A 72,089-nucleotide genomic window follows, 5' to 3' on the forward strand; every position below is an offset into this window, starting at 1 on the left:
TATGTAATATACCAGCCATGTTAATTAGTAATATTAAAACTCTCATATAAGGGTGACTAAGGACCTGGGAAGTCTGTATAACAAAATTGTCTACATCAGTCCGAGCTGAGGGGAAAGAAGTGCCTTGCCCCACGACCTCCACAAGATAGCTCCCACAGCAAAGTAAATCCATCAGTAACAGAATGAGACTCACAATTATTATTTGGGCCATCATGTTCCCAGGCCCTTTCATCCTTTTCACAAAATCATACAGCCAACTTAGCAAAGCTATCAAGGTTAGAGCGCAGCACAGAGTCAGTGTTAGGACCAGCACAGGAGCTTTGCACTCATTAGCTTACTGTAATTACAATGTATTTAATGTAAAAATGTTATTATCTGCCCCATGTTGGGCGCCAAAAGGCTGTGGTAGTTTGACCCTGGCTGGATGCCAGGTGCCCACCACACAACTCTATCCCCCACCTCCTCAGCAAGTTAGGGAAGGGGAGAAAATAAGATGGGAGTCTTGTGGGTTGAGATAAAAGCAGTTTAATAAAGAAACAGCAAAGTCACACGTGCGGGAAGCAAAGCAAAAGCAGATAAGCTGTTACTCTCTACTTCCCATCAGCAGTGATGTCTGGCCACCTCCTGAGAAGCAGGGCTTTGGTATGCGTAGCGGTTGCTTTTGGAAGGCCAAAAATGAACATTGCCTCCCCTTCCTGCTCTTCTCCCCCAGTTTATATTACTGAGCTGATGTCATATGGTATGGAAAATCTCCTTGTTCAGCCTGGGTCAGCTGTTCTGGCCGTGGTCCCTCCCAAGATCATGCCCACCCACAGCTATTGGTGAAGGTGGGGGAAGGAATGCTGGAGGGACAGCCCTGATGCTGTGCAAGCAGTAGTCATAATATTGATATCAACAGCAAGCACAGCACTGCAAGAGCTGCTGTGGAAAATCACTACCGTCCCAGATCCACTACAGAAGAATGTGTTTTTTTTTTAATTTAGTCGTGCTGCTTTAGTACTACTAGATCAACTCAGAGGATTCATAGTTTAAGCCTTTTTTTCTCATCATGTAAATATGAAATTTATTTTAAGAATATATATGAAATAATAGAAACTGTGAACAGGTGACTACAAACATTTCTGAATGTATTTTTAATAGAAATAAGTAATCAAATTAGAGTCATAAGACATCTAAAAAGACACTTGGCTGCTGTCTGCTATGAACTTGGCAGACTCTGAAGGTGTTTCTGTGGTGTGATGCGTGTAGAACACAAATGGCACCATGCTAAGCCTCGTATCTGAGAGCAGAAAACATTTTCAAGGCAGTATTTTCATAAGGAGACATTTGCAGGGCTGCCTTTTCCTTCATGTCTTCTCCCCACCCCACGAGGGACACAGAGGGAATATCTCCTGATGCCGAGGCCCCTGAACGCCTCATAGCTTTTGCTTTTGCAGCTGAGCCTTCAAAGGCAGCAAGAAAAAGTACAACCAAAACTACTCCTCCCTTACTGGTACAGAAAAAGCAACTAATCAAGGACATGACAGCATCTCACATAACCACCAGCCTTTTAATAATACCCCACCACATTGCCCTTCTAGGTTGGTGCAGGGAAAACTGTAGGAACAAATGTGACTTGGACCAGCCAGCTTGAATAAAGGTGGTAGGGACAAGTTAATGCAGCTGGTAAGTTACTTACAATTATCAGAAAACAGGTGCTGCAAGTTAATCAAATGAGCCCTGGGTGATCCCATGGGCGGAAGCAGCATATAAGGAAGTAGCTAGCAAAAGAAGGGTAGCTTTGAGATACCTCTGTTGGTTGTACTAGGGTGCCTGTCTCTGCATGTGCATTACTGGAACATCTTTCATATGAGGAAAGGCTGTGGGAACTGGGGCTGTTTAGTCTGGAGAAGAGGAGATTGAGGGGTGATCTTATTAACATTTATAAATATCTAAAGGGTGGGTGTCAGGAGGTTGAGACATCCCTTTTTTCTATGGTAGGACAAGGGGTAATGGGATGAAGCGGGAACACAAAAAGTTCCACTTAAACATAAGAAAAAACTATTTCACTGTGAGGGTGATAGAGCAGTGGAACAGGCTGCCCAGAGGGGTTGTGGAGTCTCCTTCCTTAGAGGTCTTCAAGACCTGCCTGGACACGTTCATATGCGACCTGATCTAGGTGAACCTGCTTCTGCAGGTGGGTTGGACTAGATGATTTCTAAAGGGCCCTTCTAACCCCTACCATGCACACATTGTTTCTCTTCCCCTCCCACCTACCCTTCACCGTCCTGCCCCATCCCATCCTGCTGCTATGCCTGAAGGAACACCTGGCAGAGAACGTAAGGTACGCTTTGCCCATCACACTATGGATCTGCCATTTCCCCTGAGCTAATCAATCCCTGAGTTTATTCCTCTTCCATAATCACCCCCAGTATCTAGGGAAGGGGAAGATCAAAAAAAGAAAGTTGTTACAGGAAGGCAGAGAAGATATGAAACGGACTTTGGCCCACTTGGAGGAACTGATAGAAAAGCCAAAAGTAACAGCTAATCAACTGTTGAAATGGATTAACGAATTAAGTAGACCAGTTCACCCCCACAGGTGCTCAGAAACCCCTGGCCAGATGACTATGATCCAGCCAAGAAATGGAGAGGCCTCATACGTGACACAGTAATTGAAGGAGAATTCATTCCGCAAGCCTTTCCAGTAATAACAGCACATAATAATTGTGCAAAACGACAATGGGCACCTTTGGACTAGAATTTGGTAAGGGTAGGCCAGAAAGCTGTGATGCAATATGGGTTGACCAACCCATATGTTCAAAACTTATTACATCATATTTTTGCCAGCAGATTAAAGACTCCATTTGACTGCCAGAAGCTAGCAGAAACCTTCCTGAAGCCCACTCAGGTATTACTATGGGAATCTGAATGGGAAAAAAGAGTTGATGTGGCAATAGTAGAAAATATGGACTTACAACAGGGAGATCCACGGCGAGTGGTCACAGCAGATATGATGTTAGGAAAAAGGACTATTCGCTGACCCTCAGGTACAAGCCCGAATCCATGAAGCTATTTTACAACAAAAACAGACACTGGCTCATCAAGCGTTTAAGATCGTCCCTGACATGGGGGTGCCAGTTCCCTCATACACAACCATTACACAAAAAGCTAATGAACCTTTTCTGACCTTTTTAGACCATCTAAGAGCAGCTCTAGATCATATACCAAACATGTCGGCTGAAGTAAAAGTGGAAATAGGTTTACACTTAGCAGTTACTAACGCTAACCATGATTGCAAAAAGATCCTCCAGGCTCTCCCGCGGACGGCAACTTTGGTCGACATGATAGAAGCCTGCTCTCAAGTAGGATCACCAGCACGTTTAGCTGAAGCAATGGCAACAGCATTGAAACCATTAGTTCGACAGCGCAAAGGAAACTGGAGGCCAAAATGCTTTAACTGTGGAAAAATGGGACGTGAAAAATCAATGTTGGTCAAGACCATTGGTATGGACAAACAGATCCATCAGATCATCGGGGTCCAATGGTAGATTTAATGGTAATTGTAACAAATGTCGTGAGTTTGGACACAGAGCCACTGAGTGCCTCTCTCGAGTGGCCAGACACGTAACGCCTAAGGGAAACGGGTTAACCAGCGCAAAAAGGGTGAACGCGATGACACTAAAACACCCTTCAACACCAATGGCTGCCTGGATGGCCTCAGATGAGCCACTGCATGAAGAGCAGGAGTGGATGTGGAAACAGCAATAGATGTAACTATCCACAATATGGATATAACGGTTATCCAATGCTTTTGGACCCCTTGGCTATGGTTTAAGTGCTCTACTTTTAGGACAGTCACCAGCCTCTCGACAGGGTATTTTTGTGCTCCCAGGTGTTATTGATGCAGATTATGAAGGAAACATTGGAATAATGGTTAAAGTTTGGCAGCCACTAGTTGATATACCTAAAGGAACTAAAATAGCTCAGTTAGTTCCTTTCAGGGCTAAAGTTCCATTTGCAGGTAGTCGTAAGCATTGAGATGGTGGTTTTGGATCCACTGGAGTACCTGAGATAAGACTGGTGATGCCAGTTTTTCAGGCAAAGCCCACTCAGAGAGTTCTATTCCAACATCCAAATGGTGAACACATGGTTGGGTACAATGCGTTACTGGATACGGGAGCAGACCTTACCGTTGTTCCATTATCCTATTGGCCAAAAAGCTGGCCTCTAGAGAATTTAGACACCCCTGTTGTCGGAGTAGGAGGAACACAGATGACAAAAATTAGCAGAGACTTGATTTCGGTATGGATACTGGATAAAGAAAATAGATGTGTACAAATTAAACCCTATGTAATCAACACTTCAGTTTGGCTTTTAGGTAGAGATGCCTTAAGCCAAATGGGCTTTCGTTTGTCAAATGAAAATTTTTAATGGCGGCCATTGATGGGCGACCAATCCTGAAGTTAACCTGGCTTACAGATAAACTACTTTGGATTGATCAATGGCCACTAAGCAAAGAAAAGCTCGCCCAGATTCAAGAATTAGTAAATGAACAATTAGAAAAAGGTCATATTAAGCCATCCACTAGTCCATGGAATTTTTACTGTCCCTAAAAATCAGGGAAATGGAGGATGTTACACGATTTAAGAGCTGTTAATGCAGTGATGCAGGATATGGGTGCTTTACAGCCAGGATTAACCTCTCCTGCAATGCTTCCAAAAGAATGGCCCCTATTAGTGATTTAACTAAAGGACTGTTTTTTCACAATTCCCCTACATGAGGATGACAGTGAGAAGTTTGCTTTTACAGTACCATCTATTAACAAACAAGAGCCAGCAAAACTATATCAATGGACTGTTTTACCTCAGGGAATGAAGAACTAGCCAACTATTTGTCAAACATATGTTGCCTGGGCGCTGGCACCTCTGCACAAAAAATACCCTCGTGTTTTATTTTACCATTATATGGATGATATCCTGATTGCAGAAAAAGACCTGGACCAGCATCAGATTCTACAAGAAGTGAAGCGACAGTTGAGCATCTCCGGGTTAGTGATTGCATCAGAGAAGGTACCAATGCATGCCTCTTGGAAATATTTAGGTAATATTTAGGCTCAGTAGAGGCTGACAGTGTGCGAAAACTGTCTCGGCAGCAAATACAAGCAATAGAAAAGATAGGAAACAAGATAATCAATAACTACAGTCATCGATAAGATCCTGACTTGTCTATTAACATTGATGTGATAAGTCAAAACCAGCATGTAATGTCACTCGATGCAATGGGATTCAGTAGCGAAAGACCCATTGAGGATCCTGGAGTGGATATTTTTGCCATATAATTTGCAAAAAACAATTGCCATGATACTAGAAGCAAAAATAATTGTTAAGGCCGGAAAATGTCTGCTGGAAATAGCAGGGATTGAGGCAGACATCATTTTCATTCCTCTCACAGATGAATTCTTGAACTGGGCACTGCAACAATCTGATGAATTACAGTGGGCCTTATTGTCATATTCAGGGACTATAAATAATCATTATCCAGCCCATAGATTGTTTTCTGTTAAATTTCAAATGGAAGACTGGCCATTGAGATCAGCAGTACCCATTAAAGGCCTGACTGTTTTTACTAATGCAAGTAAGATCGAAGCCAAAGCAGGAGTGGTTTGGTGGGAGAATGGACAATGGCAGAACCAAACTGTTCACTCCCCAGGCATCTCAGTTCAACTGCTGGAGCTGATGGCTGTAGTTAAAACTTTCGAGAAATGGCCAGATGTCCCATTAAACATCATCTCTGATTCCCTCTATGTGGTCGATGCTGTCACTTGATTAGAGAGAGCGTTGTTGAAAGAAATCTCTAATCAGAATATTTATAACTTATTTCTATGGCTCTGACATCAGATAAATGAATGTCAAACTGCTTATTATATTGGACATATTCAAAGTCATTTGGGCTTAAAAGATGGCCTATCAGTTGGCAATGAAATTGTTGTCAAGATAGTAGCAGCTCCTTTATTGATACCTATGGGGCCAATAATTGACAAATTTTCTCAAGCCCGCAGATCGCATGACTTTTTTCACCAAGGTGCGAAAATGCTGACAAAGCAGTTTGACCTGACCATATCGAACGCTCAGGGTATTGTTTCCACATGCCCTGCATGCCAGAATCAAATCGGCCTAGGAGTAGGAGTCAATCCCAGGGGTCTGGCACCATCAGGAATATGGCAATTGGATATCACTGTCTTTGCTCCCTTTGGACAATTTAAACGTATACATGTCACTATCGATACTTATTCAGCCATGTTTTGGGCCACAGTCTTAACGAGCGACAGTGCTCGAGTCGTCATAAGACGTTGGAGTAGTTGTTTTGCAGTCCTTGGTGTTCCACGAGAGATAAAAACTGATAATGGTTCGGGATACATAGCCAGTAGAACACGTAAGTTTCTGAACTTATGGGGTGTTAAACATACTACTGGAATCCCAGGAAATTCTACCGGTCAAGCCATTACTGAACGTACACATCAAACCTTAAAAGGCCTGCTAGAAAAACAAAAAATGGGGGAAGAGAGGGTGAGTCCTCAAGATAGACTTATGAAAGCCCTTTATACAATGAATCATCTCAGAATTATGGCAAACCGGAATGAACCACTGGCATTAACACACTTTGCCAAAATGAGTCGCGATTTGGATTTTACTGATAAACCTAAAGTTTGGTATAAGAATCCTGCTACTGGAGAGTGGCAAGGACCTGCAGATCCTTTAACATGGGGAAGAGGCTATGCTTGTGTCATTACAGATAAAGGTCCCCGGTGGATTCCGGCAAAGTGGATCAAGCCACATCAACCGAAAGAACTTAATGACTGTGAGACCGATGGAAAAAACAATCTTGAGGAAAGAACCAAGTTTTCCACTCTGAATCCATCACCCTATTAAAATATGACGGCCAACGGAAACTTGAAAGCAAAAATGGTGTATTTTCTACAGATGAAGAGATATTTCCAACTTACAGAATATGCTCACAGATAAGCATGCTGAAGAAGTTGAAGTAAAGTAAGAAACTACGGTCAGGAAACAGAAATATCAGTGGAAGTACAGAGAACTCATTCCTTCCTGCCAGTATGCGTCTCTCCTAGTAACATATATCAGATTATGTTTATTCTGAGTTTATGGATTTTTGTATTATATTTTTCAGCGATGTAGCTGTTATTGACCTTTTGTTGTAAACTCATGGCCATGGGTAAAAATATTTATGTTTTCTTCATGTACCTTTAATTTTGAAATATATTGCTGAAGGCTGGCTGGTCCAAAAAGAAAAAGGTGGGAATTGTAGGCACAAATGTGACTTCTACCAGCCAGTTTGAATAAAGTTGGTAGGAACAAGTTGATGCAGCTGGCAAGCTACTTCAGAAATAGGTGCTGCAAGTTAATCAATTTGGCCCTGGGTGATCTCATGGGCAGAAGCAGCATATAAGGAAGTAGCTAGCAAAGGAAGAGTGGCTTTGAGTCAACTCTGTTGGTTGTACTATGTTGCCTGTGTACACCTCTGCATGTGCATTACCTAGTTTCTCTACATCTTTGAATGAATATAGCTTGCACTGCTACAACAGAAAAGTGCCTCACCCACCACTGGAAACGCACATGGAAAAATGTAGGCTGGTGTCAGTTGATCTACTAGTAGTGTCTGCCTGCAAGCTCCACAACTCGGCTCACTGCATTACAGCAATATCATAGAATGGAATGGTAGGGGTTGGAAGGGACCTTTAGAGATCATCTAGTCCAACTCCTCTGCAGAAGCAGGTTCACCTAGATCAGCTCACATAGGAACATGTCCAGGCGGGTCTTGAAGACCTCCAAGGAAGGAGACTCCACAACCCTCTGGGCAGCCTGTTCCACTGCTCTATCACCCTCAGAGTGAAATAGTTTTTTCTTATATTTAAATGGAACTTTTTGTGTTCCAGCTTCATCCCATTACCCTTTGTTCTGTTGCTCCACCCTCTCAGCTCTGTCATTCAGCCAGCTCTTGATCTACCTCACTGTCTACTCATCCAAGCCACACTGCTTGAGCTTTCTGATGAGGATGTTATGGGAGACAGTGTCAAAAGCCTTGCTGAAGTCAAGGTAGATGATATCTGCTGCTCTCCTCTCATCTAGCCAGCTGGTTATGCACTCATAGAAGGCTATCAGGTTGGTCAAACAGGATTTCCCCTTGGTGAATCCTTGTTGACTCCCCCTCATAACCATCTTTTCCTGCATATGTTCAGTGATAACATTCAGGATGAGTTGTTCCATCACTTTTCCAGGGATGGAGGGGAGACTGACCGGCCTATAGTTTCCTGGGTCGTCCTTCTTGCCCTTTTTGAAGACTGGCGTGACATTGGCCTTTCTCCAGTCCTCAGGCATCTCACCTGTCCTCCATGATTGTTCAAAAATGATAGAGAGAGGCTTAGCAATCACATTGGCCAGCTCCCTCAGCACTCTCGGATGCATCACATCAGGACCCATTGACTTAGGAGCCTTAAGCTTGGCCAACAAGTCTTTAACCTCTTCCTCTTCCACCCATGGCAAATCCTCTGCTGTCCAGGCCATCATATTATCCTTACTGGACTGGGCTTCCTGAGGGCCGGCCTTGGTCGTAAAGACTGAAGCAAAGAAGGCATTCAGTACTTCAGCTTTTTCTGCATCCTCAGACACTAGGGCACCCTCAGCATTTAGCAGCGGGCCCACATTCCCCCTCACCATCCTTCTGCTGCTGATGTACTTGAAAAATGCCTTATTACTGTCCTTAACATCCCTGGCTAAATTTAAATTTAGAAGGTCTCTAGCCTTCCTAGTTGCACCCCTGCATGTCCTGACAATGTTCCTATACTCTTCCCAAGAAGCCAGCCCCTGTTTCCACCTCTCATAGATGGCTGCTTTCTTCCCGAGTTGTCCCAGCAGATCCTTGCTCATCCATGGAGGCCTCCTACCTATTTTTCCTCCTTTCTTGCACATTGGGACACACTGTTCCTGGTCTTGGAGGAAGTGGTGCTTGAAGATTGACCAGCTCTCTTGGGCAAATCTACCTTCTAGAATCATATCCCATGAGATCCGTCCAAGCAGGTCTTTGAAGAGGCCAAACTCAGCTCATCTGAAATCCAGGGTCACAGTCCTGCTTTGTGTTCTACCCCTTCCACACAGGATCTTGAACTCTACCATCTCATGGTCACTGCAGCCGAGGTTGCCTCCAACCCCTCCATCCCCAACCAATCCCTCACTATTCGTCAGTACCAGGTCCAGCAGCACATCCCTCCTTGTTGGTTCCTCGATCAACTGTGACAGGAAGTTGTCATCAACAACCTGTAGGAACCTCCTGGACTGCGTGTGCTTGGCTGTGTGGCTATCCCAGCAAATATCAGGGTGGTTGAAGTCCCCCGTGAGGACCAGGGATTGTCATCATGAGGCAGCTCTTAGGTGTTCGTAGAAGGCCTCATCCACTTCCTCCTCCTCATCAGGTGGCCTGTAGCAAACTACAAAAATATCACCTGTCTTGCCCTGCCCGTTAATTTTTACCCATAAGCACTCTACTCTCTCCTCATCCCCACCCAGGCACAGTTCTCTACACATTAATTGTTCCTTCACATAGGGCACTTATCATTGCATTCCCTGTCCTGCCCTGTTTCCCAGCTAGAGGGGAAAGCTTGTTCTATTTTGCTTCTCCCCCTATCCCCCAAGTCCCTTAGTTTAAAGACCTCTTTATTAAGTTTGCTAGCCTGTTCCCAAATATTGCAGTGTCCTTACAGGCGAGATGAATCCCATCCTGTCCTATCAAGTAGTAGTCCCCAAGGAAGGATCTATTGTCAAAGAAATCAAAGCCTTCCCGCTGGCACCAACCTCTCAGCCAGGAGTTCACTTGGCTGATTTTTCCATTGCAAGTTCCTCCTTTAGTGAACAGGACAGAGGAAAAAATAACCTTAGCCCCTCTACCTTTTACCTGTTCCCCCAAGGATTTAAAATCCTTCTAGATCCTGGATTCATACCTACATGGAACACAAGTAAGGGGTAGTAGCCTGCATCCCTGACGAGCCGTGGCACTCTCTCGGCCATGTCCCTGATCTTGGCTCCTGGCAGGCAGCACCCCTCTCTTGACTCCCTACCTGCTCCACAGATGGGTCCCTCAGTGCCCCTTAGCAGTGAGTCACCCACAAGAAGCACCTGTCACCTCTTTCTAAGGTGTCCATTGTTTGGTGGGTTTGGAGCTTGCTCATCCGAGTCCCTTGTCACCAGTGCCTCATACTTGTTTGTAGTGGGAACTCCAGAAGGAAGGCTTTGAAGACGAGTCTTTGTCCTTGTTTTTTGTTTTACCAGGGTCCAAGGCTTGTTAGATTCACTGGAGGCTTGCACCTGATTGTGGAAGTCTCTGTCTTTCTCCACCTCTGCCCTTCTAGTACTACACAGTCTACTCAGTTTCCTGCAGCTCTTTCACCAGGCGCTGCAGTTCCTGAACTTGAGGGTACCTCCGACACATAGTTGCCTCAGAAGCACAGGTCCTTAAGCATCCTAAACTCTCTCTACACTCAACCTGTACTGAAGCATCTCTACAAATTGGCTCTGTCTGGGTGGACACATCAACCTTTACCTGGGTTTTATCCACCTGAGCCTTGGCTTTAGTCCTTAGGCGAGTGCTCTCCATTTTGCTAGGTTGAAGCTGAGGCACTTATCTGACTTCTGTTTCTCCAATTGGGCTGTGGGGTTGTTCCCTGCCGGTCCTCCCTGAGCAAACTGCTGCTCCACACCTGGGTGCCGCGTCACTCCGGGGTTGGATTAAATCCCCCGCGGTTGCTGCGGCTCCGCCTCTAGACAAGACCATCCCCCTCACGAGAGCTGCCTGGTCCTGGCAGCTCTCTTCCCTTTTCCTCCACTCCCCATGCTCCAGGAACCCCTGGATTACCTCAGTCGGCCGCACAGCCGCAAATAAACGAGCTTTGCCTCTCCTGTGTGTAACGCCGATAAAAAAAAAAAAATCCTTAAAATCAACTGTAGATTGCTTATGTAATGTAACACTAGTTTTTTACTTAATGTGGTCTTAGATCACAATATTTGCTTTTACTGTCTGTGGAACTGTTTGTAACTCATGCATCAAGCGGTTAAAAAAATGATTTTTAGACATGAATTTAATTTTACACAATGTACAGAAACATGCAACTGAATCGTGCTACAGATCCCATGCCTTAAGGGCTACATTTCAAATCCATCAGTTTCTCTACATAGCAGTCATCTTTTGAAAAAAGATCTACATAAAGAATAACTGGTTTCAGTTCATACAATCTGTATTTCTAAACTACTTTTGAAGTACAAGTGTAAGGACAATTGTGCTATCAGTATTCTCTTACATCCCTCCCTTAGCAGAAAGCCCCTCCTCCTCAGAAGACAGGCAGCTTTTCCTCACTAGGTGATTAGGGGAAAGAGGGGTGGGGACAGAGGCAAAGACACAAGACTCAAAGCCATAGGTTTTAACTCCTCTTTTACAGCCACAATCCCTTAGGCTCATTTCAAATCATACATGGATAGTTTTAAGGAAACCTTAAAGAAAACCCTACTAAAACTAGAACAGTGATCAACTTCTGTGTAAGATAAAGGTTAGCTTCTTAAAATATGCAGATCAATAAAAGGAAAAAAACCCAAACCACATTTTTCTCAAGTATATTGACACTTGTGCAGTCTTCAATCTCCCTAAAATATTTTTTAAAAAAACCACAACTCCACAAACCATCTGCACATACACAATGTAGAAGTGCATAGAAAAAGCAAACCTGCACCCATGTTTTCCTCCTACTTCATTTGCATTTTGTCTGCCAACTTTTCCTAGGCTGCCAATTTCTCCATATAACTTATATTAAGCCTTTACCAAGGAAGTGCCAATTCTAAGTGTATGTTTGTGGGAGAGTATTGGGCTGCAGGCAGTTTTAACCTTGAGACATAGCTCTTCCCTTGAAGCACACAGATCAACAGCTCTGAGAAAGAAGTGATAAAACAGAAGAACTGAAGCATAAAAACAGGATGCGAGCATAACAAAGCAGCAGCAAGAGTGGCACGTGAACAATACAGAGTGACCAATCATTATGTTAGCATAGGCATGTGCTTTGAGACTGTTACCCAATTAACTTAAAATAAACTGTGCATGATCAGGGGATAAGGGTAATGGGGGGAAGCTTTGGCAATAAAGTATCTGCTGCATCATGAACTTAATTCGTCTCTATGAGTTGGCCACTATAACATATGTTTATTCACTCGTTTCCTCAGACAAAATGCTGGCTTTGGGTGTTTTCTAAGGATTGATTATAACTCTGGTAATCACACCTCTTTCACCCCTCAAAATGAAATAATCTACTTAATCTGGATTAATCACATTCATATTTTCAAAGTTCTTTTTCCATTTAAAAAATTGTTTTTATTTAGGAAGGGAAATTAAAACTTGTAAACTATCAATACAAATGCCAAGGTATTACATGAAATATCCATAGGTACTTTATCTTTTTTAATTTCTCACAAATATTTCCTATGGAATTCAACAAAACAGGGAAATCAAATCGATTTTCATTGTATACAAAACCTAGTCAGATACTACCAATTTGTCAATTCATAAAAGTTTCTACCTGACACAAATGAAAGCTCTGAAAACTACAATTAATTAATGATACACCAACTGCTATTTTAATAGTTATTTACATTAAGCAAGCTGTGTAGAACCAGATGTATTTAACCCATTGTTAACTCAGTGGCATAACAAATGTATAAAATATTTAATTTCTATACTGTCACCAATAAATATACATATATTTTACTGCAAAGAGGGAAAAAAACTTGCAAAAAAGGTCAAATTCCACACAATGATTGCATTAATATTTTTGTACTATTTTATATAAATAGCAAAGCTGAGCCACTGCTTTCACATCATTTTTTATTTTGCCAGAAAACATGTAACTTGATCTATATCAAAGAAGCAAAAGAACAAGCTTAACAGCAATTTTCATTTATGTATTTTCTTGGGGGGGGAGGGGGGAGGAAAGAGTGTATCTATTTTAGATATTACCTTATGTATATAAAAAATGACTACCAATAACAGTTTCACTATATTTATTTAAAAAACAAAAATTATATCTTAAAAAAGAGCATTACATTCTGCACACTGCTCTCAAAGGATGTGGATGACCAGTGTTCTTCCCCCTTTGAAAAAAAAAAAAAGTTTACAGTGTACGTAAAAAGCAGGGTGTTCACAATAGTTACAGAAAAACCATTACAATTTACCACCACCAAACAAAATCCACTCTGCTGCTGTTTAAAAATTTCATCAGTGTTCGTCTTGTGTGGCCTCTCCCCCCTAAATATTTGTAATGAACTACATTACATCTGGTGAACAGCAGATTCCACTACACCTTAAATGCAGAACACCTATGAAGCAGAGGAATGTTGGCTTTTTAAACAGAAGCAGATATTAAAAAAAAAGAAAAAAGGGTGCAGGACTCCTTCAGTTCTTCACTAGTCTTAGAAAAACTTTCCAGAATACTGCTTCACACTATAAAAAAGAAAAAATAATCTTGCATTAGAATCCTTCAACATCTGCATACTGCTTCACACTATAAAAGAAAAAGAAAAAAAGCATGTATTAGAATGATTGACCATACATCTTGCATCAATATTCACAATGGCATTCTTAAAGTTAAAACTATGAATTTTCAGTACACTTACAAGTAAATAATTTAAAAAGATTAATGGCTAATAATTATAGGTATATAATTATTTTAAGCAGACTTAAATATCAGTAATCTAAAGCCAAATATTCAAGTTAAACGTTAACAAATGCAATGATAGCAAACACGTTATTAATGCAAAACTAAACAAACCAAGTCTGAAACTTAATATTTGGCAGAAGAGAAAGTAATGCCAGCAAGATGTGAAATGCTGCATAATAGCACCAATTGATTTCAACTTGTCCTGTAGAGACATGGTCTGTGCCATACGGCAGACTGTGATTTGTTGTCAGTTATCTAAAACAACAAAATCACTAGTCTTCCACACAGAACTAGACCAACATTCACTGAAATCTTCTATATTTTCTACAGGTTCTATGCAATTTATTACAGGTAAGGTTTTTTGCAGCAATTTTCACTGGAGAAATAAGAGGACTGCTTGGTTAAGGTGTCTTCCACCAGGATTAATTTTGAGGGAATCTTAATTTTAGTTAGAACAGAGAAAAGAGGAGAATCAAGACAGAACTACCACCAGAGAAATTAGTTCAATAGTTTTACTTAAATCCTTCCTTCTAAAAACTATATTGCAGAGAAGAGAAGCTTTAGAATGTAGTAGTAGGAAATTCAGTTTAAAATTGACAGTAAGTACAGCATTAAGCTTCAACTTGCCTGTTCTGCAGTAAATACTGAGCATTTTGTATCTGGTCCTGTGTTCCTGTAATAGTTATTATTCGATCTTCTGAGCCTTCTAGTGGTTCATCAATTTTGATTGAAGCTCCTGACTCATGACGTATTTGTTTTATTCTCTGGCCTCCCTTTCCAATAATAGATCCCGCCAACTAGGGGACACAATAAAGCATTAATTTCTTGATACAACTTTCTCTGCAAAAACACAGTATTGTTCCATGTCAACTTAGTTTTAAGAGTTAACAATGGTAGCTTACTCTTTTACAGTCTCAAAACATTCTCTAACATTTATTATATCTCACATAGGTGGAATAAAGTTGGAAGAACCAGATATTTGTAAAACCAAGTTATGTGGACCATCTCTATTACTGAATATTAACAACTAAAAAAATAGTTCAGTGCATTTCTAAAGCAAAGAGAAAACAAACATCCTTAAGAATAACTTTAGTTGATTTAGGAACATTTGCTTTATATTAAAAGTACTTTTGTCAAGCATCCCAAATACTTTTGATTTACTTACAGTCTGAAAAAAGAGTGTGACTTTCTACTAATTTATTTATTTAAGCACAAGTGGAAAGCAAGTCAGCTTCACTTACATCTTTGGGAATCGTTACTTGTGTTGTGATGATGGGCCCACCAATATCTCCATATGAACCACGACCCCCTGTGTAAGAATAGTCTGATTTAAATGTATGCATCAAGGCTCTTACTGACTGAAGTATGTGTCAATATTCTCTATGAAAACTTACCATATCCAGAGCCTCCCTCAAACTATAAGAAAAAGAGAAAGAAAACCCTTAAATAGCAAATAGCCATGATTCATTAACATATTTTCATCTCCAGTATCATACTGTTAACTTTGAGTCTGTTTTACAAAAAAATTCTTACCCACAACCTTAATCTAAGTGTCATTAAAGGCAAACTGGGGAAGAGCGCGGATCAGAAACAAAAGGTGGTGTGTGTGGGGGGGGGGGGGGTGTGAAGAATTATCTCATGGGAACCTCTTAGCTTGCTCTGTTAAGATCTCTAAGATTAAGTCATCAAGATCCAGCCATATCAGTTCATCCCAGCAACCTTAACAATTCAGTTGGTAAACAGCTCTTGATGCAGATCTACTCCTGACTGTTGGACTAAACTAACATTCAAATCCAAAGATCAGAGTTCAACCTTATTACTACTACCTATACAGCTTAGGAAAAGTTGAAGTCTCAGTTTGGGACAAGATATTTACCTGTTAACTGTCAACCCTCCTACTCTATCTGTATCTTAAGGAAAACCCAAGTCAGCTGTAATAACTATAATCGGTCTCTCCATTCAGACTATACTACAATCCTTTGTATCTTAGAACAGACAATCATTACACTAAGTACTGCTGTTCTGCTAAAACTACCATATACTAAATGCAAATCACTGCAACGCAATATTCCCGACTCTCTTTATTTTCAGGATTCATAGACTGGTACTTGATATGAAGTGCTAACTAACACCCCTTTTAATATCTTCTTGCAGAAGTAGAGAATAGATGTGCATGCTTCTCTAGAATTCAACTTATATCACTAAAATACAAGAGTATAGGAATTTGTGTAAATTACTTGTTTACAGAAGTCACAATGCAACTTTTTCCAAAAAACTATTTACCTGTTGGATTTTTCAATAGGTGCAAACTGCCACTGACTACATTAAATTTCAGGAAATTCCAGTTATCAGCCAATTAAAATGAATTTTTCTCAAAAGTCAACTAATTAACAAGTCAAAAGCACAAGCACACTCACCAACTCTGGTGGCTGCATGTCATCACAGGCATCCACATGACACTGCATCATCTTCGGGCACAACATCATAGGAGGAAAAGAGAAAATGAATCCAAATTAAGTCCATGTCATGGAGGCGTGTAGGTAACTTGGCAAGCAAATGCCTGCATACTAATATAGAGAAACCTTTTTCTGCACTACTTAAACTACTACAAAGACTTGGAAGTACATGATATAGATCAGTTACAATATTCACTCCCTTTTACTTTGACTCCAAGATAACTCTAACTGGTCACACTCATTCCTTCCTTGTTTCAGTGGTGTAAACAGATTTTCCTCTTACAAAGAGGATCAGACAGCTAAGGGGAGACTAAAGCTCAGTTTGGGTTTTTTAACACCTTTGAGTACTAAAATTGTACTATATAATAAAATATGTTACTCATGCCAAAAGCTCTGTTTTTAATCATACATTAAAAAAACCCCACAATCAGAAAAGGTATTTAATAAAACAAGCAACTGTTATATACCTATGTCAACAGCAGGTCAAGCAGAACATGGCCTCATTTTATTAATTCATTTCCATATACTTCATATAGACAATAACTAAATTAACAATCTACTAGTGCCTAATTATATTGGAAGTCAAATTACTTAAAAAAAACCCCACCAACGTGATATATAGCATTTTTTCCTTCAGAATTCTACAACAAATGTTGGAAAAAAATAAAAGAAGATCAAAAAAATCAATATATTATAAAAATATAATTTGAAGAATCCACTTTATTATTAAGGGGAAGGTCTTTGCTGGGTTAAGATGTGCAACACAACATGAATACCATATTATAATATAAATGCTCATTTAAAAATCAGTTCCTAAAATACTAGGTTCAGGATAACATATGACACATAACAGAATTTTCTTCTCTACAGACTCATTTATGCTAGCTACTACTGGTAACCAATGGAAATGAAATTGAAATCAAATGAAACTCTGACTGGATAAGACAAAGTACATAGTATTAATAAGAATTTATTGACTTTTACACCTAATGAAAGAATATGCATGTAATCCTATCTGACGGCAAACTCCTTACTGTAAGTTTCCCTTATTTTTAAGGAACTAGTCTAAAGAGTGAAGTTTTGTTTAATTCTTTTAGTATTTATACAGATGTGTCAAACATTTTTCTTTTTTTTTTTTTTACACACGCTCAATGTCAAATCTCCTAAAGTACTTTTTATATTTTTTAGTTTATGTACCTTTACTGAAGTGCTAATATAGACATATACACATACATATATATAATGTTAAGAAATATCAAGAAGTAGGAATCATCTGAATAAACAAAACCAGATTAAACATCTGAACATATGCTCTAAACAGACTTTATTTAGTTCTCAATTAAATTAAATTTAAAAATACTTTGAAAGCATTAGGAATTGACTATTAAAGGGTGGGTTAGTTTTCTATGCACTTCTCCATGTTATTTTTTTCCTCCCCTCTGGTATGTTTTTGTACATTTCTATATCTAAAGCACCCATAGGGATAGGGGAATTAAAAGAAACATTGGAAATGCATTAATGTTTTCTCAGCTATCAAAATAGTTGTTATGGTTGATAGACATTTGATTTGGAATAGTTACGGCCTAAAATATATACCTCTGTAATAAGAGAAATCATGTCTTTCAGTAAAATGCCTCAGAATAGAGATTATATATATAAAACCAAATTATTTTTTCCCCTCTCATTTTAGGATTTACAAGGTTGTCAGTATTGTTAGAAAATTAAAGTTTCACTATCCAGTCTTGGTTTATAGAAGTCTTGAATTACAGATTTTTTTTCCACATTTAGAACTGTCAGAAAATTAGGATTTCTGTGGATTCAACATCTCTCAAGATGGTGGTCTTAAAAGATAATCTATTCTTCCCTTTTAATTTATGTAAAATGGCATTCCTGCTCTCTGAATGTAGCCTTTCCCATGCATTATTTCACAAATCACAATGATGTTACTTTACTCCTAGTTTAAATATTCTATACAAAATACATAGTAGTTCAAGACCTTATTTCTCTCATGACACTTCCAGCTTCAGCTTCAAAATCACAGGAAAGACTTTTCATCGGTTCATACAAATTAACAGATACTAGGATTATGACTAGCTAAAATTAGAAAAAAAAAAATATAATCTGTGTCAGAAAACAGACGTCATTGTAGGCAGGCTATGAAATGTGTACATAAAGCAGTGAAAGCCATGAACGCCTCCACTGTGAAGAGGAAATAAAATTGCTTTTCAGAACATGGAAAATGAGCAGAAATTACTCACACTTACTTGTAGAAACTCATGTCAAGAAAGCCAAGGTCAACCTGATCGAATCAGACTAAATAGAGATTTAACAGAAAATCTATTCTACATGGAATACAACTGAACTAGAACACACTATTGCTGAAGCTGAAGATTGCGCTCAACCAGATGCCCTAGGAAGGGCAGGTTACTTTGTTTATATGCCCTGATGCTGGTTTTACCATCTGAAAATATTGAAACGCAAAAACTTAGCTATGAACACATAAGAATATGAATAAGGGATCTTAGAGGTATAGTTAATGATTCTTCTAGTTTTTAAGATCCAGAGTAGCATAGACAACTTGGTGTTGGGTTTTCTGGGAGGTTAGTTTTTTAAAAAAAATGTAAATCCAAGTCTTTCCTTTCAATATTTTTGCTAGGCTTCTGGTGCTCCAACTTTAACATTCCTGTAATACGTACTTCCAATATGAATTGTTTGTATTTCATGTAAGTAATTGCCTCTTCCTCCCATGAGGAGGCAAATTGTAAATCTCATTTACGTAGTCCATTTCATAGCTACTCTCCACTTCTTTCTCTTCTATTCATCAAAAAACCCCCAAAACACAACCAAACAAAAAATCCACAAAAAAACCTATAACCAAGATGTCAGGTTAAGATGAGGGGTTAAGGAATGTGCCAAACAAAACCAGAGGAGAAAAACAGATTGTTAACTGCAGAGATTTACCTCCCAGGTGTCTATGATTTCTCTTCCCAGGAAAGAAGATTCAGCAGTAAATGACTAATAGGAAGTCACATTTCAAGCATACAACATGGAAAAGTATCTCTAAGCCTTTTTTAATTCTTTCCAGTCCACAATATAGTTGAATGTACCCAATTTCATTTAAAATTAAACTTATCAGTGTCCTTAGCTCCAAAACATTTGAAATTACAGAAGATTTTTTTTTTACATAAAAATTGTTATAAAGACAAAAACTCATTTGAAAAAGTAATCATCTATCAGACTGACTAGAGCTCTCTATAGATATTATCCATGTTCTCTTAAATTCTGCTGTCATCTGTTGGAAAATATTGTTCTGACATGCTTTCTTCACCTGAAAAGCCTCTCAATTCCTCTTTCTGTCAACCTGATTAAAAAGAAAATCTAAAAGAAGGTCTTGCAAGGACTGTGCTCTGCCAACTTTGTATTCCATTGTTTATGGCAGGTAGGGAAAACAACCAACCCGCACAAAACCTACAAACCAAAGCCACACAGATGATCATATCCCAAATACCCTTTTACACTCCAGTCATCTTGGGGGAGCCATTCATATGGCCAAAACATGTTGGTGATATCACAGTTTACCAGAAGCACATGTCCCTCACTTCAATGTATATATTTGAGAACAGTTTCTTCAGATATTCTAAATGGTAAAGGTATTTACTAAACAAAACAATATTAATTTTAACTCTTACCATTCCATCATAACGGTCTCCAGGTCTACCCCTTCGGTCGTAAGACATAAGATCTCTAAAATGAGAAAGAGCAGGAGCACACAACTCATGTTAGAAACTAGTTTATATTCTAATTCAAGCTTTGATGATTTGCATACAACTATGAATTTCTGAAAGCTTTAACCAAGTTCTCAATGACAAAGTTACAGAGCTACTTACTGACTATAGTCCTGATAAGACTGCTACATCACAGAAATAATTAAATTCAAATACTTTTTTATATTCTATGGTGCAATGCACACTTATTTCTGCATAATCAATACCAACAAGGAGTGTGAAACAAGTCCTGGAAACACAAGCACAATTCAGCAAATTTCACTCAACTTGAGTTTTGTACAATGCATTTATGCAACAGCTTACCCGCCACGAGGAGGTGGTGGAGGAGGAAGAGGAAGATTACGAGCTCTGCTGCCACCTCTGCCACGACCTGGTGGAGGTGGTGGGGGTCCTCTGCGAGGGCTCATATCATCATAATCTCTTCTTGATGGAGGTATAGGTCGTCCACCACGACCAGGAGGCATTCGATCAAAGCCTCCTCTTCCACGCATTGGAAAGCCTACTGGACGTCCCCTTCTATCATCGAACATCATTGTGAAGCCACCGTAGTCATACGTTTCATCATAGAAATTGGGATCATAAGGCTGTGCCCGTCCTTTAATTGGAGACTAATACACACATACAAAAAAATAAAAAAAACAAAAAACCAAACAAAACACCACCACCCCTCCCCCCTGGTTAGCACTGATTGCTACAATTATTATATCTCATTAAATTACTAAGTGTATAAATATGAATTTACACATTATGAAAACATTCTTTCTTGATTTCTCGGTGCTGATAAAGGCAGGGATGATGATATGTTTCCCAAGAACTTAACTATGATAGAGAAATTGGTGTTACTGATGGGTGGCACAGATATTTGTCTCATTTCCTTCCCAATTTAAAATTTCTAATTTTACTGATATGTAAAACATGACTAACAGTCGACTGGTACCAAAAATGGCTTCCCTCTACAATAAGGTACACTCCAATCCTAGAAAACAAGAATAATTTCAAAGGGTTGCTAACAGTCCAATGCTTATTTTATTACTGGAGAAATAAGAGGCAATGCATTTAAAATAGATATGGAAAGATTAAATCTTCCAACTGAATAATCCAGACTTGGGTGAATACCAATGAAAGAATAATAAGACACATTACCTCAGAGATAAGATCCAAGATGATCTTGATACATTCCACAACTCTATCAGGTTTTCCACCAATAAGCACCACTCTGTCAGTGGAATGAGGACAACACTCTTGGAAGAGCTTAATGGTGGTCTGAGTGTTCTGTTGAAAAGAAAAAACCTAAAATACTTCTATTTGAAAATTTTCAACAAGTTTATAAAGACATACACTAAATTATTTTTAAATAAACAATTAAAACAGACAATTAAGCTTTCAGTCATTTTAAGTGAATGTTTGCTTATAAGTTCTTACAACAAATTTAATGTCAGGATATTATATTTTTAAGACCTGCAATGACATCAGTTTGTATGAAATGTAAAAAAGTTCAATTTTAAAAATACTTCAATAATGGCTCATATACAGAGTCATTTAATCAAATATTGAGAAAAGGATCACATATCCATTATAAGCTCACAGGTTATATAAACCTTCATACATCATAAAAACATGCTTTCTATGCAAGACAGTAATGTTGCCAGGATTACATCTAGTCATCTTGTCTTCTGCAGTCCACACAAATAGTAGTTTATATCTAAATTGACCTGAAATCGCCTTTGACAATACCAGGAAAGGATAAAAAAAAAACCCCAACACTCCAGATTCAGAGACTACTATCTTTTTAGAACAAAACATAGAATTGTTTCAGCTGGAAGAGACCTTTAAGATCATTGAGTCCAGCCTTTGCCCCAGCCCTATCAACCACTAGATCATTTACCTAACTGCAACATCCAACAGCCTCAAATACCTCCAGGGATGGTGACTCCAGGGATGGCAGCCCGTTCCAATGCCTGACAACCCTTTCAGGAGAGAAATTCCTCCTCATATCCAGCCTGAACCTCCCCTGGCGCAACTTAAGGCTGTTTCCTCTTGTTCTATTGCTTGTTACTAGGGAGAATAGACTGACCCCTATCTTGCTACAACTTCCTTCCAGGTAGTTGTAGAGATCAAGAAGGTCTCCCCTGAGCCGCCTTTTCTCCAGGCTAAACAGCCCCAGATCCCTCAGCCATTCCTCATAGGAGGCATGCTCCAAATCCTTTCCTAGCTTGGTAGCCCACCTCTGGATCCTCTCCAGTACTTCCATGTCCTTCTTGTAAAGAGGGGCCCAAAACTGGACACAGTATTGGAGATGTGGCCTCACCAAAGCCAAGTACAGGGGAATGATCACCTCCCTGCTCCTGCTGACAACACCATTCCTGATACAGGACAGGATGCTATTGGCCTTCTTGGCCACCTGGGCACACTGGTGGCTCATGTTCAGCTGGCTGTCAATGAACACTCCCAGGTCCCTCTCTGCCTGGCAGCTTTCCAGCCACTCTTGCCCATGCCTGTAGCACTGCTGGGGGTTTTTATGACCCAAGTGCAGGACCTGGCACTTGGCCTTATTGAAGCTCATGGAATTGGCCCTGGTCCAGCCATCCAGCCTATCTAGATGTCTCTGTAAAGCTTCTCTACCCTCAAGCAGATCAACACTTCTACCCAGCTTGTTGGCATCTGCAAACTTACTAAGGGTGCACTCTATCCCCTCATCCAGATCATTAATAAAGATGTTAAATAGGAGTGGCCCCAGTACTGAGCCGTGGGGGACACCACTCATGACCAGTCGCCAACTCCATTGAACACAACTCTTTGGACCTGGCCATCTAACCAATTTGTCATCCATTCAAAACCAAACAAAAACCCGAACCACTTTCCCTCCCCTAACAAAACCCACAAGAGAACCCCAAATCCACTCCAAACTCAATCACATTCACCACACTACCTTTTAATGGCAATATTCAAACATCTATTAAATTATCACTTATAGAGTGCATCCATGCTAAGCCATTTTTTATGTGTAACATCACCAATAGTCTATTCAGCACTTAATTCCAGAAGGAGTGATGACTGCTATTTTAATTTTAAAATGTATCCTTTATTCATAAAGATTACTGCTAATATGCTTCAAAGCTTTATAGGAAGTCCTACTCTCTATCACTAACAGCCACTTAACTTCTGACTTTTTGCAAGAAAGTTTTAGTTAAGTAACTCAGCTTAATCTCAGAACGCAGAAATCATGCATTAAATATGTTGTAAAGGAATTATTGCACAAATGCTGCTTACACTCACTGTTTATGAACACAAACTCCTAATTTGCTTATAGAATAAAAGTAGAATCTGAAAAGAATAGGAAACAGTACCTCTCTCAGTTCTTTGATTTTAGCACCCTTGACACCAATAATTCCTCCTGCTAGACTTTGGTGAATTAGAAGTCTTAATTCACAGTCAAAGTCACTACCTTTGTAGTGTTGATACTGTAAGGTGCATACAAAGAAATAATAAAATATTAGTCAGGGAAAAAAGAAATTGAAAAGTCAAAATACTAATTTTGTGGGGTTTGTTAAGATTTTCTCCAAACACCGTGGTATGACTTAATTTGCTGCTGAACTGTAATACTGTATTTGGTGTGACAGAATCACACCTATTTAAGTACTTTGCCTCAACATGAGGTGATGTCAAATGAGTTTTCCTTATTTATTATTACTGTATAAAATTTTAAGATATCAAACAGTGCAACACACTAGCTTATATAGCCAAGAGAAAATGGAAATTGCAATACAGCTACTTCAAACTGGAGACTAAGCAAGTCAGAAAACGGGTGTTTTGAAGGGGAGGAGGCTGTTCCAAATATTAATTTTCTAAAGAGAAATTGTCTCCATTCTCTCTACATCTTGACTTTTTTTTTTTTTTAATTTGAGAGCTGTGGGCCTCCTTTCAAAAGATGGATGGGTTTAATTTCCAATTTAACATTTAAAAATAGCACACTATATAATCTAGTATTATCTTGTTTTAAAATCTAAATTTAATACCTCTGAAGAAGAAACAAACTTGAGACGCATACCTCTTCTAAAGTAGGGATAATCTTCTTCAAGATTTCTCCAATTGTCTCTGTATCTGCACTTATACTCAAGATTCTGTTAAAAGCCATAGTGTCAGAAAATACAGAGAAGGTGGAAAAGCAGTAGAAGTTTAGTACTCATAATCATACACAAAATTCTAACAGGACTGTATACACAGAAGAACTTACAATTAATATTCCCCATTTAAAGTAGACCTGTTCACTGGCTTAGTTTATGCCCAATAGATATGCATGACGAATTTAAGACTAGGTAAGCCTTGCAGAGAATGAGAAAGCAAGAGATTCTGGAGGAGCTCAGATTAAGTGGGCAAGAAATTGATGCAGAACTAAAAGTGGAAGCAAACATTCACGTTCCCCACCACCACTAATTTATTATAGCCTCACCATTACATTGGTAAAACTGCCACACCTTCTTTGTAGAAAAAAAGTGAGGATATGCAAGTGGTCAACATTATATTTGGAGTAAGGTTGAGAGACCAGTTAGAAATTAGATAACTAATAGGCTCTGCAAAAAAAAGAATATAAATACAAGGAAAAAAACCCAAATCAAAGAACCCCAACTCCCAAGAACCCCATAAACAAAGCATAACACAAACAAGAAGTGAAGGAAACGGAGCTAGAGTTAGTATTTCATCAGAAATAATTACGAAAAGACAATGTTGGAGGGAACAACGTGGGCCACAAATACAGAGCAAGAGACTCTTGAAACAATTTGATTTATAATGCAGTGAATATGCAACACTTGAAGCTGTGGCTCCTTCCACTGAAATAAAACTGGTGGATTGTTTGGGTGGCCAACTCACGAAAAAATTCAGTGACAAAAAAGACTTAATGGGGAAAATAAGACAAAAAGCTTTAAAAAAAAGCAATGTATGGTCTATAAGGGGATACTATTTAATTATATAAAAGGCAGGTAATAAAATACATTTCTCTCTTTCTAATCAGGCAGTGAGGCATAAACTGTTGGGACATACCGCTCGGGGCCACTGCTGTCTGGGACTGAAACACTTGCATTGTACTGCATTGGTCATTGGCGTTCGTGGATGTTGGCATTGGGCATGGGTATTCAATCAGAAGATGTCAAGTATGGTACCCGTTTGGCAACAAGCACATTTTTGGGCATAGCCAACCAGGGTTTTCACATGGGCGTTCAGGGGCGGATGGGCCAACGTCATGATGGGCAACGCAGGGGCAAGTCGATCCAGTACATGGGTAACGGAGATATATGGCCAAAAAAAACAAGGAGAGGGAAAAGGGGGAAAAGCAATAAATTTTATTTTAATACAAACTATACTCATTACTCTCAGTTAATGAAGCAAGCTTAAGCTGTTCTGAAGACACACAATAATGGATTGTTACATCAACTGTGGTTAAACAGTATGGATCTTAATGAGTTACTTTCCCTGACTAAGCTATTTTTTACTTTAAACATAATGATGTTTCAGTAGCAGGCTGGCTCACGAACGTAGATGCAAAAACTGCTGAAATTCATATTACTGAAACCTTTGGAAAGTTGGGAAAGTTAATATTCCAGACCAACTAAATTATCTGGAGTTAGGTGATGTATTTAATTAAAACAAACAAAAAAAATAGCTGTCAAAGTTAGCGAGTGTATGTATAATTTCTAATCATTTCAATCCTCAGTTCTAGTTGCTATACTTTGTGAACTTAGATGAAACTGATTCTGTAATGATATATTAGCAAATATCGTGTTGAACAGTCTTGCTTGAAAAAAAATGCTGAAATTGTAGCTGATGCTAAGTACAGGAGTCTAAATAAATGGAATTTAAGAAGCATTGCCAAGTTTTATAAATATTTCACATTTATACTGAATGTATCTAATCACAAGAGTCAACCCACTATAAAATATGAATAGGTAAATAAGTCATGACCATTTAAAAATGCTTCCAAGTAACAGAATAAAATGTTTCTTTACTGTTCTATACCCATATTTAAATCATGCAACCTTAACAAGAATGTTTTTATGCTTTATGTCCAAATTGTTAAATTAAGAACCATTATGGGTTTTTTTTAAAAGCAAGTTAAAGAATTCTTCTATCACTAGGTAAAACCAGCAACCTGCAATAATTGTCAATACCACTATAATTGATTCACACATATGGGAAACGGTACAGTCAAGGTTTTGATGATATATTTCTAATTAACGATGTTAACTCATTTGAAGGGTGTAAAAGGGTATTTTTTTAGGGAAATCTTGTTTGAAAGCAAGGTTTAATATAAACCTCTCATCCCACATAACAAGTTGGGTTTTAATTACAACAATCTCAAAAACTCATGTTATGTCCTCTAACAATCATAAATAGCTTATAATTATTGTCTAGATTAGACTAATGTTAATTTCTAGAAATGTATGCAATCAAGTTTTCAATGTAGTGCTCTGAAAGAATTGGTGTTAAATTAATCCAAACTAATATACTCACATCCGTACGAAGTGCTTTAATGTTTTTGCCACCTTTTCCAATCACTGCTCCAGCATTCTGGAAAACAGTTTACAGAAGTCATGTATGCTAATACAATACATACAACATTTTTGAACTGAAGACTAAAAACAATGTACCTATTTCTGCATTATCTTGTGGGATGAATTTAAGGGTGAGATGAGGCTTGTTTTGCTTTTGAAAGGTTAAAATTAAATTGAAACAAACTGACATAGTTTTACCATGGGGGAAAAAAAAGAAAAAAGGTCAAAACAGCTCTTACCACTGAACTTTAGAAAAAGATAAAAACACTCAACAATATTATTTCAAAATTCAGTTTCTAGACAGTTCTGCCTGTGTTAAAACAATTTCTTAGTTAAAGAGTATGACTGAAAAAAATACCTTATGGGATCCTATGCATGTTATACAGGTCAAAGATTTTCCCATTTGATTAAAAAAAAAATATATAAAAAGCTTCACAATTTTCACTTTTATATCCCAAGCATTTAATAATTTCAAGTGCTACTTTTGGTTTAAACCTATGTAACTCAACTGACCACTCAGGTAGGTAGCCTGAAGAACATAAAGCCAATATAAACAGTCGCTAATCTCCAGTTTCTAAAATCAACAGGAATAAACTCAGATATTCAAGAGGGGCAATTATAAAACTAAATTTTAAACAGGCTATTACAAGAATTACATGTAAAATTATTGCTTTTATTATACATTTCGTACATGATGCTAACAGCACCACAAATATTTTGCAGCACTTCACGTAACTTAACTACTCATCAGAAATACCATGCAGTTAAGGTAAAATTCCCCTGCCCTGACACCAAAGACTGCGTTATTACAGATGTTTGCACTAGAATGACTGGAAACACTAAAGCAGATTAATAAATAGCAATTCTACTGTGACAATTTATGCTAGTCAATGAAACAATTGCAATCCCTGAAACAATACTCCCATATTTCCTCCTGTTGATCCACCTAGATTTATTATATCTGTGAAAATTACAAAAATCCTGAGGAAGTTCTCATCTTATTTTTCATCATTAATTTAAAATCATAAACTGATCATTCTCTAAACTGCTTGCTTTCTAAAGACTAATACACAACCATTCCCCTGGAAACAATTATGTTCCACTCTTCTTGAGTGACTCAATTTCTGTTGCTTTATTTTTTCAATTAGTACATTTCTTTAAATCAGAGAAGTCCCATAAATCATTACTCATCCTTGAATAAATTATCAAAGATAATATAATTGCAATACACTTCTATTATCATTCATGCACACTTACAAATATTAGGAATAAGTTATTGTATTTAAAATAAAGCATACATTCTTTCCAAACACACACTACAACATACACTTTGTCACCAGTCTTAAGCAATAGTATGAACAAGAACATAGTAATACTGAAAAAGCATACTTTGCTTTGAAGCAAGATGCGCAATTCAACCATCTCATCTGTATTCCGAGATCTTTTGAAGGCCTGTTCTTCTTCCATATCTTCTGCAGGACGTTTGCCTATAGACAAGTCCATAGAAGGGAAAAGACATATATTTAACTTTTAAAGTCACAATAAAATTGTATATGAAGCATTTGCGTCATATTCCTAATGAAACGTTCCTTCCTATTAGCTCAATGCTACCTTCTGACATCTACCCAGAGTATCTATAGCACAGAAACAAGTTTTTACTCCATCACTCTACACATCAATTAATTATTGAAGACTCATTCCAAATCTATAAAGTACAGTTGAAATGAGAATTTTGCAAGCTTAGTGAAAAATTTACATCATGTTGTTTAGAGAAGTGCTATATCACCTACCTAGTCTTCCTTTTAAAATTGGGAAAACCTTAAAGCCCAAAAGATCAAAAGTAGTTTGATCAATACAGAAATATTGGTGGAAAAACATGAAAGCAGTATTTTAAATAGCTTTGAAAATGTCATGTCTAAAATACTCCCAATGAAAAATTACACATTCATGGTACAAAAAACAATGTAAAATCATACAGGGCACTTAGAAATTAAAGGATTCAATGCAAAAATACAGTCAATACAAACATTTGATGCAGTTTAAATATTCTTAAATAGTTGGAAACAGTGAGACTTAAAAAGGTTCCCCCCCCCCAAATAAAATAAAATAGCCCTTTAAAAAAATTACCATTTGTCTCAGTGTTGGTAAAGGTTTCCTCCTGTTGTTCAGTCTCCATTACTTTTTAGGTGTGCAGAGAAAACCTGTTGAAGGATAAAAAAAAAAAAAAAGCTAGTACATCTAACAAACTGTACATCATACTAAAGGGCAAAACAAAAAGGGATGCCTGCTTCTAGAACTTACCAGTTTTATTTACACTTACAGAAGAAAACTCAAGTGTTCTGGGCAGATTCAAAATCCAATGGCCTGCTGGCTTCAGAAGCCTATGAAAACAGCATAGATCAGGATCTGTTCACTTACAGACAATTACAAAAAACTTACAATTACAATAAACAATTACAGTCCGAATGATTCTGGACTGGCTCAGTTTTCAGGCATTTGCTAGTTCTAAGCAATCATATTTACTGATAATGACTTTCAGATATTTAAAGTGAATAATTTACTGTTTCCTATTTTTAGTGTGTTATATAATACATCTAAAATTTCCTTTTTAAAGAGACACTATGTATCAATCTGCTTAGAGTTTAGTCCTAAAAAAAGTAAATTGAAAAGTTATTTTAACGACCAGCATTAATTTTATAAGTTCTGTATCCACTTACCAGTGGGCATTCTATCATGCTTTCCATTTAACAGATGGAACAAAAGACATTACAAACAAACCACCCTAGAAAAATTCTGTTAAAAATACCAACTGTAATTATGTATAACCTCTACATACATGCACAAAGAACCTCAAAAGCAGATAAACTTTTTTTTTTTTACTTCATGAAACAGGTATCTCTTTCAAGATCTATTTTTTAAAGTCCAGTGAGAATACTTGTAAAACACATTAAAAGTCCAGGTAGAACAAATTTACACTTTATTATCTTTAAAAGAATTTATTTGTACATATAACAGCCAAACAAAGAATGCTATTTTCCCCCTTGGACTTTATTGCTTCCATAGCCTGAACAAATGGTTGACACTCATATATCCATGAAGGAAAAGCAAGATAACGTTTAAAAAAAAAATAAATGTATTTCAATAATTTGTTAATTTGTAAGTTACCCTGTTTATGCAGGCTAACAGCAACCACCGCCAGTAGGCATGCACTCTCATACACTCTGCTGAGAAACCGCCTTCCCAGCATGTGCTATTTCCAGGCTCTTAATTTGAGCTGATAGAAAAACGCCGCTTAAAGAATAGCCAAGGGGAAGGAGGGCATCAATAGAAATTTCACTAGGTCAATATGACTAGCCCTTACAGACCCTCTTGTATTCTATTCCAGGCTTATATTCTATTTACGACCCTCCCAAAAATTTTAAGAGCTGCGGGGAGACGAAGCATAATAGTGTTCAGGACAAGATGCTCTCAATTAGCTACTGTCCTTTGTTGTGTAAATCGAGTTTGCGAGATTGACTAACACAATGTTTTTAAAAACACCCAAAGGATAAAATGGCCACGGGCATGAATAGAGGACCGGGAGATGCCGACGCGTCTCTACCTCACTCCGGGACGAACGGCCCTTCCTTGCCCGGACACCTCCCCTTCCGCAGCCCTCGCGCAAGACGCAGCACAGTATGCTCAGGCTGACGTTCACCTTTACCCCTCGCACGGCTTCCACAGCCAGCCCACCACCACAGAGCATCCGGAAATCCAGCTCACTCAAGTACAGAGCGGGGGGGACGGCGATATTGCATAATCCCCGCAGCCCAAGACCCACCTCCGCGATGGCGGGTGACCAGCACAAATGGCGGCCGCTGTAATGGCGCCTACACACTGCTAGGCGGTGCTGGGAGCCGAAAAAAAACCCATCACCACGCGGTCACATAATTTCTCCCTCTGCCCATGGAGAACACAAAGGAGGCACTCAGCAGCCCTCATCCGAACTGAAGCAGGGCCAACATAGCACAGCGACCCCGCTACAAGAAAAACTCCGCTATCGCCGCAATCGCCCCTAAAAGCGGGTCTTGCTGCAAGGAGCTCCTCAACCGATTTGGCACGGCCGCTTCCGCACAGGCCACATCAAAGAGCGCCCTCCCTCCTCTTCCTGTGCCCGCCATAACTCCCAAAACCTCGCCCCATCCAGTTATCCAGGGTAGGCAGAGGAAGGCGGCAGCGGAGGCCGTTCCCCCAGCCTTGGCCCGCACCCGCTACTTCAGCTGGCCTCCACCACTTCGCCACCCTGGGAGTCGCATCAGTTGAACCGCCGTACCCACGCTAAGGTCGTCGAGGCGCAACGACTGCCAGCAGAAATACAGATCACTTTTCTCGTTCTTCCCTCGGAATAGATGGAGCCCCCTTGAGCACCCAGTCTGCACACCAAGCTACTCTACGTTAGCTAAAGAGCTCCCAGCCCCGTCCTCCTCCACGCAGCAGCAGTCCCCGGTCCTACACAATTCCGCCGCCCCATCAGCGGGAAAGAGCATTGTCCTTGCGGGAGCCCACAAAAATCCTGGGGCCCCGCGGCGGCTCGGGCCTCCTGCGTTACTGTGTCACACAGCGGTAGCGAGAGGAACAGGATCAACAGCTCCACTTCCCTCAACCTGGCTTAGCACTCTCCCTCTTCCTCCTCGCCGAGCGCGCACACCACCCGCTCCTTACTTTCATCAGCTACGTGCGCAAACCGCGCTTACCTGCACCTACTACGTAGAAGAAAGGCGAAGAGCTCCTACCACCAACACACACATCCACCAGCACCCCCAGACAACTGGTTCAGCCTCCTCCTCTCCTCCCCCCGTGGGGACTCACTGCAGCCCTGTTGGGTAAGGCAGCTGCCTGTCAGGGCAGGGATGGCCTCCAGTTCGCTCCGCCCTCCGTATGAACCACAGCGAGACAGGCCTGGATATCATGAGGAGAGGAGCGCGATACACCCTGTACCGCCGCAGCGTGCCTTGGTTGGTTGTTTTATCTACCTTGTAGGAGCTACAAGAAGAATGGGGTCAATAGAAGCTGGTAAAAGAGAGAGAGAAAGCAACCTCAGGTTTTTGTGTTGTTTTTTTCTTTTAGAGGAAAATGGCGTCTGCGAAAACTGCCTTGTGCCCCTATCACAGGAGAGGGTGGGGCTTCTTGCGATACTTAGAGGCGCGCATGGCTGTATGCCTCCTATTGGTTATTGCATGGCCTTTTGAGGAGCTGTATAGAGAAAGTAGGTGTATTCTCTTTTCTTCCCCCTACAGCTCGGGTGATGGGAGGTGGGTTGTCCTGCTAATTTACCGCCCCTGCCCCAGATAAATTGGGGGGAGGGGGGATGATTCTGGTGTGGGCTCTAGGCAGTCTGTTTAAGAAGTAGGGAGGTATGTGTTCAGTCCTTAGTATGGTTGGGGGGAGAGGAAGGAGCTCTCAGTGTCTTATCACTGCCTACTCCAACTCATCGGTGCCTACAGGGATGTGGAGTGGTACTTGGCATCGCTACCTCCAAGGGTCTTGGTACAGGTTAGCAGCTCCAAGCAGGTGACAGGCTGTCTAAGGACTTTGTATCTGGTATGAGAAACTTATAAAAAATGATGTGCTGTGTTGGTCCTTACCTTACAAGAAGCCCACAGGATTAAACTTGTTGATGATTAAACAAATGGGTTATTTCCCTTAGATAGTTCCCTGTGTTTCAAAGAAGCAGTGTAGCCAGCAGGGCTAGTGAAGTGATTATCTCTCTGTGCTTGGCACTGGTGAGACTTCAGTTTTGGGCCTCTCACTACAAGAGGAACATTGAGGTGGTGGAGCAGGTTCGTAGAAGGGCAAGGAAGCTAGTGGAGAGTCTAGAGGCTAAGTCTTATGAGGAGCAGCTGAGGGAACTGGGGTTGCTTAGTCTGGAGAAAAGGAGGTGAGGTGAGAACTTCTTGCTCTCTACAACTACTTAAAAGGAGATTGAAGCAAGGTGGGCGTTGGCCTCTTAAGCTGTAAATAACAGGACAAGAGGAAATGGCCTCAAGTTGTGCCGGGGAGGTTTAGATTGGATATTAGGAAAAATCTATTCACTGAAAGGATTGTCAAGCATTGGAACAGGCTGTGCAGGGAAGTGGTTGATTCACCATCCCTGAAGGTATTTAAAAGTAGTGTAGCTGTGGCACTGAAGGACGTGATTTAGTGGTGACTGTAGCGGTGCTGGGTTAGTGGTTGGACTCTGTGATCTTAAAGGTCTTTTCCAACATGACTGATTCTGTGATTCTAAGTAACTGTACAGTTTCTTTAAAGTGGTAGAGTTTTGGGGAGAACTTTAAAATGGGTTATTTTTTTCTTAGCTGCAGGTTATAATGTCAGATGACAGGCCTTGTGTTTCTTGACTTACAGTAATTTTTCTTTGATGTAATTCTGGAGGGAAGTTGAGCTCCTTGGGAAGGAAGGGGATAATAAAATTCCAAATACAGTTATACAACTTAAACATGCATAGCTACTTCCAAAACTAGCAAGAAGCTAGAGCTTATTAACCACTAATGTTCTTGAGACAATGAACACAAAAACTTGGTACCGTTGCAGTCAAACACTGGACTGGATCTCTAGATAACATTGATATTTCAGGTTAGCTTTCTGTTGTTAGTTCCAAAGCTTTTGTTGTGTTAAAATGTAGAAATTGCAGATGTGGTAAAAATATCTACAGATCCCAACTTGTTTGTATTGTAAATGAGTCCTCTCACTTGAGTTCTTAACAGTACTGATGAGATGGGAGAACAAGTTCTTCGGTCAATTTTTAAAGTAGACTAGGTGTGAACCACAGCACTGATAGGAATAAAACAAACAAAAAAGAGTTGGAGAATAACTTTTTTTCTGGTAGTTATATATTCTCTTTCTATTTACAGCAAAAGGATTTCAGGTGTGTACTTCCAATTAAGGAAAAGATGAAACCACCAAGAACGGTTGCTTGTAGAAGTCTCGGTACTTTCCTCATACTTTGCGATAAGTAAACTATATAGGCTATTTATGCTGGTTGAAGCTTCCTTATTTAATTATTGGAACTTCATGGTGTTGTTTTATCATCAGTGGAAGCATTTTTAATTGTAATTGTTTCTATGTTGTCACACTTAAAATAGCTGAACTTTGAACTGAGAGCAAATTTCTATATAATGAAAGTGAGAGATGTCATAACTGGAAGAATAACTTGGAAGAATAAAAATATCTTTTTGGATTTTTTTTCTAGAGAATTAAATCTTTTAACTTAAAAAGAAAATGTCTGCATCTAACATTGCAGTAAGAGTGGAAAATTTGCTTTCATCTATGTGGAATGTTGACATTGCTTTGATATATCTGGAAGCCTGTATTGTGTCCATGAAAAAAATAGCAGTAGTAACTTAAGTCAAGCAAAGACTAACAGAGATATTTGAGCAATGGTTTATTACCAGATCTAAGAGATTTGGAATATCCCATTTTGCCTGATTGTATTTTAGATGCCCAAGAGAGAGTTGTCTGGCTTCTACTCCATACAGATTGATTCACTGGTTGATATTAACCAACCAGCATGTTCATGGTTGCAGAAGCCCAGAGGAAAAAATACTATAAATGAAGAAGTAACAGCCAACACTTGAGCATCCCAAGAATCCTGAAAAGCAAAGGGTACTCAAATACCGAAGCTGCAATAAACTAATGTGACAGATCATATTCAGGTCATGGAATAACAACCGGTCCCTGTTCTCTATCATAATCTTCCTTCTGGAACAAAAAACACTGTACAGAGGGTGATTGCATGTTGTCTTGAAGTCCTCCTTCTTAAACCAAAAAATGTGAAATTCTTGGTGAATTGGAAGAAGTAGGGATTCTTATAGTGGAGTATACTCAGGAAAAAGTCCTTGTTAGATTAGTTGGGGAAGCTGAGAACCTTAATCCTGTTAGACAAACCGATCAGGAACAAATTGTTCCAAGGCCTGTAGATGAATTAGGACAAACTCTAGGCCCTTCAAATTAAGATCTTTTAGCTAGTCTTGATGAAAATAATGAATTTGCTTTAAATAATGTAATACCTTCAGAAAGTGGATACTGCAGTAGAAGTGACAATTTTAGTACTGCCTTAAGTTTGCTCATTGCACAATGAAAATGTTTTGTAATAAGAATTTAGAAATCCTTTATCTCATTTAGATGAACAAATTTTACCTCCTGTGGATTATAGATGGCTTTTTAAATTACTTTCATTTGGAAGATTACTTTCCTCTGGAAGAAGAGATCCAAATAGAGCAGGAAGAAGTGCTGTCAGTGATCATGAAGAGAAACATAGATTAAATTACTGAGACTTCTACACATGTCTAGAAGTTCATGTGATTCATCTTTAAATGGCAGTTATGAAAAAGATGATATCAATAAGAAAATTCTGTAAAAGTTAAGCAAAAGACCTCTGAAAGAACAGTATCTGCTGGAGATGAAAATAGTATAAGTAGCTCTTCATAGCATAATAGTGTACATTAGACTTCAGTTCTGCAGATTTCTCTTTGGAAAATACTACCAAAGAGGTAGAATGATATAGACCTTGTTGAGAGTGGACATAAATTCTAGCACACTTCTGATGGGAAGCTACTAACAATGAACCAGAATGTCTGATCTCCTTTTGGATTAGTTTTTAATAAACAGAGAATGATATGCAGTCCTTTCCTTGTAGAGTAGTAGAGGCATGTGATCTTGATTTAGTTTCTCCACCTTTCACCTATATTTCTGTTCTCCTTGCAAAAAAGCTAATTCTGAAAGTTAGATACCTTATTGTAACTCTTAATGGAAACCTCACAGGCAGGAATGGGTCCAGGGGTGTAAAAGAGAGATGTCAAAGATGACTGATAGATCTCTCTTTGACTATAGAGTTTAATCCTTTTTTCAGTCTAAAGCCACTGTATTAATTCTACAGGAGGAGGATGCGAGGTATCTAGAACAACTGAAGAAATGTTTGAATAATGTGAACAAACTTGTCGATTATAATTTAGGAAATGTTCAGGGAAAAATCTTGACTTAAACTTCTCTCTCAGGGAAAAATAGTGGAAAAGTGAGAGGAGTAGATGTCTTAGCAGGTAAGAATTTACCAGTTTGTTTCTTACGGAGATAATATTGAAATGAACTCTTGAACTTTTTTTGGCTTGATTTAAAATATTCATTTATCACTTCTGCAAAATCCTCTATCTTCTTCCTGGGGTAGCAAACTTTTGAAAAATGGATAATAAAGAACAAATCAGCTCATTCTTACACCTTTTTTCAAGGATGTTTATTTACCTGATTTTTAAAAGGTAGCTATAGGACATTACCAGCCTTGTCTTGGACTAAAGATGTTGGGTTCATTTAAACAAAGAGTCATTGTTTAGATGCAGCCACTTCCAATAATGCCAAAATGAAAACAGAAATATGTACTCAGCTGTCATGGTTTAGAGAGGAGCTGCTTTTGCTTGGTAACAGGGGGAGCTGGTTGCAGTGAAGAACCCGGTAAAGAGTTTTTGGGCTCTTCCCCGGTATTGTAGGCGTCCGGAAGATCTCGAGTTGTAACGCGAGGGGTGGAGAGTTCAGAAGAGGTGGGCAGGGGGTGGAGTGAAAGGAGGTGCTTGTGTTAGCAGATAAAAGCACCTGGTGTAAACAATTAGTTGGAATAAAGTATCATCCATACTGTGATCAGCGGGGGTGAGCTGAGTGATCCGTGCGGGCGGCCTGGTGATGTTGCCGGTAGCGGCAACATATGGTGACCCCGACGTGATCGCCGGAACGCAGGACGTCCGCGGCCATGACACAGTTGGAACAGGTGATTAAGGTACTCAAGGCGGTGGCGCCTGAGGTGGGCGAGCGGATTAATCGCACGTCCACGGCCGCGTGCATCCTTATGGGTGTGGAGGTGGGGTGTGGTACAGGCACCCACAAAGTTATTAAACGTCCAGAATTGGATGGCGGTGGAGGAGGAGGTGTTACAGGCTGCCTTAGCTGGGACCATGGGGATGGATCAGTATCTTAAAGCGTGGGGGGAAATTAAGAGGACTCTGTCTAAGGCAGCAGAGGAGAAACAGTTCTGGTTGTCGGCGCAGGAAGCTATCCGGGGGGAGGGGCGGAAAGCGCAGACAGAGGAGAGAGTGTGTAGTGATCAGGAGTCTCAAACGAGCGTGGAAGTGGAGAATCTGAGGGCGCAGACGGGTCCATCACTGTGTGGGAACGCGGAATGTGATAAACTTGACAGTGAGGAGGAAAGTGAGGGGTGAAGCCCCGGAGCAGAGCCCCCGCGGGAGAGCCGCTTCCCAGTCGAGCTAAGCCCGCCGAGTTACCCGTAGGACAAGTTGCCGAAGATGCGGACGGGGAATGCCGAGCGGGCGGAGTCGGTCGGGGGTACGGCGCAGGATGATCAGGGGAGAGTGGGGGGGCGCGACCCCGTGTTAGACTGGGCACCATCGGGCACGCGAGGGTAGACAAGGAAGGAGAAAACACAGGAGAGAGTAGTGCCGGCTGCGCCGCCGGGGACGGCACGGAGTGAGCTAGACCCCCCCCCCCCCGTCCCTTCCATCCGCAGCCGCCGCCGCGCAGCCGCTTCCCGCGCCCGTTAAGTTTCTCCGGAGTGCCCCCCCAACCCCGCGCGCCGACACCGTCGGCCCCAGCCCTCAAGGAACGCTGGGCTCATCCTTTCCATCCTCAGTCCGCTGCCTCAACGAGTGTAAAAACTGTTGGCCGTGATGTCATGCATTTTGCTATAAATGTGATGATGAATAGTGGTTTTCTTACAGTGGAAACTTTCTAAGGTGTTTTAGGTGTCAGGAATGGAACTTGGAAGAACAGAACATTTTGGCATTGAGAAGTCGGTGACACATTAAAAAAAAATGGTGAAGAAAGTTTATAAAAAGTGGTTTGTGTTTTGGACTCATTGGTGAATTTTTTTTTTTTTATCGGGAGTAAAAAAATGGATTTTGTCATACTGTTGATGTTTCTGTTGATTGTGGTAAATGGTTTTAGGCAATTTCAACAACTCAAGCAAAACATGTGGGTTACACTGGCCGAAGCAATCAATCACTCTACAATATGTTTATCAATGGCCACTCCAGATAATCCTTTTTCTACCTGTTTGGTAGGAATTCCATTAGATGTGGCACAAGGACCTGTACCAAATGCATTAAAACAAATCCCTTAGTTAAGGGTAATGGCAAAGTTGACAACTGGGATTTGATCATTTCATGGTTACCAACGACAACAGAGCCACAGGAGTTAGAATTATTGGGATCTATAAAGATGGATTTTTGTGTTATGTTTCATTTTACCAGCAATACCAAACAATTTTTAGACAGAATGTGGATCCCATCCTGGGCGTGTATAAGAACACAACATCTTGGTGCAATTATACTTCACCAAAAAGGTCCAAGTCTAGTCTTGTGCCTGTACAGTTACCAAAGGGAATTTTTCTGATTTGTGGGGACCAGGCATGGCCTGGAATACCCTTGAGATCACAAGGGGGACTGTGCAGTTGGGGACGACTGACGATCTTGATGCCTAGTCACACTGATTTGGAAACATCATTGTCCAAAACTATTTGTGCATGCATTTACTAGTGAATGTGATGACCATGTTACCCTTTGGTCTCCCTCAGCAATAATAGCAACTAGTATATTTGCTCCAGGTGTAGGAGTATCTGCTTTATTAACTCAGCTATGCAAATTAGAATGCTGGCTTAGCAAACAAAGTAATCAAACCTCAATAACATTAGAAGGCTTGATTAGTGATGTAAGTAGTATTGGACATGCAACCTTGCAAAATAGAGCTGCTATAGATTTTTACTTTTAGCACAAGTATAATAATTTTGTTTGTCAGCTGTGCTTTTTTTTCAGTGTATAAAAAGAAGCTTACCAGGCATGAGTTGCTCAAAAAGAAAAAGGGGGAATTGTGGAGGAATTTGATGCACAATCAAGACCAGAGTCAGAGCCATGGTTAAAGCAGTTGCTGTCACGTAGACAGCAGGCTGCTTTCTGCTCCTTCAAGGTCAGACTGTTTTAGGCTAAAAGTGGAAAACAACTTTGGGGAAAAACAAGATGGGAAAATGTGAGGGAGCTTGCTTATCGCAGAAACCACAAGTAGGATGAATATGAAAATGTAATCTATTATCTGCTGTTGCTGAGCTAGCTTTGAAGCTGTTGTGTATATAAGTTAGAGCCTGCTTTCAATAAAGTGAAGAAGATTTCTGCTATCACTCACACTGAGTAGGACTGGTTTCTTCCCACCCAGCTGAGAATCGGACCCTGGGTTGATTGCCACATGAAGTAGGCTTAGAGCTGGGTTTTTTTTAGGCTTTGAGCCTGGTTTTTTAGACTTCGAGTCTGGTTTTGTTTTTAGGCTTCGAGCCTGGTTTTTAGACTTCGAGTCTGTTTTTTTAGGCTTCGAGCCTGGTTTTTTAGGCCAAGAGCCGAAAACTTCGCGGCAAATGGCGCCCGAACAGGGACACTCACTGGGTGTTACCGAGTAAATAGCCTGCCTGCGGGGAGCTGAGACTTGAAAATCTGGAGGCAGAGGCAGTCGTCGGAGGTGGAAGCCAGCCGGATCCCAAGCAGAGGTTGCTGTACCCGGGGGAGTGACTACAGGTTGCGGTGAGACGAGGAGCCGGCAACATGGATAAGGAGGCAGCACTCTCACTTTTACATCGCTTTTTAGAAAAGCGGGGGGTGGACTTAAAATTGACCGATTTGTCTGGTCTACTTGTATATGGTAATTGTAAAGGCTTTTTTAAAGACTCTGAGAAATATTTTGATGAGGAGTGGAGAGCATATGGGACTTGTCTTTGGGACTTGGTTATAGAAAAAGACAAAACTGCTCAGAAAGTGATAAAACCGTGGAGAGAGGTCATTAACTGTCTGAAGAGATATAAGATGGAAAAGGATTTGTCCGCTGCTGTAACTCAGCGGCTTGATATGCCTGAGACTGTAGCCGAGCCAACAGCTGGACTGTTTGGTATCGGGACTAATTATGTCTCACCTCCCTTTTCTGGTGAGTGGCGAGAAACTGGAAACCTCCTCTGGGAAGCCACTGTTAGTGGTGATAAGGACAATAGTAAGATCAGTAAAGATCTAGGTCTAGTTTGGAGAGACGCGATAAATACTTTAAAAGAAATGCAAGCAGAACAGCGTGTGGCCATGGCTGCAGCCCAGGCGTTGACTGTTGTGTCGAGGCTGAAGGAGACAGACAAGGGAACGGACAGGTTCCTGCAGGAAGTATTAAAGAAACTGGAGCGACAAGAGACCATCGAGACACAGCCCGTCCGTCACCACTGAAAGCCAGCCCGGTGCGCAGCCCATCGCTGAGCGGGGCGTACTGCGAGGGAAAAAAAAAAAAGAAAAAAAGAAAACTTCTCCTCTACACAAGAGTTTTTACAAAGTCAGAGAGGCGAAGGGGCTTCGGAGCAGAGTCCCCGCGGGAGAGCTGCTTCCCATTCGAGCCCAGCCCGCCGAGTTACCCCTGGGACGACTTGCAGGGGAATGCCGAGCGGGCAGAGTCCGGCGGGGGTGCAGCGCAGGATGATCAGAGGAGAGTGGGGGAGCACAACCGCATGTTAGACGGGGCACCATCGGGCACGCGAGGGAAGAAAAAGAAAACACAGGGGAGAGTAATACCGACTGTGCCGCCGGCGCCGGGGAGCCGCTTCCCGCGCCCGGTCAGTGTCCCCGGAATGTCCCCCCACACACACCGCGCGCCGACACCGTCGGCCCCAGCCCTCACGGAACGCTGGGCTTGTCCTTTCCATCCTCAATCCGTTGCCTCAACGAGTGTAAAAACTGTTGGTCGTGATGTTATGCATTTTGCTGTAAATGTGATGATGAATAGTGGTTTTCTTACAGTGGAAACTTTCTAAGGTGTTTTAGGTGTCAGGAATGGAACTTGGAAGAACAGAACATTTTGGCATTGAGAAGCTAAAAGGTGATTTGTGTTTTAGACTCATTGGTGAAGGATTTTTTTTTTATCATGAGTAAAAAAAATGGATTTTATCATACTGTTGTTGCTTCAAATGATTGTGGTAAATGGTTTTAGGCAATTTCAACAACCCAAGCAAAACATGTGGCTTACACTGGCCAAAGCAGTCAATCAGTGTACAATATGTTTATCAATGGCCACTCCAGTTAATCCTTTTTCTACCTGCTTGGTGGGAGTTCCATCAGATGTGGCACAATGGCCTGTACCAAATGCATTAAAAACAAATCCCTTAGTTAAGGGTAATGGCAAAGTTGACAGTTGGGATTTGATCATTTCATGGTTGCCAATAATGACAACAGAGCCACAGGAGTTAGAATTATTGGGATCTATAAAGGTGGATTTTTGTGTTATGTTTACATCTTGGTGGAAAACAACTTCGGGGAAAAACAAGATTGGAAAATGTGAGGGAGCTTGCTTATCGCAGAAACCACAAGTAGGATGAATATGAAAATGTAATCTATTAACTGCTGTTGCTGAGCTAGCTTTGAAGCTGCTGTGTATATAAGTTAGAGCCTGCTTTCAATAAAGTGAAGAAGATTTCTGCTATCACTCACACTGAGTAGGACTGGTTTCTTCCCACCCAGCTGAGAATCGGACCCTGGGTTGATCGCTGCATGAAGTAGGCTTAGAGCTGGTTTTTTTTTTTAGGCTTTGAGCCTGGTTTTTTAGACTTTGAGTCTGGTTTTGTTTTTAGGCTTCGAGCCTGGTTTTTAGACTTCGAGTCTGTTTTTTTAGGCTTCGAGCCTGGTTTCTTAGGCCAAGAGCCGAAAACTTCGCAGCAGACCACCTCTCTAGGAAGCCTGTTCCAATGTCTGTCCAACTTCTTGGTAAATAAGTGTTTCCTAATGTCAATTCTGAACCTCCACTGATGCAACTTTGAACTATTCCTGCTTCTGCAGGGGATTGGACTAGATAATCTTTAAAGGTCCCTTCCAACCCCTACCATTCTATGATTCTATGTCCTATCTTTGGATTACAGGGTTTCATGGTTTGACACGAAGCCATTTCTGGTAAGGGGGAAGGGGCTGTAAAGATGGCTTCTGTAAGAATTTGGTCAAAACTCTCCACAGGTCTGAGCCAGACCCACTTCGGGAGCTGAGCCAATTAGACACCTCCACGATCACTTTTTAAGAAGCAGCTGGAAGAGGACATTACTTCCTGTTCTTCCTTCTGTCCCTTCTTCTTTTCCAGCTGGTGGTGGTGCAAGGAGTTGGGAGAGAGAGAGAGAGAAGCAACCATGCAGACCCCAAGGTCAGTGAGGGAAGAGAGGAGGTATGCTGGAGCAGAGACTCCCCTGCATCCTGCGGAGAGGACTGGTGAAGCTGAGATTTGTTTGCATTTCATTAAAGACCCCACATCAGGGGCAGTAACTCACTTCATTAAAGACCCCATGCCAGGGGCAGTGACTATGGCCAGAGGAGGCTGTGTCCCGTGGGAGGGACCCCATATCCACAGAAGCTGTAACTGTGGGGAAGAACCCCTGCCAGAGATGTTCATTAAGGACTTTGTCCCATGTGAGGGATCCTGTATTGGAGCAGGGGAAGAATGCGGGGAGTCGTCCTCCTCTGAGAAGAGAGAAGCGTCAGAGACCATCTGCGAGAGACTGACAACATCCCCCATTCCCTACCTCCCCAATGTAATGGAAAAGGTCATATTTGTTAATCAAATCATGAAAGAATAGTTGTGCAAGGAACCGTTTAAAGTCACTGTAAAAGTCTTGTAAAACTTTAACCGTAAAGTTTCTACAATGTGAACAGGTGCAGTTGGCTAAGATGCTTATAGGAGGTACAATAGGTTGTGCATGAGCTGATAAGAGCCAAGAGAAGAGTTCATGAGCGGGCCACTAGAGGAAGACTACTGACTTCATCCCAGCGACCACCCTACGACCACCAGGAGGCAGAAGAAGACCCCCTAGTAACAAGATGGGCACATGTGCAGAGTACACCAGGGAGCGATGTGACCGATCGATAAGGACTGTATAAAAGGACTCTGATACGGGGAGGGGGGGGGAGTCTCCCGGCTGCCCAGCGCTGTTTTGCTTATTTGCCGCTTGCTTAATAAATTTGATCTATGAGTCACTTAAATTGGCTTGTGAACTTTTTCACAGCAACCTATAACAATTTGGTGCTATGACTCGGATACAGGTAAATTTGGTATTGGATTCCTGGACTAGGGGGGCGCCCCATCTGCGGATGGCCCTGGTGTGGGAAATTCCCTTGCCAAACTCTGTATTCCGAACCCCTTCCAAATTTGGCAAATAAGCAAATAAACCTGCAGTACCCCATAATTTTTGTGCACGAAGATCCGAATGAAGATTCTGGATTAGGTAAGTATTTGCGTGGTTCCGTTCGGTCGGGGTGGGGGTCCTAGAGTGCGAGTGACTGAGAGGTCTCAAGGAGACCAAGTGAGTGCAGACCCTCCAGTAGTGCAGTTCCCATTGCCCGCGAGGGCGTGGGTCACGACCGAGGGGAACGATTGTGAGAACGAGTCAAGGGCACTCTGGAAGATGGGACAGAGGAAGAGCAAGCCCTCTGATCCCATGGGTGGCATAAGGATAGGCTGCCAGGTATTGCCCCAGAAAGTCCTCTGGGGATGATGATAAAATTTTGGAATGATTCTCCCCGTAGAAGATAAAAGAGTAAGGAAAAGATGGTACATTACTGTATGGAAGTTTGAGGGGGAAAGAGTCATTAGGAAATCTCCATATTATTTGGCCCATATTAGGGTCTTTTGAGGACTGGTTATGAGTAAACCTCAATTTGTTGGTAAATGATAAGAAGACCATTACCCAAGAGGAAATTGAATATGCGAGTCTCTGGATACCCCAACCTTCTGATAAGGTATTCTTGTTCGCTCTTAAGGAAAAGAAAGCTAAGAGCCCACCTGAAGAGGAGATTTGGTAGAGGATCCTCTGGGTGTGTCTGAGAGATTAGATCAGTTCTTAGGGCCGAATCCCTATACCTGGGATGAACTATATTATTCACAATGGAGGAAATGGAAATTATTCGAAGAGCAGGAATGAGAATCTGGGATCAAGAGCACCAGGCAGGACCAGACGCAGATGTGAAATGGCCCTTGCAAAGGCCCAATTGGAATAATCAGATGGCAGAGCACAGAGTCCATATGGCAGACCTCCGAGCCATCATTGTCCAGGGAATCAGAGAGTCTGTTCCCCGAGGACAGAATATTAACAAAGCATTCAATGAGAGACAGAGAAAAGATGAAACCCCGACTGATTGACTTGAGAGATTATATTATGTAAAAGCCTCCAACTGTACTCTGGAGTAGATCCAGCAGCTCCAGTGGGACAGGCATTATTAAAGACCCAGTTTGTGGCAAAATCATGGGTAGATATCCGAAAGAAACTAGAAAAATTAGAAGACTGTCAAGAAAAAGGGCTAGAAAGGGAAACAAAAGCCTGGGAGAAAGGTGCATTCATCAGGAAAAAAAAAAAGGAATCAAAGGACGATGGAATGTTTTTATTGTAAACAGAAGGGACACCTAAAAAGGAATTGTAGAAGGAGATTCCAGGATGAACAGATGTTTAAGGAAGAATAGAGGGAGTCAGGGGCTCTATTTGCTGAGGACCACAAGAGTAACCGAGCCCTTGATAAAACTGAAGTTAGGTCCTCAGCGTCAGGAAGTAGAATTTTTAGTGGACTCTGGGGCTGAGAGATCTACGATCCAGTGATTGCCCCAGGGGTGTAAGATATCTTCAGAGAAAATACAAGTAGTAGGGGCAAAAGGGGAAACATTTAAAGTACCTCTTGTGAAGGAGGTACTGATAGAATCTGAAGCAGCAAAAATATGCTGTAGGATCGTTTTTGTTAGTTCCAGAGGCTGATCATAATTTATTAGGGAGAGTTTTAATTATAGACTTAGGAAAACCCCGGGCTGCTGGTAAGGGTAAAGCAGTACCCCTTGTCACAAGAAGGTAGACAAGGATTAACCAGAAATAGAAAGACTAATATCTAAGGGACTACTTGAGCCCTGTATGTCCCCTTACAATACTGCCATATTGCCAGTAAAGAAATCTGATGGGACTTATAGATTAGTATATGACCTCCCAGAGATAAACAAGAGAACTATTACTAGGTTCCCTGTGGTAGCTAACCCGCACACCTTATTGAGTCAATTGAGTCCAGAGTACCAGTGGTATAGTGTGATAGACCTTAAGGATGCCTTTTGGGCATGTTCCCTGAAAGAGGAGTGCAGGGATTATTTTGCTTTTGAATGGGAAGATCCTGACACCCACATAGAAAACAACAGTTGAGATGGACTGTATTACCACAGGGATTTACAGAGTCCCCCAATCTTTTTGGACAAGCACTAGAACAGATCTTGAGAAATTATGAGTTAGGCAAAGAAGCTATTTTAGTTTAATATGTGGACGATTTATTATTAGCAGGGAGAGATGAAGAAGCTGTTAGACAGGAAAGTATTAAATTGCTTAATTTCCTGAGTTTACAAGGGTTGAAAGTGTCTAAATCTAAATTACTGTTTGCTGAAGACACTGATTTATAAAGGGAAATAAGAAACTTGATCCAGATCGAGTAAATGGGATACTGTCCCTACAAGTTCCAAAGAGTAAGAGACAAGTTAGACAGCTTTTAGATCTGTTGGATATTGCAGACAATGGATTGAAAATTTTATTAAGAAGGTAAAATTTTTGTACCAGAAATTAACTCAAGATGGATTAGTTAAATGGACTGAAGTTTATGAAAGAGACTTTGAGAATTTAAAAGTGGATTTGATTAATGTTCCTGTGCTTAGCCTGCCTGATGTTAGAAAACCTTTTATTTGTTACCTTTGGAGGGGAGTTAAAGGTGTTTTCTCCCCATAACATTCGGGGGAGGTATTACAACAAAAGGCAGAAAAATGGATAACTGATGCTAGGCTCTTAAAATATGAAGGTATATTAATCCACTCTCCGAAATTAGAAATAGAAACCACCAGTATTGGGAGCCAATACCCCATGGCATCCCCAAAGTTCCGGAAGAGTGGGCAGAATGAATGGAGAAATTAAGAAACAGCTAATGAAATTAATGTTAGAAACAAAAATGTTCTGGATTAAATGTTTACCCTTAGCTTTGTTACAGACACGGGGACTTCTCCGTTTGAAATGTTGTGAAAAGGGAATGGTGGTACAGAGACCACCCTTAGATATTGCTATCCACACGATTAATCCTGTTGACAAAGTCTTGATAAAAACCTGGAAAGAATCATCTTTAACCCCCCCGATGGGAGGGTCCTTTTCTTGTCTTATTTAAGGACCAATTTCCCAGGATCAGTGGGAAGCTGCAGAGGTTCCAGGAGAACTGAAACTTAAGCTGCATAAAAAGTGACATGTTGACTGAGGAGTGGAGTGGAGTGATTTCCTTTTTGTAAAATATTAGAGTTTAATGTTTAAATTGTGATCGTCAGAAAGGTGTAAGATAATCGATGGGGCTGTAATACCTATTTTAAAGTAACAGATCGTGGAATAGAAATAGCTTAGAACTATAAAGCAATCTGTGTCAAGTGGGGATTGTCATTTAAGTATATAAAAGGGTGCTTTATACGCAGAAGTCCCGTAGAACCGAGACCTGGATGTGAAAGCCAGTGTTTCAGGCACCCCGTGTATGCTGGAGGAAAAGGCAAAAGGAAAGAGGCCTATAAGGAGACAGAGAATACCCCTGAAGATTATGACTGCTGCCGAGAAGATCATAAACCTCACTGCTCTAAGCAACAGAGTAGGTGAAGGAGGCAGAGGCGTACTGGGAGTGGGGTATAGAGTCTCTCAAAGCCTCAAATTGGGAATCCTAAGATCCCAAGCCTACCTCTAAGAAGGGCGAAAGCGTTGCACCTAAAAGAATGTGGGGTGAAAAACTAAAAAGGAAAGTACCATTTTATTTGATAAAGGCCCCACCCATTATCCAGGGATGATATGTTGTTATCTGACTGATGGAGTGGTTAACTATCCTGCTGCTGGCTATGTTATAGCATGAACCCCCCATTTTATGAGGCAATCGGACTGAACCAATCAGACCTGTGAACGACTCCAAGTGGGTTTGTTCTAGAATCAGGGTAACCCCATGCCTCTTTAAAGGTATTTAATGCCAGCAGTGAATATTGTATTCAGGTAACCATTGTTCCATGCATTTTATAATCACCCTGAAGAGTATGTCTATAATCATTGGAATACCAGGGTGCTCCGGTACAAGCCGGAGCCTTTCACAACCCTAACTATAGCTACCTTGATGGCAATTGGGGCAGTGGAAGCAGGGACCGGGATTACATCTCTAGTGTAGCAGAACCAGAAATTCCAAGCTTTCAGAAGTAGCTTTACAAAATTGCCGGGGGTTGGATCTGCTGTTTTTACAACAGGGGGGACTGTGTGCAGCCCTAGGGGGAAAATGCTGTTTTTATGCAGATCATACCAGTATAGTGAGAGACATGATGACAAAATTACTGGAGGGCTTGGAGAAATGAAAACAAGAAAGGGAACAGCAATAAGTTTGGTATAAGTCATGGTTCAACTATTCTCCTTGGCTCATGAGATGTTATTGTCAGCTATAGCTGGGCCCGTCATTCTACTGGTATTAGTGCTGATGATTGGGCCTTGTGTATTCAATGAGATAATTGAGATTGTAAAAACCAGGCTAGAAGCAGCCCACTTAATGCTGGTTAGGAAGCAATACAAGCAGCCAACGGAGAGGATGAAATAAGTGAAACACCTATTTTAGAAATGGCTAAAGATGTTCTTAGATTTGATGAACGAAAGGAGGAAAAGAAAAGGGGGGATTGTAATGGAAAAGGTCATGTTCGTTAATCAAATCATGAAAGAATAGTTGTGCAAGGAACCATTTAAAGTCATTGTAAAAGTCTTGTAAAACTTTAATCGTAAAGTTTCTACAATGTGAACAGGTGCAGTTGGCTAAGATGCTTATAGCAGGTACAATAGGTTGCGCATGAGCTGATAAGAGCCAAGAGAAGAGTTCATGAGCGGAACACGAGAGGAAGACTACTGACTTCATCCCAGCGACCACCCTACGACCACCAGGAGGCAGAAGAAGACCCCCTAGTAACAAGATGGGCATATGCGCAGAGTACACCAGGGAGCGATGTGCCCGATAGATAAGGACTGTATAAAAGGACTCTGATACGGGGAGGGGAGGAGTCGTGCGCCATTGGTGGAGAGTCTCCTGGCTGCCCAGCACTGTTTTGCTTATTTGCTGCTTGCTTAATAAATTTGATCTATGAGTCACTTAAATTGGTTTGTGAACTTTTTCACAGCAACCTATAACACCCAAGTTGTTGAGGCAGGAGGAGGTAGAGATATTGGGAGCAGTGAGCTGAGCCCGGGAAGAAAGGAGGGATGGGGGAGGGAGACCTTACAGTGCTGGTTGTAATTTTCTCAGTCATCCTACTCTGGTTTTGCTTTTTGTTCTGTTCTGTTTTCTTGTAGGTAGTAGAATAAACATTCCTTACTTTCCTCTCTAGGTCAAGTAGTAGAGAAATCAACATAGCCCTCTCCACTTCCCCTCCTCAGGAAGCTGTAGAGAGCAATGAGGTTACCTCTCAGCCTTCTTTTCTCCAAACTAGACAAGCCCAGAGTCCTCAGCTGCTCCTCATAGGTTTGCCTTTCAGTCCTGTCACCAGCTTTGTTGCCCTCTGTTTTGATGCATTTCAGTGCCTTCTGAACTACACACAGTACTCAAGGCAAGGCCATGTCAACCCTAAATACAGGGTTGACTGGCTGGTTATACTTTGTTTGCACCCCAGGATGCAGTTTGCCCTCTTGGCTGCCAGGGCACACCGCTGACTCCTGCTGAGCCTGCTGTCAGCCAGCACCTCCAGATCCCTTTCTGCAGGGCTGCTCTCCAGCCACTCTTCTCCCAGTCTATACTTGTGTCTGGCATTACTCTATCCCAGGTGCAGAATCTGGCATTTTTTCTTGTTAAATTTCACACCATTGATGACTGCTCAATGCTCCTATGTATCTAGAGGCCTCTTGTCCTTCAAGAGTCACCAGCTCCTTCCAGTTTTGTATCATCAGTAAACTTGCTAATGGTGCTTCCAACTCTGGCATCCAGATCATTGATAAAAATATAGAACAGAACTGACCCTAGAATTGAGCCCTGAAGAACACTGCATATGACCAGTTATCAGCCAGACGTAGCACCATTCACTACAACCCTTTGAGCTCTGCCCTTCAGCTAGTTCTTCACCCAGTGCAGTGCATTGTGAACCCGATCATCCCACAGTTGAACAACTTGTCTATAAGGATACTGTGAGGGACAGCATCAAAAACCTTCCTAAAATCCAGAAAAAAATACATCCACCACCTTCCCTTCATCCACTGTGCAGATGACCTTTTTGTAGAAGAATACTAAATTAGTTAAACAGGACTTTCCCTTTGTGAATCCACATTGAATGTGCCTGAAGATTGCATCGTCCTTTAAATACTTTTCAGTAGTACCCAGTATGATCTCCATTGTTTTTTCCAGGTACTGAGGTGAGACTAACAGGTCTGTAGTTCCCTGGGTCTTCTCTCATGCCCTTCTTGTAGATGATAATAATGCTGGTGAGCCTGCAGTCAGCAGGGACCTCCCCAGACTCCCAAGATCTTTGGTAGGTGATTGAGAGGGATCCTGCTGTAACATCCACTACCTCCTTGGGTACTCTGGGATTAATCCCATCAGGCCCCATGGACTTGTGAACATTCAGCTCATACAGACAGTTCCTTACAATTTCAGTGTCCACAAATTTCCTGCAATTGTGGTCCTCCAACTCAGAAGACTGGGTAGGCCAAGGTCTATGAGTATTATTAAAGACGTTATTAAATGTATTTTCTCTCAAATTGTAGAAAAAGGCAGTGGCTAGACCAAAGATGTTAGGATTTTAAATAAATTAGGCTGGACAAACCAGCTTGAGGATTAGCCTAATCCTTCCAGATATCAATTTGGCCAGAGTGTATATAATGTGTATATAATTCTGCAAGTTCTTGTTGAATGAAGGTAGTGTCCTAATGAAGCAAGTTAGTTGGAATAATATCATCTAAAAGTACCAGTTAGGAATATTAAAGGATAAAGGATTTCCTAAAGGGTGCGCTATGTTGGTCCAGTCTAGGACCATTACTGTAATTTCACACTAGAAAACCATATTTCAGGTCATATCAGGAAGACTTTTCACATAAGTTGAATATGGAGCATTATCAAATAGAAAATTAAATCTAAAATTTGGAACAAAATATAAACCCCTATTTCTTAATATCATTCTGGGGAAATTTTTATTGTACCCCTTGAGGTGAATTAAAAATACATTAGTGCTTAAATATAAAGAACAAAATTAATGAACACTGCATTGGACAGAGTCCTACTGTCATAAGCGATTCTACAAGAAATCTGCAAAAATGCATCATGAGCTCATTCCTTTTATACACTTGCACCAGGATCAATCCCATGAATGGTTGTATCAGGCCTCTAAGCCTGGCCTCCATCCCCCAGCCCAACTTTGCTGCCCAAAGTTGGCCCCTGAGTGCTTGCATTCCAGGATGGCTACAAAACAATGCTGCACCTGTTTCTTATCACCAATGGAAACTTGAGACCCTTACAGGGAATCTTTCTGTCTCTGGTGTTCCTGCTTACAGACAGTTCAACCTTTTTTTTTTTTAATTAAACATAATAGACAGAAGTTTCCTACAACTCTGCTTCTCATGTAGAATCATAGAACCATAGAGTTCTATCACTGAATTGTATTAAACTTATTTAGACTAATTGTAGCAAGATAATCATAGAACCATTACAGTTGGAAAAGACCTTTAAGATCATTGAGCCCAATCACTAACAAAACAGTCCCAATCCCACCACTAAACCATGTCCCTAAGCACCTCATCTACATGGCTTTAAAATATCTCCAGGGACAGTGACTGCATCAATCAAGGGAATGGTCCTGTTGGGAGGCGGAGCCGAAGAGACTGCTGGGGATTTAAATGGGCCCCAGGGAGCATGAGAGACTGAGTGACCAGAGCGTGGTGCATCAACCAAGGCACAGTAGTTTGCATAGGCAGTTTGCACAGGCAGGGTGGGCAGAAGTGCTACCAGCTTGAGGACAGAATAATGGTAGCCACCTGTAGTGGGTCTGGAATGGTAGAGCACTGCAAGCAGCTCTGCAAGCAGCTCTTGCAGTGCTGTGTTTACTGCTGGTATCAATATTATAACTACTGTTCGCACAGCATCAGGGCTGTCCCTCCATCATTCCTTCCCCTAACCTTCACCAATAACTGTGGGTGGGCACAATCTTGGGAGGGACCACGGCCAGAACAGCTGACCCAGGCTGACCAAGGAGATATTCCATACCATATGACGTCAGCTCAGTAATATAAACTGGGGGAGAGGAGCAGGAAGGAGAGGCAAGATTCATTTTTGGCCTTCCAAAAGCAACTGTTATGCATACCAAAGCCATGCCTCTTGGGATGTGGCCAGACATCGCTGCTGATAGGAAGTATAGAGTAACAGCTTTATCTGGTTTTGAGTCTCATTCTGTTACTGATGGATTTACTGTGCTGTGGGAGTTATCTTGTGGAGGTCATGGGGCAATGCACCTCTTTCCCCTCAGCTCAGACTGATGACAATTTTGTTATACAGACTCCCCAGGTCCTTAGTCACCCTTATATGAGAGTTTTAATATTACTAATTAACATGGCTGGTATATTACATATTTTGTGGAATCTGGACTCATCTGGGTATCAGAGAGGACAAATTTGCAATGGAAAGATGTTAAAATGCCCCCTGAAGCGGTCAGTCCATGGGTAGCAGGGTGTGTGGATGAATTTGGGCAAATTCCTAGGACTGTTATCACGTCCTGTAACCTGGGATTTTACACCTGAACAGATAAAAACCCCTGCTTTATTGGCACACCACCTGATAGAAGGGTGTCTTGCCTACCCCAATGAGGCCCATCAGATTTAGGCCCTATACTGGGGCCTAGCCTCTGTCTACCGAGCTGCACTCCAGTCCTCTCAGAGAACTATGGCTGATCTGGAAATTCAGACTGTATCTGAGACCACCATGTCAGGGAATCAAACAACAACCACAGTGATTGCCCCAGTAGTGAAAAAGAAACAGTGGATAAGGAGGTCAACAAGTTGCAAATATGCTAGGAAGAAAAACTTATCTAGACAAAGTTAGATAAGTAGAGATGTCCTTTATTTGATGATGCACAGTGAGGACATGGGTTCATTCCCAAAGAATGTCCAACGAAGCATCAAAATTAACAGGTATTTATACCCAATATTCTTTTGTTCTTCTCTACTCTGCATAATTGTTCATTAAAGCTGCACTTTACCTTGATTGGTTACTTGTTAGTTTTGCACATTACATCAGCCTTATTGATTGATCCCTTATTACCCAAGTTATACATATTCATATACATTTCAAAATCACTTGGCCAATTAACTGATCTAAGCTATTGATTATCTGGTGTTCTGGACCAGAATGGTGCAGAGTTTTGAAACAGTGAGCAGCTTAATTGTTAATAACAAAACCCTTTTCTTCTTCCTTCGAAGCAGTTACTCACAACATTGTTTTTGGATATTTTATGACTTGCAGGTGCTTAGTTCTGAATAGTCTACCTTGTTATCACTCTCATCCCCATGGTGCCTGACTTCTCATGCATGTTCTTTCCTTTGGGAGTGGCTTCACAAAGGAGGCCTAGTTTTGCTCAGTTATGCTAACTTACTTATAAATTTATTTAAAGCTAATTATTAGATAAAATCACTTAAATTTTCATGCTTTTATAACACTTCCACAAAGAAGACAAAATAATGGGTCATGCTCATAGGAGACTCCCTTCTGAAGGGAACAGAAGGGCTGATATGCAGACTCGACCCACTTCTTCGGGAAGTCTGCTACCTCCCTGGGATGTGAGTAAAAGATGTCAAGAGAACACGCCCTACCCTGGTACAGCCAACAGACTACTGTCCATTGTTGATTTTCCAGGTGGGTAGTGACGAGGTGTCAACCAGAAGTATAAGGGCTATTAATGGAGATTTCAGGGCATTGGGACGCCTGGTTAAGGGATCAGGAGCACAAGTACTCCGTCTCTTTGGTTATGGGCAGGGCACCTGGAATGCAAAACACATTAATACCTGGCTCCCAGCATGGAGCAGTATACAAGGCATAGGGGCTACTTCAAAGAAATGGGATACACCTTTCACAAAAAGAGAAAAGAATACTGGAACAAGAGTTAGCGAGGCTCATTGGGAGGGCTTTAAACTAGATTTGAAGGTGGAAAGGGGCAAAACCAGGCTTGACAGAGATAAGCCTGGGAGCAGCACACCAGTGTTTGAGGGCTGGACTGCTGCTGATATCCTTGGGTCTGCCACCTTGGTGGAGGCTGGAGATGGAGATCTTTGTAGCAGCAGGGAGATGAGGGTTAAGGTATTAGAGGCCACAGAAACAACTGAAAATGGTCACATGGAGGTCAGGGCATCTTCCCCCCGGAAAGGTAGCTGGATTGGTAACCCACCTGAAGTGCATCTAGACCAATGCCCGTAACATGGGCAACAAACAGGAGGAGCTGGAAGCCATTGTGCACCAAGGGAAGTGTGACATCATTGCTAATACACAGATGTGGTGGGATGAGTCACATGACTGGAGTGCTGTACTGGATGGCTACAGACTCTTCAGAAGGGACAGGCAAGGCAGGAGAGGCGGAGGGGTAGCCCTCTATGTTAGGGAGTGTCTTCACTGTTTGGAGGTCAATGATGGTGAGGATAGGGTTGACTGTTAATGGGTCAGAATTAGGGGGAAGGATAACAAGGGGAGTTGTGAAGGTGAGACATGTAGATTCCCCGTCATGGTTTGGCCCAGCAAGCACAGCAGCACCATGACAGTCTCTTGCTCGGTGCCCCCATTCACCCCCACCCTCGTTAGGATGGCAGAGACCCCAGCGAAATGGGAGTAAAAAGATAAGCAAGGTTGTTGTGGATTAAGACAAGGGCAGGGAGGGCTCGCTGCCAATTATGGTTTCAGGCAAAACAGACTCCAGTACTCGAATTAGAGAGAAAAGTAGGAAAGTTTATTCTACAAGAAACAGAACAGAATAAAAGCAAAAAAGGGAGTAGGATGATGAGAAAATTATAACCAGCACTTTAAGATCTCCCTCCCCCATCCCTCCTTTCTTCCAGGGCCCAGCTCACTGCTCCTGATATCTCTACCTCCTCCCCCCTCAACGGCTCAGGGGGGCAGGGAGTGGGGAATGTGGTCAGTCTCTCACAGATGGGCTCTGCCACTTCTGTCTTCTCAGATGAGGACAACTCCTGGCATTCTTCCCCTGCTCCGATATGGGGTTCCTCCCCCAGGACACAGTCCTTAACGAACTTCTCTGGTGTGGGTGCTTCCCAGCAGCTATGGCTTCTACTGATACAGGGTCCATCACACAGGATGCAGTCCTTAGTGAATATCTCTGGCATGGATTCTTCACCACAGTTGCAGTTTCTGCAGTTACAGTGTCCCTACCTCGGGACACATCCTCTTCTGGGCATAAGTTTAATGAGCTGCTTTGTTGTGGGCAGGAAGGCTCTTCAGAGGGACCTGGAAAGGCTGTATCCATGGGCTGAGGTCAATTGTATGAGGTTCAACAAGGCTAAGTGCCAGGTCCTGCACTTGGACCACAACCATCCTAGGCAACGCTACAGGCTTGGGGCAGAGTGGCTGGAAAGCTGTCCTGCAGAAAAGAACCAGGGAATGTTAATTGACAGCCAGCTGAATAGGTGGTCAAGAAGGCAAATGGCATCCTGACCTGTATCAGATATAGCATGACCAGCAGTACCAAGGAAGTGACTGTCCCCATGTACTTGGCGCTGGTGAGGCCACACCTCAAATACTGTGTTCAGTTCTGGGCCCCTCACTACAAGAAGGACATTGAGGTGCTGGAGTGTGTCCAGAGACAGGCAACAAAGCTGGTGAAGGGTCTGGAGAACAAGTCTTATGAGGAGCGGCTGAGGGAGCTGGGGTTGTTTAGCCTACAGAAAAGGAGGCTGAGAGGTTATATGATCATGTTGTAGTGAGGTGGGGGTGGATCTCTTCTCTCCAGTAATAAATGATAGGATCCTAGGAAACAGGTTGAAGTTGTACCAGAGGATGTTTAGATTAGACAGTAGAGACAACTTTTTTACCAAGAGGATTGTTGAGCATTGTAACAGGCTGCCCAGGGAGGTGGCAGAATCACCATCCCTAGAGATATTTAAAAGATGCATGGATGAGGTGCTGAGGGATATCATAGAATCATAGAATGGTAGGGGTTGGAAGGGACCTTTAGAGATCATCTAGTCCAACCCCCCTGCAGAAGCAGGTTCACCTAGATCAGGTTGCATAGGAACATATCCAGGCAGGTCTTGAAGACCTCCAAGGAAGGAGACTCCTTGGCAGTGTGAGGTTAGTGGTTGGGCTCGATGATCTTAAAGGTAATCATTGGACTGGAATATCTTTCATATGAGGAAAGGCTGCGGGAACTGAGACTGTTTAGTCTGGAAAAGAGAAGACTGAGAGGGGATCTTATTAATATCTACAAATATCTAAATGATGGGTGTCAGGAGGTTGGGACATCCCTTTTTTCTATTGTATCTAACAACAGGACAAGGGGTAATGGGATGAAGCTGGAACACAAAAAGTTCCACTTAAATATAAGAAAAAACTATTTTACTGTGAGGGTGATGGAGCAGTGGAACAGGCTGCCCAGAGGGGAGCCACTTATGGTCCTGGGAAAAACAGACAAGACTACTCAATTTGGAGAAAAAACCAAAATAATAAATTTAATCCAACACCAACCAAAAACATAACAAACAGAAAACAACAGAGTGGTATGATGCTGAAGAGCACAACAAGCCCTTTAAGACCACCTTCCCCCCACCTCTCCCCTCTTCCCAGCATCAGGATTCTGATCCTGGTGTCTTTACTTCCTACCCCCATGAATGGTGCAATGAGGCAGGGAATGGGAATTTCAGTCAGTCTGTTCCCAATGGCTCCTGCTGCTTGTCTTGTCCCAAGGCAGGTGGACTCCTCACTGGTCCTCCCTGCTGCAGCATGGGGTCCCTCACACATTGGGCAGCCCTGCATGGGCTACTCCGACATACATTCATCCTGAGGGCTGCAGCTCCTCTCCGCCTCCTGTGTAGGTCTGCTCCGTAGCCCACAGGCACTCCAGCACGGCCTGCGCCATGGCTGCCTCCTCACACAGTCTCCTGCCCGTCTGGGCACACTCACCCGGAGCTGCTGGTGACTCTCAATCCTGCCATTGCCCTCCATGGGTTGAAAGGGCACAGCCTGCGTTCTCGCCACGGGGTTGCAGGGAGGTCTCTGGTCCAGTGCTCCTCCTTCCTTCCTCCTCTGACTGTGGGGTCTGCATGGTCACCTCCATCTTGTACCACTCATCCACCTCCTCTTCGACTGCAGATTTCCATCTTTAAATAATGATGGCAGAGGCAGCAGATTAACCAAGCTGATCTGGAGGTGGATTCACCTCAGAGCTGGGGGATGTTTTGAGAACTGCTTATGAGAACCAGCACTGCAGCCCCCTCCTTTGGAGTGTGTCTGAAAATCTTCCCCCTTGAGCAGGTTACCTCCAGAGCTGAAAGAGAATCAGCCGCTTGTTGTAGCAGCCAAGAATCCCTCACAGAGATGGGTTCAGTTCATGGTGCTGCAGATCCTTTATTGCCAAAGCTTTCCCCTAATATAACCTTATCCCCTGATCACCTACAGTTTATTCTATGTTAATTGGGTAACAGTCTCAAAGCACCCGCCTATGCTAACATAATGATTGGTCACTCTATACTTATCACATGCCACTCTTGCTGCTTCTTTGGTATACTCATATCCTGGTTTTATGCTTTAGTTCTTCTGTCTTATCACTTCTTTCTCAGCTGTTGATCCGTGTGCTTCAAGGGAAGAGCTGTGTCTCAAGGTTAAAGCTGCCTGCAGCCCAATCCTCTCCCACAATTTCCCCCTTTATTGTTTATAGCTTTATTTTCATGAAGATCATCACAATCAACCATGATTCATCCTTTATTTCATAGAGAATGATGTTATTCAACTGTGTCAAAGAGAGTGAGAGGATCTCTCAGCTCCAGAGGGTACACTTAAGAGGTATTCAGACACACTTCAAAAGAGAGTATGCAGAAATCCTCTCACTCCACAGCACTGGGACTGGGCTTTTATAGAATGAAGTGACTGTCTGTCAGTCATCTTGTCGTTGGACTTACATCTCTGTAGGGCTAGCAGGAACACCTAGTTTCCTGCAACGATGTTATCACAGATGTCTGTTTCACTGCACATTAGCTCAAGAATCTTCTCATCCTCTCAAGTTATCCTTAGAAATGGTTAAGTCAGGCTGATCTGTAACTGCCTTTGCCATTAGAAAACAGCATGACCTTCAGCTTGTATCTTTTCACCACGGGGAGTTTCCTGCTACACTCCACCCTGAGACTGCAGTCAATCATCTTTACCTCATGAAGTGGTAATGCAGTACCTCTTGCCTCCATGCTATAAAGTGTCCCATATTTTATACGTTGTCATCAAATATGTTAAGAAACATCATTCTTTATGTTTAATGTGACAGACCTAAGTAGTGTTAATTGTGTTAAGTCTCGAATCACGTGCCACACTCTCAGATATATGATGATTATCAAGACTAGGCATAACATGTTTAGTACCAACAACACTATTTCAGGATGTAGCATTCTGTTAAAGATTCCAGTAGCAATCAGAGTTCATCCAAACAAAATGTCCCATCAGTAATCTTCTCCATCCTTTTTCACTCATTTTGGCACATGATGTATATGTCCCGTGTGTGATGGTGAACTGTAGTCAGGAGTCTATGAGTTCTCTCCTTCAGTCTTTCTATTAAGTTGTGTAGACCAGGGTGCTCTAGTAGCTTCTTGACCAACGTGATGTTCATTCTTATAGGTGTTGGTGACAAGACATTGTCACTGTATATTCTGGTACACAATCCTCCGTATTGAGTAAAGTCACACCCTGAAATGCAAGTAAAATTGCAAATGCTGAAATTTGAGTGATTGTTAAGTGATGCTTCCAGATTGACTATTAACAAATTATCACAAAATGTTCTCAGACATACACAGCCTTTTCCAACACACTCTAGGACAGACTCTGGATCATTATCAGAATACATTTCAAAATGACAAACGCTGTGTTCAGTGTCTAAGCAAACATCTTGAGTTCTTAAAGTATTGCTTTCCCATATATATCCTCCTGCTCCCTTTCACAATGCAACGATAAATGAATCAACAAAATGTATTCAGTTAAAATGATCTCTTATTTCTAAGCAGTGAAAAGCATAAACAAAGCAATGCACCTAATCATTACTATATGAGAGTAGTGATAGTGATAAAGAAAGGTACATAACCCATTGCCCTAATACTTTACCATCATCCAGATCCACAGTCACTGGGGAGCCCCTGTTACAGAGAGGATTCGGGGAATCTGTCCTGGAAATTGGGAAGTCCTACGCAGTGCGTCCACTCATAGGTGAGGTCTCCAAAGTCGCTGTAAGAGGGTCCAGCCTTCTATACTGTTGAATAATCCCATATAACATTACTGACGGAACATCTGGTTTTATTCTCCGTTGAGATGCCACCTGAAGCTTGGCCAGGGCCCCAGAAGGAACGAAGGGAGTTTCCTTATCTATTTGGTTCTTTTTCATGTACTACCGACCAAGGCTAAACATCTGATTTCTCTGCCTCAAACATCAACCCCTTTACATACAGAAATAGACACATCAAATAATACATTCTTATAAACATTTTAGCTACATCCTTCACTAATAATTGGAAACTTTATCCTCATCAAACTTTATCATCATCGGTGGTAAACAAAGCAGAAGGATTTAATCGTCCCCCAGGGAGCGTGAGCGACCAGGAGCACGGTGAACAGAGCCGGCAAACGGAGTGACGTGGCACCCAGGTGTAGTGCAGCAGTTTGCGCAGGCAGGGACAGCAGGGAGGACGGGCAGGGAACAACCCCACAGCCCAATTAGAGAAACAGAAGTCAGAGAACTGCCCCAGCTTCAGCTTCAACCTAGAAAAATGGTGAGCACCCGCCTAAGGACTAAAGCCAAGGCTCAGGTGGACAAAACCCAGGTGAAGGTCAATGCATCCACCCAGACAGAGCTGGTTAGTAGAGAAGCTTTGGTCCAGGTGGAGTGCAGGGAGTGTTTAGACTGCTTAGGGACCTATGCTTCTGAGGCAAAAATGTGTCACAGGTGCCCTCAAGTTCAGGAACTGCAGCGCCTGGTGAAAGAGCTGCAGGAAACTGAGTAGGCTCTGTAGTATTAGAGGGGCAGAGGTGGAGAAAGACAGACGCTTCCGCAATCATGTGCAAGCCTCTAGTGAATCCAATAAGTCATGGACACTGGTTACAAAAAAAAAGAAAGACAAAGGCTCATCTTCAAAGCCCTCCTTCCAGAGTGCCCACTACAAACAAGTATGAGGCACTGGCAACAAGGGACTTCGAGGAGCAAGTTCCAAAAGGGGGAAACCCACTAAACAACCCATCAGCTGCTCCACCTGCAGTAGGTAATGGACATCGTAGGAAGAGGCGACGGGTGCTTGTTTTGGGTGACTCACTGCTAAGGGGCACTGAGAGACCCATCTATGGAGCAGGTAGGGAGTCAAGAGAGGGGTGCTGCCTGCCTGGAGCCAAGATCAGGGATGTGGCTGAGAGAGTGCCACAGCTTGTCAGGGATGCAGGCTACTATCCCTTACTTGTGTTCCATGTAGGTATGAATGATATCATGAGGCATGACATCTCCAGGATCCAGATGGATTTTAAAACCTTGGGGGAGCAGGTAAAAGGTAGAGGGGCTCAGGTTATTTTCTCCTCTATCCTGTTCACTAGAGATAAAGGAGGAGCTTGCAATGGAAAAATCAGCCAAGTGAACTCCTGGCTGAGAGGCTGATGCCAACGGGAAGGCTTTGGGTATTTTGACAATGGATCCTTACTTGGGGACTACCACTTCATAGGACGGTATGGGACTCATCTCTCCTGTAAAGGCACTGGATTATTTGGGAGTAGACTAGCAAATTTAATAAAGAGGCCTTTAAACTAAGGGACTTGGGGGGTAGGGGGAGAAGCAAAACAGAACAAGCTGTCCCCTATTGCTCTCTATGTGAGGGAGCAATTAATGTGTACCGAACTGTGCCTGGGTGGGGATGAGGAGTGGGTAGAGTGCTTATGGGTAAAAGTTAATGGGCAGGGCAAGGCAGGTGACGTTGTATGAGTTTGCTACAGGCCACCTGATCAGGAGGAGGATGTAGATGAGGCCTTCTATGAAGAGCTGAGATATGCCTCACGATCAAAATCCCTGGTCCTCATGGGGGACTTCAACCACCCAGGAATCCCAGTCCGGCAAGGATAACAGGATGGCCTGGACAGCAGAGGACTTGCCCTGGGTAGAAGAGGAAGAGGTTAAAGACTTGTTGGCCAAGCTTAAGGCTCATAAGTCAATGGGTCCTGATGGGATGCATCCGAGAGTGCTGAGGGAGCTGGCCAATGTGATTGCTAAGCCTCTCTCTATCATTTTTGAACAATCATGGAGGACAGGTGAGGTGCCTGAGGACTGGAGAACGGCCAATGTCATGCCAGTCTTCAAAAAGGGCAGGAAGGATGACCCAGGAAACTACAGGCTGGTCAGCCTCACCTCCATCCCTGGAAAAGTGATGGAACAACTCATCCTGAATGTTATCACTGAACATATGCAGGAAAAGATGGTTATGAGGGGGAGTCAACAAGGATTCACCAAGGGGAAATCCTGTTTGACCAACCTGATAGCCTTCTATGAGTGCATAACCACATGGCTAGATGAGGGGAGAGCAGCAGATGTAATCCACCTTGACTTCAGCAAGGCTTTTGACACTGTCTCCCATAACATCCTCATCAGAAAGCTCAAGCAGTGTGGCTTGGATGAGTAGACAGTGAGGTAGATCAAGAGCTGGCTGAATGACAGAGCTGAGAGGGTGGTGATCAATGGCACAGAATCGAGTTGGAGGCCTGTGGCCAGTAGAGTTCCACAGGGATTGGTTCTGGGGCCAGTCTTGTTCAATGTTTTCATCAACAACCTGGATGAGGGGACAGAGTGTACCCTCAGCAAGTTCGCTGATGACAGCAAACTGGGAGGACTGGCTGATTCCCCAGAAGGCTGTGCTGCCATTCAGCGGGATCTCGACCAGCTTGAGAGTTGGGCAGAGAGGAACCTCATGAGGTTCAACAAGGACAAGTGCAGAGTCCTGCATCTGGGGAGGAACAACCCCCTGCACCGGTACAGGCTGGGGGTCGAACTGCTGAAGAGCAGTTCTGCAGAGGGAGACCTGGGAGTCCTGATTGATAATAAGCTAAACGTGAGCCAGCAATGTGCCCTTGTGGCCAAGAAGGCCAATGGCATCCTGGGATGCATCAAGAAGAGTGTGGCCAGCAGGTCGAGGGAGGTTCTTCTCCCCCTCTACTCTACCCTGGTGAGGCCTCATCTGGAGTACTGTGTCCAGTTCTGGGCTCCTCAGCTCAAGAGGGACAGGGAAGTGCTCGAGAGAGTCCAGCGCAGGGCCACCAAGATGATCAGGGGACTGGAACATCTTTCATATGAGGAAAGACTGCGAGAACTGGGGCTGTTTAGTCTGGAGAAGAGGAGATTGAGGGGTGATCTTATTAACATCTATAAATATCTAAAGGGTGAGTGTCAGGAAGTTGGGACATCCCTTTTTTCTATAGTAGCTAGCAACAGGACAAGGGGTAATGGGATGAAGCTGGAACACAAAAAGTTCCACTTAAACATAAGAAAAACTATTTCACCGTGAGGATGACGGAGCAGTGGAACAGGCTGCCCAGAGGGGTTGTGGAGTCTCCTTCCTTGGAGGTCTTCAAGACCCGCCTGGATATGTTCCTATGCGACCTGATCTAGGTGAACCTGCTTCTGCAGGGAGGTTGGATGTTGTAGTAGTGCAGGCAATATTCACTTGAAGATGTAGAGAGTCTAAGTAATGCACGTGCAGAGACGTACAGGGGCAATGTAGTACAACCACCAGAGTTGACTCAAAGCCACCCTTCCTTTGCTAGCTACCTCCTTATATGCTGCTTCTGCCCATGAGATCACTGTCGTGGTTTAGGCCCATCAGGGAACAAAGACCACGATTAGCCTCAAGTACCGAAGAGGCTGAGAATTGCTCAAGGGCAGGGAGGGCTTAATTGCCGCTTAAGGTTCAGGACAAAACAGACCAGGCTACTCGGTTTGGGGAAGAAAACAGAAAATAATTTAATGCAACATCAACTAAAACATACCCCCCAAAAAAAACCCAAAACATAACCAAAACGAAACAACAGAGTAATACATCAATGGAAAGTCCAACCAGCCTTTTTAAGAACACCTTCCCGCCACACCTCCCCTCTTCCCGGGCTCAGAGCCCTGATCCTGGTGTTTTTACCTTGCCTCCCCCGAACGGTTCGGGGGGGCAGGCAGTGGAGGTCTCAGTCAATCTTCTCCCAATAGCTTCTGCCGTCTGTCCCTCCTCAGGACGGGTGAACTCCACACCAGTCCTCCCTGCAAGTCCGTGGGATAACTCACACGCATGGCAGCCCTGCACAGGCTGCTCCGACGTGCACCCATTCCAAAGGCTGCAGCTCCTCTCTGCCTCTCGTGTGGGGCTGCTCTGCAGCGTGCAGGCTCTCCAACATGGCCTGGGCCATGGCCGTCTCCCCACGCAGTCCCTCGCCCGTCCAGGCTCATTCACATGGAGCTGCTGGTGGCTCTCAGTCCTGCCACGGATCTCCACAGGTTTCAGGGGCACAGCTTGCATTCTCGCCACGGCTTGCAGAAGGGTCTCCGGTCTACTGCTCCTCCTTCCTTCCTCCTCTGGCTGAAGGGTCCGTGTGGTCGCCTCCATCTTGTATCACTCCTACACCTCCTGCCTCGCATTTCAAATTCCCGTCCCCTAAATAGTGATCGCAGAGGCGCCAGATTGGCCCAGCCGGGCCGGAGGTGGGTGTGAACCCAGGAGCCGGAGGAGAGTCCGCAAACTCTTTACCGGGTCTTCACTGCAACCCGCTCCCTCTGTTACTAAGCCAAAAGCTGCTCCTTGCTAAACCAGAACAATCACCCAGGGCCCAATTGATTAACTTGCAGCACCTGTTCCTGAATAGCATGCCAGCTGCATTAACTTATCCCTACCATCTTTATTCAAGCTGGCTGGTCTAAGCTACATCTGTGACTACAGTTGGACTAGATGATCTCTAAAGGTCCCTTCCAATCCCTACCATTCTATGATTCTGTGATTCTATGATAGCCTTCTATGAAGATGAAACCAGGTGGATAGATGGTGGTAGTTCAGTGGATGTGGTTTATCTTGATTTCAGTAAAGCATTTGCCACCGGCTCCCACAGCATCCTCGTGGCAAAACTGAGAAAGTGTGGGCTGGATGATCAGGTAGTGAGGTGGCTTGTTAAGTGGTTGAGGGGAAGACGGCAGAGAGTTGTGATCAATTGAACAGGGTCTAGTTGGAGGCCTGTGTCTAGCGGAGTCCCTCAGAGGTAGGTGCTGGGACTAGTACTATTCAATATATTCATTAATGACCTTGATGAGGGAACAGAGGGCACTGTCAGCAAGTTTGCTGTCTATACTAAACTGCGGGGAGTGGCTGGCACACCAGAAGACTGTGCTGCTATTCAACAAGACCTGGACATGCTGGAGAACTGGGCAGAGAGAAATCTAATGAAATTCAACAAGGGCAAGTGTAGAGTCTTGCATCTGGGAAAGAATCACACACTCGTACCAGTATAGGTTGGGGGACTCTTAGAGAGTAGTACAGGGGAAAGGGACCTGGGGGTCCTGGTGGGCAGCAGAATGACCATGAGCCAGCAATGTGCCCTCGTGGCTAAGAAGGCAAATGGCATCCTGGGGTGTATTAGAAGGGCTGTGGTTAGTAGGTCGAGAGAGGTTCTCTACTCTGCTCTCATGAGACCGCATCTGGGATATTGTGTCCAGTTCTAGACCCCTCAGTTCAAGAAGGACAGGGAGCTGCTGGAGAGAGTTCAGTGCAGGGCCACCAAGATGATGGAGTGGAGCATCTCCCTTATGATAAAAGGCTGAGGGAGCTGGGGCTCTTTAGCTTGGAGAAGAGACTGAGTGGTAATCTCATTAATGTTTACAAATATGTAAAGGACGGGTTTCAGGAGGATAGAGCCAGGCTGTTCTCAATTATGTCCAATGATAGGACAAGGGGCAACGGGTACAAGCTGGAACATAAGAGATTCCAAAGAAATACAATGAATAAATTCTTTACTGTAGGGCTGACAGAGCACTGGAACAGGCTGCCCAGATGGATTGTGGAGTCTCCTTCTCTGGGGACATTCAAAACCCACCTGGATGAGTTCCTGTGTGACCTATTCTAGGTGGTCCTGCTCTGGCAGGGAGGTTGGACTAGATTATCTTTCGAGGTCCCTTCCAGCCCCTGAGATTCTGTGATCCTGTGATTCAGAGTATAGTGGTCATTGGCTCAATGTCCAGATTGACAAGGAGTGTCCCTTAAGGGTCTATATTGGGACCAGTCCTGTTTAATATCTTCATCAGTGACATAGTGGTATCAAGTACACTCTCAGCAAGTTTGCAGCTGACACCAAGCTGAGATGTGAGGTTTGACATGCCTGAGAGAAAGGATGCCATCCAGAGGGACCTGGAGAAACTCAAGAAATCAACCTATGTGAACCTCATGAAGTTCAACAAGGCTGAGTGCAAGATCCTGCACATGGGTTGGGGCAACCTCTCGTATCAATACAGGCTGGGATATGAATGGATTGAGAGCAGCCCTATGAAGGACTTTTGGGTACTGATGGTTGAATAACTGAATATGAGCTGGCAATGTGCACTCACAGCTCAGAAGGCCAACCATATCCTGGGCTGCATTAGAAGCAGCATGGCCAGCAGGTCAAGAGAGGTAATTCTGCCTCTGTACTCTACTCTCGTGAGACCCCACCTGGAGTACTGCATCCAGCTCTGGAGTCCTCAGCACAGGAAAGACATGGACCCATTGGAGCGAGTCTAGAGGAAGGCCACAAAAATTGTGAGAGGGCTGGAACACCTCTCCTATGAAGAAAAGTTGAGAGAGTAGGGGTTGTTCAGCCTGTAGAAGAGAAGGCTCTGGGGAGATTTTATTGCAACCTTTCAATATTCAAAGGGGACTTATCCCTTGGGGGTTGGACTAGATGAGGTCCCTTCCAACCCTTAAGATTCTGTGATTAAGATTCTGTGATTATAAGAAAGATGGAGACAATTTTTTTAGCAGGGCCTGTTGCACTATGACAAGGGGTAAGGGCTTTGAACTAAAAGAGGGTATATTTAGACTAGATATAAGGAAGAAACTTTTTATAATGAGGGTAATGAGACACTAGAACAGGTTGCCCAGAGAGGTGATAGATGTCCTCTTGCTGGAAGTGTTCAAGACCAGGTTGGATGGGGGTTTGAGCAACCCGAAGTAGTGGAAGATATCCTTGCTCATTGTGGTGGCTGTAGACTAGATGACCTTTAAAGGTTTCTTCCAATCCAAACTATTTTATGATTCTACGAAAACAGACTCAATTTGGGTAATTCATTTACTGCCAATCAAATCAAAGTAGGATGAGAAATAATAACAAATCTTTAAAAATACTTCCCCCCACACCCCTCTTCCTTCTTCCCAGACTCAATTTCACTCCAGATTTCTCTACCTACTCCCCTTCTCCAAGCAGCACAGAGGGACAGAGGATGGAGGTTGTGGTCAGTTAATAACATTTTGTCTCTGACACTCCTTCCTTCTCACACTCTTCCCCTGCTCAAAGGTGAGTCCTTCCCATGGGCTCAGTTCCTCAAGAACTGCTCCAGCATGGATCCTTGCCATGGGGTGCTGTCCTCCAGGAATGGACTGCTCCAGTGTGGGCCCCCTGCAGGGCCACAGGTACTGCCAGGAACCTGCTCCAGCATGGGCTTTCCACATCTATCTGTTGTGGCATGATGTCATGGTTTTGTGTGGAGATGATTTTTGCTTTGTAACAGGGGAAGGGTGTTCCCCATGCCCACAGGATGATGATGGCCAAATCAGAGGGTATAGTAAAAAAAAAAAAAATATTTTTACTGAATAATAGTATGATTGGAATTGGAAATATATTTCATATACAGTTACAATCAGGATAAGAATATATATTTCTGTTTTAGTAGGCAATGAATTAGAGGAACAATTACTACAGCATATGAGTACTGTAGCTATTATCTATTATTAATTGAATTAACAGTTTAAAGTTAGCTTATTTTATAAAGAATACTTATTGCGTAGAGAATTATGTTACTCACCCATATCAAAGACAGGTGACATCAAGCATACCAAAGAAGCAGCAAGAGCGGCGTGTGATAAGTAGAGTGACCAGTCATTATGTTAGCATAGGCACATGCTTTGAGACTGTTACCTAATTAACTTAGAATAAACTGTGCATGAACAAGGGATAAGGGAATAAGAGGGGGAAGCCTTGTCAATAAAGCCTCTGCTGCACCATGAACTGAACGCGTCTCTGTGAGTGATTCTTGGCCGCTACGACATCTGGTGACCCCGATGTAATCTTGGCAAGCCAGAACTTTTTTCCCCCAGGACCATGGAAGACAAGCAGTGGTAGCGGAGCCCAGCTGAACAATTTGAAGCAATGAGGAGAGCCGATAAGCCCTGGCCAGGCAGAAACTGATGGCATCTGAGGAGCAGGTGAGCAGCTGGGAACAAAATGGGTGCGCAGATTTCATAAGAGCAATCTATCCTAAATATAATAATGTGTATTTTAGAAAAGAAAAAGGGGTTCAGTCTGATGATAAAGCCATAAGAACTTTATTAATTTGGGCACAAAAACAGAGGGTTCCTTATGAAGCCACGACAGCATTTCAGGTTAATACCTGGGAGGATTTGGGCAAATTGCCTTTTGAACATGCTTCAAAGGAAGATAAAATTGCTACAGTTGTTAACCACATGGCAGCTTATAAAGGAGTTGATACTGCAGCTTAAAGTGATCGCTCTGCAGCTGCTGCTGTTTCAGCCACCTCCCTGTCACCCTCGCCTCCTGCTATTCCTGGGGCAAAAGGCCTACCTGATAAAAGTGTAACACCTTTTAACTGTCCTTTGCCAGACGATACCATCAAGGACAATGCTAAAAACAAACCGGATGTGTGTTCCAAACAGTCTTCGGCTCAGCTGTTATTAATAGACTTTTCGGAAGACCTCATCCCTCCTGTTTCAGAGCAATTTCTTGCATTGCAACCAGCTACTGTAGCAGTAGGAACCCTTGATCCTGCAAAATTTTGGAAAAGATTGTGTGAACAAGCTCTTAATGAAGGAGAATTAGATTTAGCTGTTGCAATTGGGCTGGGCGGAGCTCAAGCTTATCTGGTAATAACTAATCTGGACGGATCATGAGAGTGGGATCTCACTGGGGTCTCATAAAAGAGCTGAGATCCATTTGCATGCAGCATGGGATCCGGCCTTTCTAAGGAACAAAAGTTGTATATGCAAGCTTTAATCAGCTACTGCAGGCTGCTCACAGTTCGGTAACGGATGATTAATTGCGTGAGCTGTTGTGCTGTATTCAGAGATATTGTACATGGTTCCTGGCAGAAGGGAGCGTAGATTTAGCGTTATGGTACAAGGTGGGGCAAGAGTTTAAAATCTAAAAGGAGCTGGGGCTTGCAGCTTCTACCTCTGTTGTGTTTACATGGTGATTGATTTATATTGCTTTACAACCTGTAAAGGAGAGGTAATAGAACCTTTTTTAGATAAGAAAGAAGTAACACCCAGTGCCTCTCCTGAGAAAAAAAAACCCAAACTGGGGCGCAAAGGATAAAGATGATGACTTAGAATCCAAGCCCCTGGATTATTCACCCCCTCTCTGTACACACACAGTGAAGCTGAGCAGCCGCAGCTTCACTCCCATCGCGCACCCACCTCCCCCCAACCCCGAAACCCCCCATCCTGAGGCATCCCTGGTAGAAGTCCAGGGAAAAGGGTCTATTTTAGAGACATGTTTTAGGAAAGCTCTAAATAATGGAGACCCTGTGGCATTTCCAGTGATTTTAAGACCTCACCAACAGCCACAACATGAGTCCCCATCGGTTTTTAAAGAGTTGTGGAAAAGCATCAATGAGAAGGGGCTTCAGAGCCCATTTACAGCAGGTATATTAGAGGGATTAGGTTGCCTTAACACTAGGAAATGCTATGCCATTTACTGCTATGGTGTTAATTGCTCCAATTAAAGGAGTGTGTTTGGAGTACTGATATGCTAGCAGGACACATGGTTGAAATTTTAAATGGTCACTTTTTTTTTTCTTTTTTCTTTGGGACTTCCCAGGCAGCATTTGCCATTTGATCTATAACTGTCCTGTGTGGATTCCCAAAGTGGGATCTGGTTGTGCTGCCCATGCCTACCAAGCTGGTAACTGTAAATCAATATCGTATTCCAGGGGCAGAGGAGGAAATTTCCCAAACCATTCAGGTACCTCAAGAATCAGTAATTGTTAGGGAAACTGTGACTGCCTTTAACAACCCCATTTGGCCTGTCCAAAAACCAGATGGCACTTGGAGAATTACTGTAGGTTATACAAAATTGAATAAAGTTACTTCCCCCTCCCCTTTGCAGTTATGGTACTGGACACAGTAACTCTTAGAGAAAAAAAATCAGCAAAAATTTACAGCCCTGGAATGTGATGATAGATCTTGCTAATCCTGTCTTTTCTATAATTGCTTCAGACAAGCCAAGACCAGTTTGCCTTTACCTGGCAACAAAAGCAATATACATTCCAGGTATTGCCTAAGGGATACAAACACAGTCATTCCATTTGCCATCAAATGATAGCAGCTGATGTAGCATTATGGTCTGGTACTGTCACTGTTTGTCATTATATTGATGATCTATTGATTATGTCAGATTCAGTATCAGAAATTGAAATGGCCAAGGCTGGACAATTAATTCAAAGAAAATACAGAGCTCTAATACTGCTGTACAATTTGGGGGATTATTTTGGCATGGACAGATTAGAGAAATACCAAATAAAGTACAGTAAACAGTCTAGAGATTTCCTGTACAAACTGCAGTGAAAAAGTTACAGACCTTTTGGGGATGTTTAGGGTATTGTAAAACTTCTATGGTAAAACTTTTATGGGAAACTCACCCCCTTGGAGATACTCCTGTATCTCCTGTGGAGGCATTCCCTTATGACAAGTTAACAGAAGAGCACAAAGAAGATGCCTGGTTTACTGATGAAAGCACAGCATACACAGAAACTACAGGGGAAATGGAATCATTTACACCTACAGATTGCACAGTGGGACTGAGACAGTCTCTCAGTGCCCCTCCTGAGAAAAAAAAATAACTGAGATGCAAAGGATAAAGATGATGACTTAGAATCCAATCAGGATGCAATCGGGCCAGGGGGAGCCTGAGCTTATCCGATGATAACTAATCAGGATGGAACAGAGTGGGAGCTGTTTCACTGGGATCTTGTAAAGGAGCTGTGATCCACTTGCATGCAGCATGGGATCAGCTCATCATATGCGCAGTTGTTATTAAGAGGAATTTTTGCAAATGAACTAACTCCCCATGACTGTTGGTCTTTCACATAAATATGTTTAACTACTATGCAAATGCTGATTTTTGAATCAAAATGGCAACGACTAGTAGAGTCTCAGGCTCTCTCCAATCTTGAATTGCCAACTGATTACCCTGCCTTTGGAGGAGGGTTCCCCCAACTCTTGGGAGACCCACCTATAAATGTCCCTCAATTACAAGCTCGTCTTCACCCTTCCGTTTTACAGCAAGCAAAACAGCTGGCATTTCAAGCCCTTATTTCTGTGCCTGATACTGGTACCCCCACTGCCTCTTGGTCTTCTATCAGACAAAAAACCGATGAACTATATGTTAAATTTTTTGATTGCTTGCAAGATGCCTTAGAGAAACAAGTATCTAATAAGCCAGCAAAAGATGCATTAATATTACAATTAGCCAAATAAAATGCTAATGCAGATTGTAAATGTATTCTTAATGCTTTATACAGCCCTGATCGTACCTTAGTGAAAATGATTGAAGCTTGCAGTTGGGTTGGTACCCAAGAATTCCAAATGGAAAATCTTACTAAAGCTTTTGCAGCAGCAATTAGAGTAGACCAAATCTGCTATCATTGTGGACAAGGAGGACATTTTAAAAGGGGCTGCCCCCAACTAGGATGTGAACCTAAAACTTTTCATTCCATCACATGTGCACGATGTAAAAAACTTGGACACTTTGCAAAAGAGTGTCGGTCTAAGTATGACAATAGAGGACAACCCCTTGTTTTTATTAGAAACCACGGAAATGGGAAACGGAGTGTGAAAGGGGGTCGCGCCAGGACACAAGTCACCCCTCAGTTACCCCCCAGAACCCATTTCCAGGCCTATGTGACTCACTGGCAGTAGAAACCTCCAGAAGTGTCGGAATGGATGTCGCCACAGTCGCAACAATGACTGTAAATGATGACAAGATACATAAAATACCACTTCAAGCAAAAGGACCAATAGGCCATGGTTTAAGCGCTCTTTTAATTAGACGTTCTGCAAGGGTTGTTTGTGCTTCCTGGTGTCATTGATGCAGACTTCCAAGGTCAACTATCTGTAATGGTATGGACACCATCCCCCCCAGTGACTATACCCTTGGGCAGCAAGATTGCATAATTAGTGTCTTTCACTTCTGAGGTTCTCACAACAAAGGATAAAGTTCCGGGTACAGGAGGATTTAGATCAACAGGGGCTCCCCTGATTTTTTGGACACAGAAAATAGGTTTAAATTGACCTCAGTTAAAGTGTACCCTGTCCCTCCATCAAGGGCAACTGAGTTAAATCACACTACAGGGTATTATTCATACCGGAACTGATGTTACAGTGATATCCACCAAAGACTGGCCAAAAAGTTGGCCTACTACTGACATCAGCATGGCATTAGCTGGAGTTGGAGGTAGTACTGTCACCCGGCAGAGTACATTCCCAGTACAACTGATCAACGAAGAGGGCCAAATCGCTACCAACTGACCGTATATTGTTGCTATTCCTCTTAATTTATGGGGGCAGGACATGCTAACAATATGGGGAACAATAATCGGAATTCAGGGAGCGGATTTTTAGTGGGCATCACTGGGACAGAAGGAACAAGGCGACCCACACTTCCTTTGAAATGGCTCATATCTGCTTCTGTGTGGGTAGATCAGTGGCCCCTGTCAAAAGAGAAATTAGCCGCCCTCCATATACCTATACATATACTTCAGGAACAATTGGATCAAGGACACCTTGAGCCCTCTACCAGCCTATGGAATACTCCTGTATTTGTAATCAAAAAGAAATCTGGCAAATGGTGGCTGTTACATGACCCGCAGCAAGTAAATGCCGTACTTGAAAGCATGGGTGCCCTGCAACTGGGAATGCCTTCCCCCATCATGATAGCGCGAGGATGGAACATTTGTATAATTGATTTAAAAGACTGTTACTTTTCAATCCCATTGCATCCAAAAGATGCTCCTAAATTTGCCTTTTTGGTTCCTTCTATCAATAACCAAGAGCTCAACAAACAATACCAGTGGATGGTTCTGCCACAGGGAATGAAGAATAGCCCGACCATCTGTCAGTGGTTTGTAGCATGAGCACTGTCACAAGTGCGCAAAGAGTTTCCGTTGGTTTTCTGTTACCATTATATGGATGATATCTTAATAGCAACTTCAAATCCAACGATCATGACACAAGTAATTCCTAGTATGAAGGCAGCCCTCCAAGCTCATGGTTTACATATTGCTCCAGATAAAATACAGATGCAGCCCCCATGAAAGTATTTAGGGCTGACAATCCTACAGCATACAATTAAGCTTTAATTGGTTCAAATCCAAGGAGAGGTAAGAACTTTAAAAGATGTCCAAAAATTGGCGGGAAAAATAAACTAAATTTGGCTCCTATTTGGCCTTTCCAATCCTGTTTTAGCACCTTTGTTTGATCTTTTGAAGGGAGATGCTAACTTTTCTACCCCTCGACAGCTTACCCCAGAGGCAAAAGAAGCCTTGAAAATTGTTTCTGATGTGATTTTTATCAGAGAGGTATTTTGAATCCAAGAAAATTTGCCTATTGATATGTATATTGATATACATAATAATCACCCACTTGGCATTCTCGCTCAGGGGAACTCATCTTACACAGATCCACTGACCATTTTAGAATGGTTGTTTTTATCGTATCAACCTAAAAAAACGGTCAGCATTTTTGTTGAAATAATAGCTAAATTGGTATGCAAAGGCAGAACAAGGTGTTGAGGTAGTTTGAGCCTGGCTGGATGCCAGGTGCCCACCACACCGCTCTATCCCCCACCTCCTCAGCAACTCAGGGAAGGGGGGAAAAATAAGATGGGAGTCTCGTGGGTTCAGATAAAAGCAGTTTAATAAAGAAGCAGCAAAGCCGCGCGCACGGGAAGCAAAGCAAAAGCAGATAAAGCTGTTACTCTCTACTTCCCATCAGCAGCGATGTCTG

The 72,089-nt window shown here is 42.4% G+C and overlaps 1 protein-coding gene and 1 pseudogene across 10 annotated transcripts; one reads left to right on the forward strand and one right to left on the reverse strand.

Moving 5' to 3' along the window:
• Positions 1 to 11,107: 11,107 nt before the first annotated feature.
• Positions 11,108 to 31,437, reverse strand: LOC133628448 (heterogeneous nuclear ribonucleoprotein K-like). Of its 10 annotated transcripts, none has more exons than XM_062016599.1 (16): positions 31,267 to 31,435; positions 28,835 to 28,914; positions 28,661 to 28,734; positions 27,923 to 28,032; positions 26,493 to 26,549; positions 25,026 to 25,069; positions 24,034 to 24,106; positions 23,333 to 23,446; positions 21,129 to 21,257; positions 20,289 to 20,593; positions 19,890 to 19,944; positions 16,162 to 16,212; positions 15,139 to 15,160; positions 14,986 to 15,053; positions 14,372 to 14,541; positions 11,108 to 13,588 (listed from the first exon to the last, which is right to left on the reverse strand). In XM_062016599.1, the coding sequence occupies exons 3-16, from the start codon at positions 28,707 to 28,709 to the stop codon at positions 13,555 to 13,557; spliced, it is 1,281 nt and encodes a 426-aa protein (XP_061872583.1). In that variant the 5' UTR covers positions 28,710 to 28,734; positions 28,835 to 28,914; positions 31,267 to 31,435; the 3' UTR covers positions 11,108 to 13,554. The 10 variants fall into 10 exon arrangements, with proteins under 10 accessions (XP_061872583.1, XP_061872578.1, XP_061872577.1 ...); XM_062016594.1 differs by having other exon boundaries at positions 11,108 to 13,527; positions 14,986 to 15,068; positions 31,267 to 31,434; XM_062016593.1 differs by having other exon boundaries at positions 14,986 to 15,068; positions 28,854 to 28,914; positions 31,267 to 31,433.
• LOC133628449 (recQ-mediated genome instability protein 1-like) lies at positions 30,188 to 36,399 on the forward strand (annotated as a pseudogene).
• The last annotated feature ends 35,690 nt before the right edge of the window (positions 36,400 to 72,089 follow it).

This window comes from Colius striatus, chromosome W (genome assembly GCF_028858725.1).
Source record: "Colius striatus isolate bColStr4 chromosome W, bColStr4.1.hap1, whole genome shotgun sequence".
Taxonomy (NCBI): domain Eukaryota; kingdom Metazoa; phylum Chordata; class Aves; order Coliiformes; family Coliidae; genus Colius; species Colius striatus.

What these genes read in the sequence shown, in the direction of transcription:
- LOC133628448 (XM_062016593.1), bottom strand. Translation starts at nt 28,709, where the DNA reads ATGGAGACTGAACAACAGGAGGAAACCTTTACCAACACTGAGACAAAT. An exon ending in TACCAACACTGAGACAAATG is followed by an intron (nt 28,033 to 28,660) that starts GTAATTTTTTTA and finishes TCCCTTCTATGG; the next exon opens with ACTTGTCTATAGGCAAACGT. An exon ending in GAGACCGTTATGATGGAATG is followed by an intron (nt 16,213 to 19,889) that starts GTAAGAGTTAAA and finishes TTGTGCCCGAAG; the next exon opens with ATGATGCAGTGTCATGTGGA.